General features: G+C 38.6%; 2 protein-coding genes across 4 annotated transcripts; both read right to left on the bottom strand.

The window, feature by feature from the left end:
- Positions 1-263: 263 nt before the first annotated feature.
- On the bottom strand, positions 264-3,170 carry LOC132129371 (emerin-like). The gene is made up of 8 exons (XM_059540944.1): positions 3,028-3,170; positions 2,307-2,390; positions 1,968-2,063; positions 1,840-1,874; positions 1,723-1,757; positions 1,220-1,261; positions 1,070-1,126; positions 264-894 (listed from the first exon to the last, which is right to left on the bottom strand). The coding sequence occupies exons 2-8, from the start codon at positions 2,386-2,388 to the stop codon at positions 669-671; spliced, it is 573 nt and encodes a 190-aa protein (XP_059396927.1). The 5' UTR covers positions 2,389-2,390; positions 3,028-3,170; the 3' UTR covers positions 264-668.
- Positions 3,171-5,873: 2,703 nt separating this feature from the next.
- LOC132129768 (filamin-A-like) lies at positions 5,874-51,337 on the bottom strand. Of its 3 annotated transcripts, XM_059541510.1 has the most exons (47): positions 51,120-51,337; positions 47,436-47,917; positions 33,712-33,963; positions 33,120-33,217; positions 32,354-32,501; positions 32,025-32,221; positions 31,733-31,895; positions 31,281-31,481; positions 29,777-29,914; positions 28,801-28,927; positions 28,566-28,702; positions 28,276-28,472; positions 28,052-28,165; positions 27,830-27,973; positions 27,620-27,743; positions 27,361-27,521; positions 27,186-27,276; positions 26,024-26,193; positions 25,753-25,870; positions 25,281-25,543; positions 24,726-25,044; positions 24,472-24,645; positions 23,933-24,095; positions 23,672-23,832; positions 23,346-23,513; positions 23,121-23,244; positions 21,528-21,684; positions 21,249-21,438; positions 17,349-17,372; positions 16,185-16,432; positions 14,821-14,901; positions 13,470-13,569; positions 13,248-13,388; positions 12,983-13,111; positions 12,614-12,787; positions 12,355-12,516; positions 12,049-12,252; positions 11,782-11,934; positions 11,467-11,589; positions 11,102-11,368; positions 10,783-10,920; positions 10,552-10,667; positions 8,168-8,300; positions 7,758-7,934; positions 7,453-7,671; positions 7,107-7,310; positions 5,874-6,987 (listed from the first exon to the last, which is right to left on the bottom strand). In XM_059541510.1, exons 2-47 carry the CDS (start codon positions 47,812-47,814, stop codon positions 6,803-6,805), a joined length of 7,656 nt encoding a protein of 2,551 aa, XP_059397493.1. In that variant the 5' UTR covers positions 47,815-47,917; positions 51,120-51,337; the 3' UTR covers positions 5,874-6,802. The 3 variants fall into 3 exon arrangements, with proteins under 3 accessions (XP_059397493.1, XP_059397494.1, XP_059397496.1); XM_059541511.1 differs by lacking the exon at positions 17,349-17,372; XM_059541513.1 differs by lacking the exons at positions 14,821-14,901; positions 17,349-17,372.
- Positions 51,338-56,787: the final 5,450 nt, after the last annotated feature.

Below are 56,787 nucleotides of genomic sequence, written 5' to 3'. Positions count from 1 at the left end.
AAAAAAGGCATTTTGGTAGTGTCAACATGTCAGGGACAAGCAGCAGTAAGATAGTAATGAATGAATCTGTTTAAAAAAACATTTTTATACAATTTAATCCTTAATAATTTTCACTAATAGTAATGAGTTACTGAAAGCTTGTTATATTGTGAATAGTCTTGGCTGAAAGGGTTGTTGCATTGTGCCTAACAATGGCCTTTAGCTGTAACTATTATTCACAAACTAGCACATCCTTGCGTACTTTATTAGTCATAACTCTTGAGTTTTAAATTCAGCACCTGGAATTTATTAAGAGCGAACTGAAATGGTTTAGCAAACAGTGCTCCACTGAATGTCCCATGAACACAAGCCCTAAATACACAGCAAAAGGATCGTACATACAATTCATAAGAAAATAAGCTTTAAAGACTTAAATGCCCCAATTATCTTTTCTATTCTTTTCCACATTTGTACCTGTTAGATTATAAAAATGCACAAAGCAAGTATTTGAATAAAACTTTACGCATTATCCACAAGTTCATGATTGTAAGACAACTGGTACTAAACTTCACTATCTGTATTCATACAGAATATTATTTCTTAAACTCTTAGGCTATATTTATGGTTGTGTTTGTACAGAATCAGTTTAGGTTGGGGCTGATGAACATATTTAAAACCTCTCCATTCCTCTACTTAACACTTTTAAAGGGGGTCTCCTCTGCAGGCTCCATACATGTGTACACGTAATAAAGAAACGCAGCAATGATAAGAAACGCCAAGACATGAAGCCAGCCCAGCACCCCTCCAGATCGGCTGTTCTCTGGACTGGACGGACCACGCTGCATGGATGTGGAGACTGAAGGGCCTGCCCGAGAAGAGCTCTGATAGGACGAGCGAGCTGGGCTGATCATGGGCCTTCAAAATAGACATGAAGGACATTTAATTATTTTCAAGTGAGGTTATTATACTACAGGATTACAGCCAAATTGTAGTAACATGTTGCAAGAGAAGACGAAAATAAGATAAATAATAATGAGTTATATAATAAGATAAAAATGAGTTAAATAATATTATTAAAATAAAAACTCACTCGTTGGTATAGCCTATGTCGTCATCTCTGTAATCAGTCAGCTTTGACCTGCGTATGCTGCGGAGAGAAAGCAGATATCCAGTTAAATGTAGTTGAAAACGCTTTTAAAGCAAAAAAAATGAGATGGAAAAGGGAATCAATGAATCTCACTTGTCGGCAAAATCTGCATCGGTGACCTTCGACCTCCTTGTGCTGGGGAGAGATCACACATTTACAATTACTGTAAGCATATCAGAGGGATATTTGTGATCTCAGCAAGACATTTTAACAGACATTATGATTGTGATCTCAGATTACTGCTTAATATCAGGGTTTTATTTTCTGTGTCATTATTTTGTATAACTTCAACGTTTGGAAATACAACTTCCAATCAATTCCTGTAAAAAAAAATTTTAATATGGAAAAAGTTTTCATACACTTTTGAAACATACTGTATTTTTTCTTGTTTTAAGCATAAACTCACTTAATATGGATGTATCCTGATTTAGTTATTTGTACTGGAAAATTAAAATACCAAGTAACAACACATGCAAAATTTCATACCATGACTATAAATGTAAGACTTTCTGCTCTGATTCAAGACATTAAGTTGTGGAAGGGCACAGTAAGACTTTTTAAGAAAAAATATACTCATAATAAAATATGGTTCTTACACATCGCCAAATCCTTCGTGTCTGGTCAATTGTGGCTGCTGAATATGAAAAATGTCTTATTTATAGACTACATGTCTGATGATATAATCCTTCAAGTTCAGCTCAGTTTTTACTCACAGGCTGATGATAGGTCACATATTCAACTTCCTCCTCTATGAAAACAAAAGCAAATTTTACAAGTGTAATTCTACATTAAATATGGGGAAAGTCAAAGACTGTGTCTTTTTTCTTCAGAGAAGCCTTACGTTCTTCCCGGTAGTACGTCTTGTTAGGAGAGGAAGGCTTATCTTTTTTGACCATGCCTTCATTCAGTTTCTTTTCATAGAGCTTCCGTGTGGATTCTGCAAAAACAAAACCGCCACCAAATCACAGCACAACTTTACCCAGAGTCACACAAAAACAAACACACTTTAACATGCTTTCCCGAGCTAGTGCTAAAATTGAATGAATAACAAAAAAATGATTAAATTAAAACGTTTTAGATAAAAAATAGTTTTTACATACATTTTTAAATAATTTTTTTTATATAACTAACTTAAATTGTTACAACTTATTCTAAAAGACTAAAAGGCTCTATCACATACCTACTATGGGTCCATGTTTAATGCCATATTCATCCAGCAGCTGACTGATCTCCTTATCAGATTTTCCACTTAATGAGGACATAACTGCAACAACAGGTTTTACGTAAATGTTTAAGATGCCAAAAATAAAACACACACACACACACACACACACTGAGATGACTCATAATAATGTTCTAGCATGTAACGTAACGTTAGGTAACTAGTGTTAGTAGGCCCACTGAGAAACGTAACGTAAAACCAAACTTATTTTATCTCTAAAGAGAGTCTGAAAGAACAAACCCAATCTCTTATAGAGAGATACAAAAACCAGCACTGTATAAGAATAAACAGTGTCAGACTGCTATAACATCTCGGGCTAATTGTCACACGTGCAGCCTACAACAACAGCTGGACACTTAGAGGGGTCACGTTAACGTTAACGTACTCTGAACAAAATACACGTCCTACGCAAAGATCAAGCGAACTTCTTCTGTCAAATTAAAGCAAAAACATTTGGGAGAAAAGGAGACCAAAAGCGTTTTTTCAGGAGAACAAAAGTTGAGAGAAACTGATTTCTTGGCATCGAGCTAGCACACGCAACCACTGACTCCACTTTAACACCGCGATTAGCTTGACTTGGGAAAGAAGGGTGAGCAGTAACAAAAGTTTCGTGTTTTTTCTCGCCTATAAATATACTGTTTTTATATTTAAAAATAAAATGTTGTCATAATTGAATTACCTGAACCGATCCCAGGACGTTAAAAGGCGCTTTCCTGAGCTGGGCGTGTCGCGCTGAGGGAGGAGACCCACATCACTTCCTCACGCCTGCAGCGCTCAGGATCACGCGACACTGAAGACTGAAAATTCAGCTTTGCCATTATAGTAATAAATTCCCTTTTATTATATAATATAATATAATATAAATAAAATTAAAATCGTAACAATATTTCACTATATTATTTTTGCAGTACATTTGATCAGATAAATAAATTATTAAATAAATACATAAATGAATAAATAAATACCTAAATAAATTAAGAAATGATTTGAATAAATAAATAAATTAGTTAATATTTATATATATATATATATATATATATATATTATTAATGCATTTATTTATGTGTTTAAATATTTTATTATGTAATAAATGATTTATTTATATATTTCAACATTTATTTAATTATTTAATTTTGAGTAATTTTGCCCTCCATACTGCTACATGAACAATCAGTGTGATCCAGCTTGATTTTAGACACAATCTCAAAATATCTGACTTCATTCCTACTCATGAATGCAAAGCAAAAATTAGATTTGTGTCAAGATTTTCTGTGAATAATTAATTAAACTAAATTCAATCTGTTCCTCACACAAATAATTGGATTTGATTTGACTTGTGGGGGGCTCTATGGTTTGGGTCTTATGTGTGTCTGTTTGTCTGTGTGTGTGTATGTGTGTGTGTGTGTATGTGTGTATATATATATATATATATATATATATGTGTGTGTGTGTGTGTGTGTGTGTGTGGGTGTGTGTGTGTGTGTGTGTGTGTGTGTTATTAGTGGTCTCAAACGATTAATCACATATATATATTGCTTACGTAATATATCTGTGTGTACTGTGTATATTTATTATGTACATATATATATATATATACACACACATACAGTATATATATATATATATATTTAAAATATTTACATGTATAAATGTATATGATTTATATTATATATAAATATATTTAATACAGAAATATAACATATTCTTTTTAAATTTATATGCATGCATATATATATATATATATATATATATATATATATATATATATATATATATGCATGTGTATTTTTGTATACATAATAAATGTACACAGTACAAGCATATTACGTAAAACTTTTATTTTGGATATATATATATATAATTTGATTTATTCTTAAACTATATTCTTATCAGTTTTCTATCAACTGTGACATATAAATCTGTGTTTTCTTATGTTTAATCCAAGGGCATTTTTTAACCTTTAAAAAGGGCATTTCCCCCCTAACCTCATTAATACATTATCTTTCATTTCTAATTGTCACATTTAATCTATACATTTAATTGTAATAGTGTGATTATTGTTATCTCTACGTTATCAAATTAAATAATTTACACTAAAAAAACAAACAAAAAAACAATGGCATAGAATGATGTTATGAGATTGTTTTAAATATTTGTTTGGAATATACGAACAAGAAATGATTGTGGAAATTATACTTTTAAACTAAATTAAAACGCCAGCAGTGAGCGTTGAATAATTGAGTAACCAAACGATTCGATCGAACTGCAGATTCATCAGATGTTTATACATGGGCCAATGAAACTTTACTCAACCGATTCGATCAGAACAGAGAATCATTCCTCAGATGAATCAGCTGGTTGCTGTGATTCGCTGCCTGTGGTTCCGCATAAAATATAAGTGACGTAATATTATTGTCCTTTGTTTATTGAACGGTTTATTGAACTTAAACAGTCATAATGGTGAATATGTTGACTGATGTTGCCTTACTAACTCTATTTTAAATATGAAAACTTTTCATTTTGATATTATACCTCAGCATACGCATACTTATCTTACTTGTAAGTTGTTACTGTCGAGCCCCAGAGTCATTGTGCCGGGGCTCAGACCCCGGATAAATTTAAACCCTGATAATGACAGAACCATCTTTTTTCAAGCAGTGCACTTGTCTGCCGCTGAAGGGCGACATTACAACTAGTCCAGGACTTTTTGAAAATAGGAAAACCCCAACTGTTTGTGTTTGTTTTCGCGTTGCCGTGGACAGACAGCGATAACAGAATTGACTGTTACTCTTCTCTGAAGGGCAGCTCTTTCCTTAAATCGCCTAAGCAGTGATAGCGATGTAAATCTCTTTTGGTGTGGAAAAAATCAGTCAAATCACCACATTTATATAAATCAAAGTAAATGTAAACACAACAGGGGCCTGAAGTAATAAACAGATCCAGGGCCCTGGAAACCGTAGTCATGACACTGGGCTCTTCCTTATATGGACAGAGTACAGCTGCTTGTGTAGACTACAGTATCTGGACTCAGCTGCATGCCAGCCTCAGGGGTCAACCTGATTTAGTTACTCAAAAGCTTTATTTAGCAGCCCGAACTGATTTGATGAATCAGTAACGAAGCAAATACAGTAGTAATTTTACTTTTTGTGCCAGTGTTCATCAAGCCATGTTTTTTTAATGGTAGGTGTCTTTTAGTAGTATTATTGGTTTATTTTTACGTTGACAAACTGAATCTGTAATCTTTTCTTTCCAACTGTAGCTTGTATCTGGATGAAATGCCTTCTTGAACTTGGTATTATTCAATTTAGTTAATTTTTTTTTTATTACCAGAGAACAAAAATAATAATAAATACATAAATATGCATGGCTTAATGATTTATAATAAACACTGCAATATTTCATAAAAGAATTGGCAATTTTGATTTCATGGTGACTTTAAGGTAATCTTGGATGTTCTCAAAATTAATAAATTTTACTTCAAACTGGGGGTGGAATATGAGAAAATGAAAACATCTACACATTGACTGACAGAAAAATAGTTAAGACAACTTTATTGTGTATCAAAATACTGTAAATCAAAACTTTACTTTTTTTAGACTATTTTTTTTGTTAAATTCTGGAATACTGATTATACATTGACATTGGAGCACAAAGGGCTAAAGAGCTGACAAAGTGAGCGCAAAGTGACATTTTGCCAAACGTTACGATTTACAAGTGTTTTACATAACCAACAATAACTAAAGCAGTACGCATCAAAATCTCCCTTTCGTTACACCTTCAGCCACATGACACGGTCATCATCTTTATTCCGCTATGCAACTTCCCTTTGGTTTCTAAATCACTTGGCACACAATCCCAGTTTTAAATGGCACTGAAGTGACATTTTCAAGAATGTCTTCATGGTCAAACGGAAGTAACATGCAGCTGTGTAGATTGAAAAATATTCAAACACTCAGAAGGTCAGACCCGCAGAGCTTTGGCACCAGTGTTAATTCAGTCTATGGTTAAGTACCACTTCACCTTATGGTAAGTTAAATGAAAACAAGTTTGTTAAAGAAGTGGCTGAATCACATCTATATTTTTGTGCTACTAGCATTGGTTACTCTGTACAATTATGACTTGAACAGCAGTCTCCTAAACCAGGCAAAACATACTAGCAGCTACTCTGTGTAAAGGACAGGATCAGTTACAGACCAAACACAGAGCAAAAGCAAAAGCTTCTGATTTAAAAGATTGCAGAATGCAGCAAATGTAACAGGATCCAAAACTGACTGGCATACAGTGACAAGGTGCTTCTTTTAAATGCCCCTCTTACTCGAAAGCTAAATAGTGGTGCAGGAAAATACTGGATAAGAGGATCATAAAAAGGAAGGAGGACAAGCAAGTTTTCAGTGTTCATGTATTTGATGTTGGGAGGAGCCTCAGATGGTGTTGGAGGTTTTGGTGGAGAGCCATTAGACAGTGATGTGATACGGGCTCCCGGGAATGTGCTCATCACCCCATTTCACCACCAGGATGTACTCTCCTTTCTCCTTCAGCTGGTAGGACACATTATAGAGACGGTTACCCAAGTGTTTCACCAAGATCTCTTCGCAGGGCACTTTGGGCCCATCCACTCCAACCAGGAGCATGTTCCTCCCTGAGTGGACAGATGGAAATACAGAGTCAAACGTGTGCATTGAACAGGAACATTTGATATGGATAGGAATGTTTAATAGTTCGGTTTATGGGTCAAAGACATCCATCTCTTGTCTGTACCTGCTTTACTACAGTCCACACTGAAAGTGTTCTTCTGTCCTATGAAGCCCTTATTGAGTCCCAGACCCTTGGCAACTACACGGCTGGCGTCGGAGCTGCCCCGGCCTGGCGCTGCCTGCTGGCTGCTTGTCACGCTGCGGGTCACAGGGTCAACCAGTACTGATGAAGTCTCATGCATGCTGTGGCTATTGACCAATCGGGAGCCTGCAAAAGGACACATTTGAAATAATAATAAAACATTTAAGTTGACAAACGAAACCAAAAAAAACAATGTAAGATAAAACATGGTTTGTAATTGTTACACAAGTTATTATTATAAAACTAAACCTTAAGCATTTTTTCTTACCTGTAATTTTAGCTTTGAATGGGCTGCCAACAATATGGTATGGTCCACCATATTTGATAGAAATTAGGTAGTTTCCAGGTGCCATAGGCGTGTAGGTGACCTTGTAGCCCTCTGGGCATTCCTGGCAGTCCATCTTCACCTTGGAAGGTCCATCGATGGTCACTGCCAAAGCACCTGGGCCAGCTGAACTGGTGTTCACAATGAACTCACACGGAGATCCTGAGAAGGTAGAGGTGTATGGTTAGTTGCACACACTGACAACTATAAAAGATCACACTATACATGATATCTAAAGCTCTTTGTACCAGTGGTGCCTCCTTCTAGACCAGCTCCATAAGCAGACACCATTCCTGGGTCTCCAGCTTGGCCAGTTTCACCAACTCGGATCTTGAAGGGGCTTCCAGGGATGTGAGAACCATTGAATTTCACATCTATCAGGTACAGGCCATTCTCCCTGGGGATGAACCTCACAGCATACTTATCTGTGAGGAAAGACGGCAAGAGGAAAGTAGTTGAAGGTATTGATGAATTACAACTACTTTTGCTAATTTGGGCACCAACATTACATATGGTAGCCTTGAGGTAATCAAAGTAATATCATTTAAGTCATTTTTTAGGCTCTTCATCTTTATCCTGGATGCTTCATTTCCAAAAATATGTAAATGCTGAAGTGTGGCATACAGTGCAAAACACAATCAAATCAAGCTATTGTTACCTTCATCGATCTCTGTAACACAACATTCCTCAAGCGCTCCAGATGGGCTGTGAACTTTGGCATCGATGACTCCCTTCGCCCCATTTAGGCTCACAGCAAAAGAAGCTGGCTGGTTCACCTTTAATCCGGACTCCTGCATTAACACGACACTGCCACACTCAACCAAGGATCAAAAACTACGTAATACTCTGACACCACAAACATGCGACAGTCCCTCGCCTAATATGACTCTCTACATCTCTTACCTTCAGGCTAACAGGGTTAAAGAGAGAGGCTTTGAGAGACCTATAAAATGAAAGCCCTCCACCCCCAGCAATTCACAAAAGGAAATAGTTTAAAGTAAAAAAACAGAAAGACAAATGAGCCTCTTTTGCCCTCTTTAACCCTTTAGCCTATCATTTCCATCCACGTTGGTGGTAGGGCTGTTGGGAGCCTTTAGGACAAGGCACGAGAAATACAAACAGTCCTTCAGTATCCCAGAAACCCCAGCACAGCCCATTAACACAGCAGCAACTGATAAGTGTGGACCTTTTGTTGTGATTGGTGTATGCAACATTTTACTTAATTTATCAGTAATGAAAGAAGTAAATGACGTACCTATTATGCAGCTACCAAATGCATGCATGCATGTATGTATATGAGAGTATGTGGTGGTGTATGACTTTTACCTCTCCTTTCCTGTACCTGTGGCAGTACCATGACATGAAGCCAGAGGTGGGTAGAGTACCCAAAAACTGTACTCAAGTTAAAGTAAAAGTACTTCTAGAAATATTTACTCAAGTAAAAGTAAAAGTACTAGTCTTGAATAGTTACTTGAGTAAGAGTAAAAGAGTATCGGATAAAAAAATCTACTCAAGTAGTTAGTTACTAGTTACTTTGGGTCATATATACTGAGCCTATTTTTATTTAGATAAAATGTATGTAATGTATGTGTGTGTGTATAAATGTATATATTTCATCAGCCTTTACTCCAATTTATGTAATTTATTATAAAACCCTGTCTGTTTACTTAAGTAACAGATATAGGTGTCATGCCATAACATATTTTTAATACGACTGACTTTATATTAAATGTGAATTTAACATTGAAAGTTAATGTGATATAAATATTGCTACTAATCTTTCATTGTTCAGAAAGAGAGCAAATAACATTTACATTATTAAAGAAAATTTTCACTGACAGTCTAGATTTAAATCACTCTCAGAAACTCCCATTAAAATCACTGAAACTGTTAACACTGTGAAATCAATATCTTAATTAAAGATTCGTACACACATCTGCACTTTGTTGTTTCTGACGAGAGAATTCGCCAGAAAGAGGTATTCAGCCAGTGAGCGAGTGAAGGAAGCACCGGCATTTTAGCGATGACTCATCTGAACGCCTCTGATTGGCCAATGCTTTAATAAGCTCAAAAGAATCATGTGTGATTGGTTATAATGCGCAGTGCTGTAAAAACGCGTCTGTCTCTGGCTAAGCGCCAGCAAGCGATCACAGATCTGAATTTAGCAGCCGATGATATGACTTGCTGAACGTACTAGCACCGGTGTTATTGTATTAAAATTAATAAAATCTTAATCGGCTATTTTTTGTCTTTTGGAAACTGCATTCAACTTGACTCTCCTCTGTTATAAGCCACACGTACAACAAACTAATGTCACAGTGGTATTGTGTACTGTAATCGAATGTAGCCCAAGTTATTACCTGTTAAACAGTAGACAGCACACGCGGTGTTCATCTAATAAGGATCTCCATTGCAAGCAAATAATAGCCTTTGCAGATTTGCTTTCAATTCAGTGCAGTTCCAGCCACGTTTTCAACGCTGCTGATGTTAAACGTTACAACTCTGAGTGAACCACTTCAGTTCGCTCAGCGCGTGCGGCAGGGAACTGAACGACTCATTCAAACTGATTCATGAACCAATTCACTCGTTTGCCAATTGGTTTGATCAAGCCTTTGAACAGAATTGACTCAAAAGAATGAATCATTCGCGAATGGGCATCGCTCATTGCCAAGAGAAAAGTAGACGGCGCGTTTGGAATAAACTGAAGCATTTATAACATTTATTGCATTAAGATAAAGTAACGAGAGGAGCGACGCCCACAGTAACGAAGTAAAAGTACAGATTTTCCCCCAAAAATTTACTCAAGTAAGAGTATAAAGTACCCATCTTTAAATATACTCCGAAAAGTATGTTACCCCAAAAAATTACTCAAGTAAATGTAACGAAGTAAATGTAACTCGTTACTACCCACCTCTGCATGAAGCTAAGTTAGATTTGCTTAATGTGAAGTAATGTTTTCACTGTTATTGTGGCTGCTGTGCCAAGGGTTGACTTAGAGGTTTTATTTGGGTGGACAAATGTCTGTCTTTCTCGAAGCCTCACCTGAAGACTGGCAACAGTGAGACGGCGAGCGTCATCAGATGGCGAGGCCACAGGCACCACAAATGGACTGTCAGGGATGTGCTCATCATTGAATCTGATAGATACTTCATAATCACCTGAAATGGATTGAGGCCAGTCAGCTTAAATACTTATAACTTTCCATAACAATGAACAATCTTCCTGAAGTGTAAATGTGTTATATATAGGAAGAGTCCAGAAGAAAAGCCTCACCAGGCTCCTGGACAATGTAGGAGACACCGCTGGATCCATCCTTGCGGTCTTCAAAAGCAATCTCTGCCTTGCTGGGTCCCTCAACCGCAATGGACAGACCACCAGCTCCTGCTTCACGGGTCCAAATGCTGAACTCAGCTGCACATAGAGAAAGCATGAAGCATTGAGGTGATCACATTTATCATTGTTCTGGGAATTTCTGTGGGTTAAATACATTATTTTCAATCGGATTCCATACAACTTGAATTTCCACTTGAAGGTGAAAGAGATCACAACGCAGATTTAGCATTTGGTTCAAGTTGTTCATGCCATCTCATACCTGGTACACCTGCTTCTGCTCTCTCTAATCCTGGGCCTCCAGCACGGACCTTATGGGCGCCTCCCTCTCCAAGAGGACCCACAGTAAACTGGAAGGGGGATCCAGGGACATGCTGACCTTGATACTTCACACTGACTGTGTGCACACCCATCTCCGTGGGCACAAAGCGAATGCAGTATGTGTTGTTTTCTCCCTCCATGATCTCTGCCTTGTGTACTTTGCCAGATGGGCTGGTCACCTGAGCGGTCATGTCTGCGATGCTGATCTCTGTGGATCAAAAGCACAGACGGGCAACAGATGAAGGTGCATTAAAAGAAGGGGATTGTTAATAATGATTAGGTTAATATTTTTCCCACAAATCTTACCGGGGATCTTCAGGCTGAGGTCGCACTGGCTGCCAACATTGGCCACAGATGCAGCTCTTCTTCTGCGGGTGATGCTCTCCTTCATCCGACCCTCTCCTGTCACTTTGACGCTAAAAGCACTTCCTGTTGGAAGAGCATAACGGTGAACTTTAACAGGTCAATTTAACCACATCAACTCTGGGGACCCACCGGTGGGTCCAATATTGCATATGCCTAATTCTCAAAAAATCAAAATAACAGCTGAAGTGGTTAATCAGATCAATAACTGACCAACTAAAACTGCCATTCTGAAAGTACAGCACTGCTAATAAATACCTGGAACATGCTGGTCTGCAAATCTGATGTTAATTATGTAATTTCCTGGTTCTGTGGGGCAATATGTGACTTTGCAGGTGCCATCTTCCTGGTCTTCAGTGTTGATATCTACTTTACTGGGTCCCTCAATAGACAAACTGAGTCCTCCATATCCTTAAAATAAATACAATAAAAAACAACTACAAATAAATACATTAAATAAATACAAAAAATATATATAAAATTACAATGAATCCAATTTTTTTTGCTTTTGAACATGTTAATTACCTGCATCTCTGGTGTCAATGACAAATTCTGCAGGCTCAAAGGTACGGGCTTCACTCAGGCCTTGACCAGTTACACGCACGCGGCTGGCATCACCAATCTCTGATTGTTTGATCATGACGGAGATTGGGCTATTAGGAATATGACGTCCATTTTTCTTAATGTTAACAAGATACTCTCCAATTTCCTTGGGCACAAAGGAGATACCTTGACAGAAGACACCAGAAATAAATCAGATTAGAACAACTGCAGACTTCACACATTTCATTCCACTTACTTAACTTACTTCACTTCCATTGTAACACTTACCCACATGCCCATTCCTGAGCATCTTGAGCAGACACTGCTCCTCCCGGCCAGAGGGGGTGGTAAGAGACGCGCTCAGCTGGCTGAGGTCCAGCTCGCCGATGTCTAGAGGGATGTCCGCAGCTGAGCCCACCTTCAGATGAGACATGCGCATCGAGTCATCGCCTGTGGACAAACACAGAGTTGATGACATCACTTCAAACAATGGACATAAATTGATTATCTCGCCCCCATCTAAATATCAAAGCAGCTCTTAAAGCACCTGTGATCTTGGCCATGAAAGGGCTTCCGGGAATGTGCTTGTCATTGTACTTGACAATGATGTTGTAGTCACCAGGAAGAACAGGGAGGTAAGACACCGTGCAGGTCCCATCCTGATTATCAGTGCAGCTGATGTCTGCCTTTGACGGACCCTCGATGGCCAGAGACAGACCACCTAATGAACACACAAGCTTTTCATTTTGGGCCATTCAAATTGATTTAAGGTCATCTGTTATAAGCCAGCGGCATTACTTACTACTCTAAATTAATGGCTTAAGCAATAAATAAATTAAATAAATAAGAAAATACATAAATTGGATCACTAAAATCAAAAACAACAAATTAAAAAGCTAAATTGGTCAATATGTACCCTCTCCAGCATCCTTGGTGTTAACAGTGAAGACTGCAGGCTTATTAACCATGCCATGAATTAGACCAGGACCATAGGCAGTCACATGACCACTGTTGACATAATCCACATAGAATTGCAGTGGACTTCCTAAGAGACAAGAGGAGGAATTCAGAATTTAACCATTTAAACTTTTTTTTTTATTCCGAATCAATGTGTTGTAAAAACAACTTTTAAAGCATTTAATTCTCATTAATTGTTAGTCTGGCTAGAACGGCTCTTTTACCTGGGATGTGTATTCCGTCGTATTTGATGTCCATCTCATGCAGGCCAGCCTCAGTTGGGGCGTATTTCACTGTGACTGTGCCGTCCTTGTTATCTGTAATATCAGGCTTGGCCACTTTTCCAGAAGGCATTCTTACATCACCTTTGAGGCATCGGGTACACATAAGAATCTTCTTGTAGAAATCAGGACATTTCTATTTGATTGATTTGTAGAGTAGAATACCTGTAATTTCTCCTTTCTGGATGGTGAAAGGAATAACCAAGTCGAAAGGTCTCAGTCCAGCTACGTCCAGTCCGTTCATGCCCAACTGTCTGTCTGTAGCCTGTGAGAAAGGAGAGGGGAATCAGACAGATCAAACCCAACCAGGAGATGGACACTGAACTCAGACAGACATCAGAACCTGAAGATCTAGAAATAATGGGTTTGTTTCTGAGGTTTACATCAAGTTATCCGAATTTACTAATTGCTTAGTTTGTTCATTACCTTTAATTGCACTTTACATTTCATTTACTAGGTCATGAGTCTACTCAAGATAAATGATCAATGGCAGACAAAGAATAATATTCAACTATCATCCTGATAATATAAAATTATGGCTGATGTCCACATATACTACTGTTAAAAAGTTTGGGGTTGATCATTTTTTTAAAATGTTTTTGAAAGAAGTCTCCTATGCTCACCAAGGCTGGATTTAATTGATCAAAGATGTAGTAAAATGTAGTTTGTTCTCATGATAGCGAAGCTGAATTTTCAGCATCATTACTCCAGTCTTCGGTGTCACATGGTCCTTCAGAAATCATTCTGATATGCTGATTTAGTGATCAAAAACATTTTATATTATTATTAAATATTTTATATTATTATTAAATGTTAAGATGTTTTAGTTGCTTAATGTTTTATGGAACCATGATACAAAAAAAAAAAATCTTAGTGACCCCAAACCTTTTATCGGTAGCGTATATTGATTCTGATGTCAAGAAAAAAACATTTTGTATATAACAATTTTGTATGTAACAAAAATGGGAGATGAAGTGCACAAACAGCAGACATGACAACAGTTCCCTTAACAAAAACCAAATGATAATGGAGATGAGGATGACGAGGATGTTGACGCAGCCACCAACACTGTGAGAGAGAATGACACTAATGAGAGACTGCAGGATCAGTCAGTGATTGACCAATCTGGAGAAGGGGTGGAGAAAAAGCCAAGCAGAAAAGTGATAACGTGACCACCGATGATGTACCACGCACAAAAACAACATCTAATGCCCACACAAAAGACAATGACAGTGTCAAACACAGGCATAAGCTCGACAACAACCAGCCATTTTGTTCAAATGTAGATTCCCCACATTTATGCTTTTCAAAATGGCGGTCATTCTAGGTTTCAAAGAAAATGTATTCAAGAGTCCACATGAAGGCAGAATCATTGGAAATGAGGTGAAATAAACCCAACACCTGGAGGAAGAGAAAAACAGGAAGGTGAAAAAGGGAAGGACATAAGACCGATTGGGGACTCGTCAGTAGCAGAGCAGGAGATGGAGACGGGGAGGAAGGAGGGGTGTGTCAGTACCCATGGCTGGCCCATGTTGGGCACGTACTGCAGGTTCTGGGTCTGCTGCATTAGTTGGTCAGGAAAGTCACCTTCCAAAGCCTGAGACAGGGCAACAGAATCAAAGATGAAATCCCTTCAATAACCACCTCTGGTTCAAAGCTGCTCAACCAGGAACCCGCTTTAAGAGATCTAGATTCCTGCCAGACAACAGTTCATTCAAATGGTGCAATTTTTTACCCTTATGTTTTTCCAGAACCAGTTTTTGTGTTAGGAATTGGCTGAAATGTCACTAAATGATGTCTGATATTAACCTCTGCACAGTGATTCAACTGTTAATTTAAGATTAATTATATATATATATATATATATATATATATATATATATATATATATATATATATATATATATATATATATATATATATATATATATATATATATATATATATATATATATATACATATAATAAAAAATAATGCTAAACAAACACACACAAAAAAACAGCATGGTAGTAAGATAGGTTACAGAATAGTCATCACTCCTGTAAATAGCTAAACTGTGTGCGAATGCAACAGTATTGAGGACCCTGACTTCATATTGTATGCTGCATCTTTTCTATTTAATCAGACTTACAGTTTTCCTTAAATCGGCGATCAAAATCTCTCAAATCTCATAGATCTACACTGACAGATTGTTCAAACTCCAACTGACAAAATTCAAATGTAAACATTCAAACATAAATGTAAAATCTCTAATTATGCTAAAACATGGTAGGAGAAGTATTAAACCATGCTAGCAACATGCTATAAACATGTTGCATAAAATGAAAAACATTTAGGCTAGAAGTTTACTTTGTTGGCTTGAAAAAGCCTGGTCTTTCAAACTTAATCTATTTTTTAAGAAACACACAATCACAGTATCTTGAATCTTATAGAAATCACAGAATAAATTTGTCTTCAGTTTAATACATGATCACTCCCGGTTTCTGTGAACAAAGTTTGACAACAAGCAGCAGTGTCATAATTACAAAGGAAATACAAGAGAAAATATGGGAGGGGGGGCTTTGAATTTTTTGTTATTGGACAATGAGGGGCCTTTGAGTCTAAAGATCAAGAACCGTTACCCTAGAGGAAAGAAAATCATATGGCTTTGGAACAACATGTTGACAATTTCAATTTTGGGTGAACTAATCCTTTAAATTGAATGTGGATGATAGTAAGCTACGGATTCATTCACATTATAATGACAGTTTTGCACTAAAGGCTCACAGGGTATATTTAACACATTATCCCACTGGAAAGGCTTGTCTGTGAGAGTTCAACATTTGAAATGAATAAACAGTGCTCCATATGAACACAGGATGTGTGTGGCATATATGTACCGTGACTTGGAAGGGGCTGTTGGGGATGAGCTCTCCACCGAAGCGTACACAGATGATGTATTTGCCAGGCTGGGGTGCTGTGTAGAAGATGTCAAACGTTCCATCCTCATTTTCAACAACATCCACATCCACCTCGCCTCCATCTGGAGTGCACACAGTGCATGTCACCTTGCCCTTCCCAGCCGCCTTCGCATCCACAGTGATGACCGTCTGCTCTCCGATCTGAATAGTTGGACCAACTCCAGCTCCTACAGAATACAAAGAAAGGTTTAGTAACAGGTAACGTGCAGGCAGATGTTTTGTTATTAGGTAGTTTAGTACCCATCTCTCCAAAGTTACATTCCACCATGCACTAGATGCAAAATGTCTGGAGCGTCAAGGCAACAGCTTTAGAGATTTAGGATCAATCATTTAAAAAGGTCTGCTTCTCATCTAGACCAATGATTCTCAACCAGAGAGATGAGTACCTCAGCAAATTTCCAAGGAGATCACAGGAAGACTTTGATTAATAAATAAATAATCATGTTTAAAATCAAACCTTAACCTAAAATCAAATATTACAACAAAAATCATGTGCTTTTATTGAACACATTAATTTCTGATTCGCTCAACAACAAAAACAATTGTTTGTTTTAACATAAATCTTGACAATAAATAGCTGTTGTCATCTTTACATTAAAAATACCAAAAATATCTTCGCCTTTGTGGTTTGGGGGACTCCGAGTCAAAAAGGTTGAGAAAGCACTGATCTAGGCATCTGTTCCGCTTCAGCGACTTCAAAATGATAGATCCACTATCCTTTTTGTCTGCTACCTCAATTTCCAGAGTTGTCCATTTAATAATGTGATCACGAATACAAAAAGAAATGTACAAAGCTGAGAAAAAAGAAATAATTAAATAATATCAGTACATGTCCATTCCACCATACAGGCATTTTAAAGACCTGTTAAGTTAGTCATTAGTCACCTGCAGTCATCAACTACTTTGCTGTTGTACTTCAGTCATTTTGAAATGGCAGAAACACAAGCTTATCTACAGTATGAATTAAGTCTTAGCAATATTAGTGGATAGGATGGCAAATTGTAAGGCCTTTAGAATCGGACACCGTGCAATTCTGCATGCAGTACAGAATAACAAGACTAGAGCATTATTCAAAGCGCTTACCCAAACCGTGACCTCCGATTGAGACTGAGAGACCGTGAAGCAGAGCGAGAAAAAGTGAAAAAGTAACAATCAGGGCAAAATACAACAAAATGTGTGCAAGAGATCAAACAGAAGTGAGGAATGAAGTGATGGGAATGTGAGCAGCGCTGCACAACAGGAGGTGTGTTTCTGGGTGGGGGATGAAGATGGGAGCAGTACACAGAACAAACTTTACACAAAAAGATAAAAATCTGTTCCCTTGTGACAACCAGCCTGAACACTGAGGTTTAGATTAAACGGGAAAGTGGTTCATAGAACAGAGTGGAGAGTCATCAAAACATTTATTTTCCAGTGGCTCCCAGGCCACAGAATTTATTTTGATCACTCCACTCAGTGTGCACCCTGGCAGAACAACTTAAAACACCTGAAATGGGTAAATAAAGAGGCACACTGACCCTCTCCTTTCTATAATATGGACATCATGCAGTATGGCTTATATTGCAGAAAAAATCAAGTATTTTGAAGAACTGATACTGTAATAATTTAGCTTTTATTGTGATAAGAAAACCATGTAAGAAATACAGGAATTTTCAGATGATTTGAATGGTTATATTTTTTTAATCTGAAACTTTTTTGATGCGTGAACCATAATTTGAAGGGTTGTTTTTACAGACATTCCACATAAATTTTTTTGACATTCTAATATATATATATATATATATATATATATATATATATATATATAAATATAATAAAAATACTACATAAATATTGCAACAATATTACTGCCCTGTGAAAAAAAATAATATACAACTTGTTTTTAAATGTGCTATAGAAATGATTCAATCAAATCAAACAATTCAATTGTGTGACTATACAAATCGACTGAGATGCCAAACAAATCGCGATACAATTGGATTCGGCGTTTATATGAATTTATACTACAGGGCCGTTGAATGCTTGAATCTGATTGGCTGACTTACGTTCTGAAGTGTGCAATTATTTTCTGGGAAATCCATGGCGAACGCAGTTCCAGGCAGCTCTCTTGACCGCATTTCAGTTCCATTTCACTTCGCATAGTTAACAGTAATAACGGTCATGCAGTTTGTACAAAAAGGTGTTTTCAGATTTGATCAGTTAGCCTATATAGTGTAGCAACTCAAAGGCTACACATGACATTTCTCACTAGCGGAGTAATAACAGCGCTGTTTACAGACGCTGCAGCAGAAGAGTGTTTAGAGACGCACAGAGGTAGCCTAATTCACACAAGCTCTCTCTCTCTCTCTCTGTCTGTGTGTCTCGGTCTCTCTCGCTCTCTTTCTACAACCCGAATTCCGGAAAAGTTGGGACGTTTTTTAAATTTTAATAAAATGAAAACTAAAGGAATTTCAAATCACATGAGCCAATATTTTATTCACAATAGAACATAGATAACGTAGCAAATGTTTAAACTGAGAAATTTTACACTTTTATCCACTTAATTAGCTCATTTAAAATTTAATGCCTGCTACAGGTCTCAAAAAAGTTGGCACGGGGGCAACAAATGGCTAAAAAAGCAAGCAGTTTTGAAAAGATTCAGCTGGGAGAACATCTAGTGATTAATTAAGTTAATTGATATCAGGTCTGTAACATGATTAGCTATAAAAGCTTTGTCTTAGAGAAGCAGAGTCTCTCAGAAGTAAAGATGGGCAGAGGCTCTCCAATCTGTGAAAGACTGCGTAAAAAAATTGTGGAAAACTTTAAAAACAATGTTCCTCAACGTCAAATTGCAAAGGCTTTGCAAATCTCATCATCTACAGTGCATAACATCATCAAAAGATTCAGAGAAACTGGAGAAATCTCTGTGCGTAAGGGACAAGGCCCGAGACCTTTATTGGATGCCCGTGGTCTTCGGGCTCTCAGACGACACTGCATCACTCATCGGCATGATTGTGTCAATGACATTACTAAATGGGCCCAGGAATACTTTCAGAAACCACTGTCGTTAAACACAATCCGCCGTGCCATCAGCAGATGCCAACTTAAGCTCTATCATGCAAAAAGGAAGCCATATGTGAACATGGTCCAGAAGCGCCGTCGTGTCCTGTGGGCCAAGGCTCATTTAAAATGGACTATTTCAAAGTGGAATAGTGTTTTATGGTCAGACGAGTCCAAATTTGACATTCTTGTTGGAAATCACGGACGCCGTGTCCTCCGGGCTAAAGAGGAGGGAGACCTTCCAGCATGTTATCAGCGTTCAGTTCAAAAGCCAGCATCTCTGATGGTATGGGGGTGCATAAGTGCATACGGTATGGGCAGCTTGCATGTTTTGGAAGGCTCTGTGAATGCTGAAAGGTATATAAAGGTTTTAGAGCAACATATGCTTCCCTCCAAACAACGTCTATTTCAGGGAAGGCCTTGTTTATTTCAGCAGGACAATGCAAAACCACATACTGCAGCTATAACAACAGCATGGCTTCATCTTGGAGAGTCCGGGTGCTAACCTGGCCTGCCTGCAGTCCAGATCTTTCACCTATAGAGAACTTTTGGCGCATCATTAAACGAAAAATACGTCAAAGACGACCACGAACTCTTCAGCAGCTGGAAATCTATATAAGGCAAGAATGGGACCAAATTCCAAAAGCAACTCATAGCCTCAATGCCCAGACGTCTTCAAACTGTTTTGAAAAGAAAAGGAGATGCTACACCATGGTAAACATGCCCCGTCCCAACTATTTTGAGACCTGTAGCAGAAATCAAAATTGAAATGAGCTCATTTTGTGCATAAAATTGTAAACTTTCTCAGTTTAAACATTTGCTATGTTATCTATGTTCTATTGTGAATAAAATATTGGCTCATGTGATTTGAAAATCTTTTAGTTTTCATTTTATTAAAATTTAAAAAACGTCCCAACTTTTCCGGAATTCGGGTTGTAATAACTTCATTAATAACTGCATCAGAATGCCATCAACGACTCAAGCCTCCATTAACAGCTTTAAAGTGACATTTTGGAACCAGCAAAAGAGGCGTTGGATGAGATGCGGAAGAAATAATCCTACTCACAATAGCAATTTAAGTACAAAAACTGGACAAATCCTTTTAAATATATCATCTGATCAATGTCTTGAGGTGTGGTAACCGTAGTATAAGGGGAATAATTGACTCCGGGCCGTTGTCTTTGTTAGAAAAATAATGCACACCCATCGTCAATTATTCAGGGGAACTGACTATCTTTTCTTTTTTATCTTGCCTCTGAACAATGCATATTAAAGCAGTGCTCATGAGAGCAGCTCTGTTTTGTTTACAGTGGTAACCCAGGAAACACTTTCATTGCGGTTCATAAGCGCCACCTGCTGTCAGAGAGTGAATCTGCATCTCATTCAGATCGTCTGCTGTTAGTAGTTTCACAAAACTGAAGTCAGACCATTCTGTTTTTGCTTCAAATTTTGAAATAGTCTTATTTAGATTAAAAACTACTCATGCTGCATGTATGCTGCATCTTTGATTGGATCATGATTAAAATCCAGTGGTTACCTCTAATTTTAAATGGAAAGAGCACAAAGCCTTAGTTTGTTCATATTAAGAGATTTTATTTTTGTAACTTGATTTGGGGTTTGTTGTAAAATATCAATTAAGTTTTGTTTCATTTAAATTTCACAAAAGAAATGTGCAGCAACAGCCTAATAAAACGACAGCTTTTCATTTATCGTATAATGTCTTCAGTCTCAAAATCGTTAATCGAATTTTGGTTGAGTGAATCGTTACATCCCCAATTATCAATTTCAACAACATGCTGCCCTACTATATTATTATATTACTCATTGTATTTAGAGCTCAATAATTAAGTTTGAAATGAATGGAAAGGGGCCTGAAATGGGTAGCCATCAGTAATGTACAGAATGGTCATTTATTTTAACTGATACAACCGGAGCATTACATACCTGTGACTGTGCATTTGCTGGCGTCTCCCGTTGGCAGGGCTCTGATACGATATGGAGAGTATGGGATCTCATCACCACCATATTTGATGAGAATGGTGTAGCGGCCAGTCATGTCAGGCACATAGGACACAAGATACGTCCCATCCTGATTGTCACGAATGTTAGCCTTCTTTGGCTTCCCTTCAGGGTCCTAAAACAAGCATTAAGAACAGAACAATGCATAAAAGGTTGAATGAGACCTTGGCAAAGATAGAGCTGTGAAGAAAAGCATCAGCTCACAGTGATCTGGACAGCCAGAAGTCCCTCTCCTGCATCTTTGGCGTCAATGGTGAACTCCACGGGCAGACTGGCAGGCACACCAGTGGTATTCAGACCAGGGCCGCTGGCACGGACCTTACTAGCATCATGAGTGGGCAGAACCTTCACCTTATAAGGACTGAATAAAGACAGAGCAGAGTGTGTGAGAGAGGGGAAATAAACAGCAGGGAAGGACAGGGACCAGGGGAGTTTAAAAATGCACCAGGCATGCTATAATAACACCATTCAAATTTCACAATACTTTATTGGCAATTAAAGTAATCAAGACTGCAGCAAAAACTGACCTGCTACCAAACACACTACTTAATGCAGGCTTGTCAAAAAGACACACATAAAGTTAGTTTACTATGCAAAACTGTTATCCAATCATAGCAGTGGGCGTTTACTTCTAAGTCTTCGATGTGGCATACCCATAAAAAAAAGGAGTGTCTCTCAAGCCGGCCTCAAAACCAGGGTAGAAAATTACTTATTGATTTTGAGGTTTTTGAATGTAAAAACCATGTGAACGTCAGAAGTGGACAATATATATATATATATATATATATATATATATATATATATATATATATATATATATATATATATATATATATATATATATATATATATATATATAATAATGACCCCTCTAATAATTTTAAAACAGTACCAAAGGACTGGTACTTTTTACTAGTGGTTGACTGATATGGTTTTTTGATAGCCAATGCCGATATCTTGGACAGCAGTGGGGCCGATGGCCGATATAAAGCAGATTTTTTTTTCTTCATTAATATTCAAGAAATGTGAAATTTTATACTGGATTAAAAAATAAATGTGTAAAATATACATATAGTTTAGATCTAATAATATAGAATTAAAAAGGAAGTAAACACTGTATCCAAACGGGGACCTCAGTATTCTAGGAAGTTTGTGTGCACTGGGAATCATATTTTTCAAATACCGCCAAGGAAACACTTATTTTACATACAGCACACAGAAAATGTCATGAATATGACAGTGGGGAAATGCATAAAGCGTAGCATAATTTGAAATCACAAGTTTAAAGTTTAAAGCATTCAATTCACACGGACCGACCGTCACGCAGAGAACACGTGATCAGGATACACCTACACACTTCACAAGATCTCACAGCTGGATTCGACTAAGTTTGCAAGATTACTGATAATCTATTACTGATAATATAAAAGCAATCATTATAATACTTTCTTTATACATTAATTCCTTTGTTTAACCGTTCTATCGGATTATTAGACAGACTTCTATCCGTATTAGACAGAACTGTTAACAACGACAGTAAACAAGAGGGAGAATGTGAGCTGTGTGCGCGCAGGCGCTGCCTTTCTTAGAGATGTCAAAATAAAAGTCCCTCCTCGAACACATCGGCCAAGCAGAAAAACTTATCAGCCGATGCCGACATTTATAAAAATGCCAAATATCGGCCGATATATCGGTCCACCACTACTTTTGACATCACTTTAAAAGCACTAAAGATTTTTGGTTAAAACTAATTTTGATTAACAGGGTGGTGGTCATTGATCTGAGCCTGCAGCTTACCTGTGTGGGATCTCCTCATCTGCATACAGGACATTAATAGAATAAGGTCCTTCTCTGGTGGGTACATAGCTGACCGTGTGAGTCCCGTCACCATTATCCACCACCTCAACAGGCTCCACGACACCTACATGACAAACAGTAAATCAATACAGTCCTCTAATTCAATGGAGGGGGAAAGAAAAAAAAAGCCAAATGAACAAGATGATTCTTGATTCACACTCCCACCTTTGGGTCCCTGCACTCGGACCTGCAAGGGTGCCACTCCAGCCTTGCTAGCATCCACAGAAAAGACCTGTGGGATATTGGCACGCACGTTGTTTCCAAGCCCCTGACCCTGGCATTTCACTTTAGTTGCGTCAACAGTATCATAGACAGGTACAGAGAAAGGGCTTCCTGTGGAGGGGAAAAAAGGATTTAAAAATAAAAAAATTAATAAAGTGAATTAAAAATCAAGAAAAATTTGATAAGAAATAAGATATAAAATGCAAAAATAAAAAAAAATAAAAAACACCTAACAAATAAATAAAAGTACATGACGCAAAAATGCTGACCAGTGATTGGTTGGCCTCCATAGGTGACATTGAGGTTGTATGTGCCTGACTCATATGGGATGTATTCAACACAACAGCTGCCATCTTTGTTATCAGTGCAGGACATTTTGGCCTCAGAAGGTCCTTCCATAGCCAGCCCCAGTCCACCTGTACCGGCCCCACTGCTCAAATGACAGACATGGAGTGAGGTAGACAACCTTTTTGATAGAGAAAACAGCAGCTCAAGATTAAAACTAAAAGCTGAATGCTGAATCTACCCACCGGGTCTCCACTGTAAACTTGTTGTGTTTGTTGGTGATGCCAGACTGAAGTCCTGGACCATGTACACGCACACGTGCTGGGTCACAGCCCTCGGTCACAGGCACATGGAATGGGCTCTTGGGAACTGGGCTGTTATCGTATGTAACCTCAACATTATGCGTGCCTATTAACATATAAAATTAACAATTTATAATATTACAGTAACACCACAATTTTACATTTTTCAAAAGTGGCGCATAGCCTCGTAAAACTCACTACCATGACGCCAAGATGTTTTATTACAGCCAATAATGAATATCCAATACAATTCTACACGATTTTGTCCAAACACAAAAATCTATTATTTTAAAAACTACAAGTGAATTTAAGCATCACATGAATTTGAAGCCTGAAAAAAGTTTATTCATTTTGAAATTTGCCAAAAATTATACTTAAGATGGTTTTTAAAGATTAAATATGCATTCAATGACTAAGATAATCTAAATGTAAAAATAGGAAAAAAAATAATGAACAATGAAATACCCCAGACTGAAACTCACCCTCCTCATAAGGTGTGTACTCCACTTGGTAGGTGCCGTCTCCCAGGTCTCTGATCAGAGCTTCAGTGCGGTTGCCTGATGGGTTATTGATACAGGTCTTGATATGATTGCCACCCGTTTTGGTGAGAGCACGAGCATCAACAGTGAAATCAGTAGTGGCCTCCCGGAAAACACCTACAGGAAACATTCAAAGTGGCTAAATGAGCAAAGACAAGAGAAGCACCTCCCAAATTAACCGGAGAGCACCACACTACCTTTGCCTTCCACTCCAGGTCCGAACACTTTCACTCCACTGGTTTCCACAGCAGGCTCCACATTGAGACGGGCTGGGAAGTTTGGCACATCCTGATCACCGTAGCGGATGGTGAGGGTATAAGCTCCAGGGTACAGAGGGATATAGGTAATGGTGTATGTTCCATCCCCATTGTCCTGAATATGGACCTCAGCCTCGGTGCCATTGTCTGAGATGATCTCGATAGTCAGCTCAGCAGGACCAGCATTAGTGCAATCGACCACAAACTGTCCTGTCTCGCCAACCTTCGCTCGCTCCAGACCTGGCCCAGAACATCGCACCTACACATGAGAAGAGATGTTGGTATATGAATGAATGAATGAGTACATTTGTTCTACTGTCTAAGCCAATATGGGAACAAGCCAAGTTCACTCACTGAGAAGTCCTGCAACATTAAGCAAAATTACAGTTTAAAGATTAAACACCCAACAAAGAGCTTGTCCTGATGCCTTTTTGTCATCTTGTTAAAACTGCAATATTTAATTTCTAGGTTAAGCACCATTCCAAACAGCCTTACCTTAGATGGGTCAGTAGGTGCAATGGCTTCCACGGGGAATGGACTGCCGGGGATGGGGGCACCATCATATGTCAGTTCAACCTCATAGGGTCCCTTATCTCTGGGGATAAAACGGACCTGACTGTTTTCTGGGCTCAGGCCTGGTTCAACTTTACAAGGCACTGATTTACCAGATGGACCTGTGACCTTGGCGCCAACCTTGCCCTGACCCCCTGCTCCTTTGGACTTGACCGTGATCTCCTGATCCTTTCCAACAGTCATTGCTAGAAGAGAAAAAGCAGATAACTTTACTTTCAAATGGGTAAAGGTGATTCAATCCAATTAAAAGGTTATTTTTGCTTTTCTCAATATATATCATTTCAAAGCAGCCTCACAGGTGTTTCAATGTTACAATCAAAGAAATTCTCAAAACTCTCATTTGAATCTCCCAGGTTTACTAATCAAAAGCTAGACGAGGAATGGGATTACTTACTATTGCCAAGACCAGCCACTTTAACTTTACTGAGGTCCAGGGATGGGGCAACTGCTACAGCAAATGGGCTCTTGGGAATGGGATCACCTCCATATGTGACATTCAAACCCATATTGCCCTACATAAGTAAATGAGCACGTAAATTGCACCAGTACTCAATGGCTAAATAACATTTAGTTACAATATTCAAACAATATATAAAAATTGCAAAATAATTTCCATAACCAAGCACTACCAGACATTGAGACTGAAATAGCAAATGTGTGCTCACATGTTGAACAGGGGTGTATTTAACAGTGTGGGTGCCGTCATGATTGTCGATGATGTCAAAGTCATGGACCGCCTCTCCTTTGGTTGGTACAGTGAACTGAGCATCAAGTCTAGCTTTGCCTGCGGCCTTGGTGTTCACAGTGAAGTGAGTGGGTTTGTTCAGCTCCACACCTTGAAGAGAAATAACAGCTATTTTTTTTCCATTAGAGATTCTCCTTTAAGCTAAAAACAAAACTAAATGGGAAAAAGCAAAACATTTAACAATGCAGAAAGTCATACTAAATAACTTGCTTATTATTAAAGGGGGGTCTAATTATATTTCATGTGTTTACAGTTATTTACACAGTTACTTGGATTCTCATGCTAAACATGGTCAAAGTTTAAAAAAAACGAGTTGGATGTATGACAGTATTTCTGTGGCAAATACATTCCTTCCATGTTTAAATAAGTTTCAGAAAGCTTTTTTTTTGGGGGGGGGGGGGGTGGGGGTATGGCCCTTGGTGACATTGTGAATTCCTTGTATGGGCCCTTCTCCCAAAAGAGCACATGCACAGAGAAGCCAGTGTGAAAGCAAGAGCAGCCCATCAATGTGCTTCATTTAGGTTACAGAAGTCATCAGCAGCGCTGCATAGGACTTGATCGAGAAGAATGTGGTTTTTGATTTGAGGGAAAGATAATCTTGTTCAGCTTCCCAAAGAACCCAGCATTAAGGGAACAGTGGATGTAGTTTGTTTTTCCGGCATGGCAACAGAGTCGCGTTCATGTCTTTGTTTGTTCCCAGAATTTCAGTGACAAATAATTTATAAACAAGGCCCAGTTTGACACTGGATTTGCACATTGTTTGATACTGAGGGACGGAGCGGTCCCAGTGATACAAGATCCTGGTCATGAGTCAGACCCTCAGGCGGTGAGTAAATCTGCATCAAATTTGTTTGTTTTGTTGGTAATTGATGCATAAGTGCATATAATGTAAACAACACGAACATGCTCATGACTGTTTAGCATTGCCCACAGCACACCTGCAGGAGCTTGACTGTTTTCAGAAAGAAAAGGTGTATCTTTCTTTAATAAATCTGATGAAATAAAATACTCTTCCGAGATATGAAAGATGAAATACCACTCTATGGGTACTCAAGATTAACATGAGATTGCCAGCATCTCACCAGTACGACTGAGTCCAGGGCCCTCTGCTTTAACCTTGCTGGCATCATGAGAGGGATCAACCTTGATTCTGATGGGCGTCAGGGGAATGGTCTAGAAAACAATACAAGTTTGAATTAAAAAAAAAAAAAAAACCTCACGAGACCATTTACCACATACACTTACCAGTCTTCTTACCTGATCAGCAAACAGCACCATGATTGTGTAGCTGCCCGCTCCAGGTGGTGTGTATTTGACAGTGAATGTGTCATTGTCATTTCTAATGATGTCAAAATCGATGTCAGCTTCAGCTGGTCCCAAAACACCTGGAGCGCATTTGATGCCTATGCTGATGTCACCTAGAAAGACAGAGGACAAAAACAACACTATTAAGCTTATTTGCCTATGACATGAAAATATTAGTTTACATCTAGTTCTTAAGAGTTAAAGCTCTTACCCTGTCCCGCCTCGGCACAATCCACAGTGAAGTAGGTTGGTTCATATGCCTTCAGGCCAGTCTTGGCCACTCCAGGTCCTGATACTTTCACCTTATTGGGATGGCACCCTGCCCCAATGTTCATCTACACCAAAAATGTGGTAAAAACACATTTAGACACTTCTTGTTAGTAATTTTAAGGATTTTAACCATATCTGAATGACTACCCACCCTGAATGGGCTCTCTGGGATGTTGACTCCACCCCAGGACACCATCACAGTGTGTTTGAGTGGTTTGCGAGGGGTGTAGCTGCAGCTGTACGTTCCATTACTGTTGTCCTTGACCTGCACATCCACTGGGTTTCCATCACGGTCCTGAAAGTGAAAAAGCTTGTTAGTGCTTTGATTTAAAGCAACAAAGACCAGTCATGATCCATAAAGCAGGATTCACACCTGAGCTTGAATCTTTAGAGGAGCTTTGCCACCTAGTTTGGCATCCACAGTGAACTCTGCTGGTTTGCCGACTGAAAGGCCAGAGCCCTGCAGACCTGGACCATAAGCCTTTACCTGAATTACAAAATGAAACCCATCATAAGAATTACCAACAGACTCTTTTAGAACATGGACAACCAAAAGCTCATGTAAGGAATAATTTTTCAAATCACCAAATCAATTACCTTGTCAGGGTAAAAGTCTTTTCCTGGAGCAGGCACGATTTCAGCCATGAAAGGGCTGAGCTGGATGTCCTCATTCTTACAGAGCACATGAACTGCATATTCGCCTGGTTCTGTGGGCCAGTACCTCACATCACAGGAGCCATCTCCCTTATCGTCACATTCGATCTTAGCCGGGGATGGGCCCTCCACTGAGAAACCTGAATGGAGAATTCACAAATTCATTTTGGACTTAAATACACTTGTATGTTGTTCAAACAGACCAATGAAAAGTTAGAGCTAGTGAAACATACCCAAAGTCCCCACGTCATCCCCGACAGCTTCCACCACAAAGTCAGCCGACTTGCCTACCACACCACTCTCTAGCCCTGGACCCCATGCCCTGACCTGCTGCGGTCCTGCTTCAGATCCAATCTTTACCTCAAACGGACTGGAAACAGGAATAAGCAATGGACATTTAACAAGTCTAATCACTACATTATTATTCGAAGTGGATTCAATTATTAACTGTGCGTTTAACTTATTTACCTGCGTGGAATGTGTTGTCCACCCCATGTGATCGTAATGATGTAATTCCCAGGTGTGGTGGGGTAATACTCAAAGCTGTACACGCCATCTCCCAGATCCTTCTTCTTACAGGGCTCCTCAAGACCCTCTGCATAATACATTAAGCTTTTGGTTAACTAGTTCAAAAAACATCTGTACTGTAGCATAAGTAAAACTACCCTATTATGCGGTTTTGAATATTGTCTTTCGAATGATCTGCAAAGTTGTACAGCCAAAAGTGCATGATAAATAAAGTTATTGCCTCCCAAAAGAAAGAATGGACCCAGAAGAGCCTACATGAGTCATTAGTATTTAGAATCCCACTTCTGTGATGGCTACACGTCAAAGGGAAACACATTTGGATAATTCCCTCCCATATTCTACATTGGCCGCCCATGAACAACTTGACCCCGCCCACAAACAAGTAATTTTACTGACGACTGCTTCTCTAATCTAAAGGAGTTCACACAACGCTTGCTCTTGAAAGATGGCTCAGTACCCTGTTTATCTGGACCAGCTGGCTCCACTGAATCACAACCTGTAAGTACGATAAACTATAGTATGTTTAGGCTATATATTCTATTGAGCATTCAAAATAGGCAACTATGGCAATAAGTTTATCATTTCTGATACGTGCTGTACGCGATAGGCCTAACAGACATAACATAGCATAACAGACTGGGACATCTGACCAATCAGAGAAGAGTACACTCATTGCAAGGAGGAGTTTAGAGAGTCTGCATCTTTGAACTCCTTCGAACGAATCGTCTGATATGAACGAGGTGATATGAAATGCATATTTTGAGAAAACTAAGTGGTTATTTGACCTTACATGCATGTAAACCTATTGTAGGAGACCCCAAAACAATATTAGGAACCTTAAAATGGCATAATGGAGCACTTTAAGACCGAGGGCTTTGGTACTGTGAATGTGAATACAAGTATGGCATCCACTCACTGGGCCCCTTGATGGTGACTTTCAGGTCTCCAGTGCCAGCTCCCTTGGTGTAAACCTTAAACTCTGCAGTCTCCTTGATCCTCAAGCCTTTAGGCTGCAGACCACGGCCCTTGGCTTTACACAGGCTTGGATTACAGGCTGGTGAGAACAGACAACCAAGTTAGTACAAATTTGCAGTTAAAGGTGTGCCCTTCTATTTACAAAAAAACTGAAAAAGCAACATGTCAATTAGTATAAAAAAAAAAAAAATTATATAAATATAAATTAAATGTCACTGAGATATAAAGTCACAACTGTGATATATGAAGTTGATATATTGAAAAATGGTGTCACAATTTTCTATGCATAATTTTTAGGCAGAGGCAGAAACGGGCTTCGAAACTTTATCCTTGCATAAGTTATAAGGGTAACTCTTTACTGTATGTGGTCATGACAGGATTGAAACATGCTAACTGTGAAGAGGCGTGTAGGTGCTAGTTAACAAAAGAGTCTCATGCTAACATTTATAATGTTAAGAACATACTTTTTTAAAATTGTATTTATTTTAAGTATTATTTCAATGTAATGCCTTGCCACACAGATTGTCATTGTATACTGCATTACTGTAAACGCGTCTTGTATTTACAAACAAGATGAAATGTATGATATCTAGGATAAAAAAAAAAAGTTATATTTAATAAAAAAAAAAAAAGCAGGCATATTGGGGGAGAGATATAAGCCTCTTCTCATGGTGTACATTTTTTTTCTTTCTTTGTCTTGATCCAAACAGCCTTCCTTACAAGAGGAAGCGGTAATGACTATACAGTGCTGAATAATACTGGTGGAAAAACTGTCTGATAATAAAACTATTTTTAATGTTCCATTTGTCTACTGTGCCACATGTTACAGAGTCACAGGAATTTAGCTTGGCTTAAAACGCCACGGATAACAATGTCTAAACATGTCTCCTGAGAAATGAACATCTATTAGCACTTATATGGGCAGTTAAACATTTTCTGGTCAGTAAAATCATTGTTCGAAAATGATGTCATGTAATTTAATTGTCATTTTATTTATTTAGGATTGCAGCCTAAAGTGAGGGGCAACTGAAAATAACAGGACATAGACAGTAAAGCAGCAGGTCAAGTACCCAAGACATACTGTATCCAAGGAAACAGGAAAGGATACCAAAAGCCAAAAGGAGGCAGATCCAAAGAGAAAGGAAGAGATACCAGTAGACGTAGACGACACCCGTCCTTCAAAAGGAGAGACACAATTCCCAGTGAAGAAAAACAGAGGAAAAAGACCACAAGGAAAAAGAGCAATGCAGACAAAAGAGCATGCATCAAGGACAGATAACAGACACGTAAACTTTTATCTGAAGAAGTTGTATACATATTATTCAGTGTAATGGCCTTTCCATGCCTCATTAAAATGAATCATGTGTGAATATCCCATTCACCTACTTCCCTTTCCTGTCTTTCACACTGAATGCATTCATGCTTAGCCCTTCTCTGGCTCTTACCCTCTCCCACATGGACAGTGTAAGGGCTCTTGGAGATCTGCCCCCCAGCGAAGGTGACATAGATGGTGTGCTGGCCCTCCAGAGTGGGCTTGTAGGTGCATCGGTAGCTGCTGTTGCCCTTATCCTCAACACTGCACTCAACAGTGCCCTTCTTTCCACTGGGGTCCATAATGACCACCTCGACCTCTCCTACTCCAGCACCTAAGAGAGACAATATATATATATATATATTTTTTTTTTTTCTTATATACTCAAAATATAAAACAAAAACTAAAATGCTTATTTTGCGTCAACCTCACTCATTTAGATAAAACAATAATAACAACATGTTTATTTTGCCTATTTATATCTTTATTTAGCTAAAAATCCCAAATTTTTATATACTTTATTTTTAGAGAACCATCATCTGCAACCAAAATAAGCATAATGTTAGATATACTGAGGGCACGTACCAGCTGTGTAGACATCAAAGTATGTGGTCTTGTTGGCGATGTTGCCAGCAGGCTCAAGTCCTGGGCCCTGGGCAGTGACCTTGCTAGAGTCTCCCTGAGCCATTCCCACATCCACCTCAAAAGGGCTCTTGGAGATGTGTTGCCCTGCAAACAGTACTGTCACCTAGGAGAACAGACACAGGTCTATTAAAAACCAGGCAAGACTGCTTGCTTCCACACTGTGATATCACAGTGTTATTTTTTGTTGGGACGTTTTAGGTTTCATCTTTTTCAGGTAAACACTTCTGGGTACCTTGTGTTGTCCAGTGACTTTTGGAATGTAGAATACGGAGTATGTGCGGTTCTTGTCATTGTTGGCTGTAACTTTGGCCTCCTCACGGTGGCCGGCTGGGTCCTCCACGTAAACCAGTACTTCGCCCTGACCAGCGCTGATGGTCTCAACAGTGAACACTGCTTTCTTCATCACAACATTACCTGTGGGCTCAATACCTGCATGACACAGAACAATACTCATGAATCTTTCCAAGAACCGGGTTTCAAATGATATTGAAGTGATCAGTTTCAGACATAACTAAAAACCAGATTAAATAAAATGGCAACAGGCAACTGGGCATGGTCTACCTGGTCCATAGGCACGGGCCTTTTTGGGGTTGAGTTTGGGCCTCAGGGGGGCACCAGGCTTGAGTTTGGCTTTGGGAAACTGGGACAAGTAAGTCATAACGGAGTGCTCGTCCACATTTGGATCAACGATTTCTTCTGGAGTGATCACCTGTTAAAGAAACAAAGCATGCAATTTAACCCAAACCAACCTAAATGGATGCAATTTGTAAAAAAAAGTTTAAAACAAGGCTTTACTACGTTTTCATCACACGTTATCTTGAAGCCATGCCCACATGCCAACAGGAAGTTTATAAAATACAAATTTGTGAAGTATGTATCATAGCATAAAATCAGCCCTGTGGACGGAAACACCTAACCACATCCATAACCGATGGCACGCAACATGCCAACTATGGCACACCATCAGCACACGCAGTGACAAAGAAACCTCACTAGGTAGTTTCGATACATCAGTATAGAAAAAAAGATCTGAATCGGTTTCTTAATTGCCTATTCTTTCAAAAAAGTAGAATCAAAAGCATTACTATAATACCAGGTGAGATCGCATACTGTAACCGTTATGGCCAAGGTGAAAACAGCATGTGGCATGACAGAGCCAAATACTTTTTCATTTGTTTCCTTTCCAATTCAAGTCATGATGAAACCACAAAGCCATAGTTGCTGCACTGAATAGGAAACATGCCAGGTAGGGGGTCTAGAACATTCTGTTTTTTAATTATTCAGGAGTTAATGAAAAGGCAAGAGATGACTGATAAAGATAAAGTACCTGAGGAACACCAAGCCAGTCATCAGCCTGCTGCATGGCCTCCCTGGCATTGTCCACAGGTTTGGTCTGGTCCCAGGAATCCCAGTCTGGACAGAGACCTGCACACCAAAAAAAAAAATTGCATAAGCTCAAGTTTTCTAAGGAGTGTGCCAGACTAGTTTTAAAATACTTGATGGTCTTACTATTGACCGCTTGAAAAAATTAAAAGGTGTTTTATATGGATTAACTGGATTGATGTATGTAAAATCCATGCAGGGCCTATTTCCAAATATGTCGTGAAAGTGACGTGACATTCAGCCAAGAATGGTGACCCATACTCAGAATTGGTGCTCTGCATTTAACCCATCCAAAGTGAACACACACCATGAACACACACCCAGAGCAGTGGGCAGCCATTTATGCTGCGGCGCCCGGGGAGCAGTTGGGGGTTCGGTGCCTTGCTCAAGAGCACTTAAGTCATGGTATTGCCGGCCCAAGATTCGAACCCACAACCCTATGGTTAAGAGTCAAACTCTCTAACCACTAGGCCACGACTTCCCATGTATGTATTCAACAAAAACAAAAAAACATACCATTATATTTATATATATACCTGGAGCACAACTGTCCACCAGAGCACCAAGGGCTTTCCCTGACTGCCAGTCCCGACTGAAGTTGGTGATGGGCAGCTCGGGCAGCTTGTTCTGGATCCATCCAAGGAGCCTCTGTTTAGGTGTTTTCTGCTTGCTTTCTTCAGTCTCCTCCTCCTCGTCCCACATTGGCATGGAGATGGAATAATGCAGAATCAGAGTCCATATCAGACCCAGGATCAGCTTCAGGTTCCCATCCACTATGGCCTTACTGTCTGTAACACAGAGACAAGAGTTACAGAGTTTGCCAAAATGCATTGGAGTAATTAATATTTTTAATCATCTGAGGGCATCTGTATCCATAAAGCTGGAACAAATCCTTTTATAATTCAGCACAAGATGGTGCAATGTTGCAGACCATCCTAAATGGTCACCAAACAATGAATTGCTTTTAACTGCACTGCACTTAGGAAACATTTAGAATTAAAGCTGGCATCACTTCAGATTCAGATTGTAGATAATCAGATGAGACATTTGTGGATTAAACTAGATGGTTGGCACAGTCCCATTTGAGGATTATTTTCGGGACAAAATTTAAATTTGAAATCTAAGAGCCAGATGAAGTCTGATGGCCTGCTATTATTTGTTCTGCACTTATTCTGTTCTTAAAAAGATGGAAATAATTGTAAACCCATCTCCTCTTCTAGTCATTCAACCCTGTGTCAACAAGCTCTGAACATGATCTGATCTACAACACTTTCACACTTTCCTTTCCCTTGCCATTTCTCTTTAAAGTGTTAGTTCACTTACAAATTAAAATTTACTGATATTTTTCCTGTGATTGGCCGAAAGCCTAAAGTGTGTGATGGAAATGTTACGCCCCTTACCATGTGGATTTGAGACTTTAGTCTTTGAAACTTTACAGATCTTCATGCACCAATAGCTCACAACACTCCAAAAGAGAAAGGAACATTTTAAATTGCATAATATGACCCCTTTAATTTCTTTTCGACTGAAGAAAGACGTAAACATCTAGGATGACATGGGGGTGAGTGAACTATCAGGAAATTTTTATTTGAAGGTGAACTAATCCTTTAACAAGAGCACACGCCCATTCAAAATGTGGGTGTAGGCTTGCACATGTGTCCCAAGTTACAGAAGAGAGGGACACAAAACAATTGCAAAAGCGCAGACAGAACACTCGCTCCGTATCCTACACTGCATTTAGGATTTAAGTGAGGCCTTGAAGTGATTTCTTCAAAAACTTTAAAGCTTCAAGTTCATAAAAATGTTGCACACATAATCCATAAGAATCAAGCAGTTTATTCCAATACATGATTACTTTATATCAATGCACACACATTTAGGCTTTCATTCATATTAGTATTGATTAACACACAAACACAAGAAACACATCAAGAGCCACGAGAGTTAAAATGACAGTTTTCACTTTTGGGTAAACGATCCCTTTAAAACCTAACAAAACTCAATCTATGAGCAAATCATTGTCTCGAGGAGGAAAGAAAGCATTTGATCGGTTTAAAAATAGACTCTGAATAAATGCACTGTATATTTAGAGATCTCACATAACATTTAATCCCCCTCCTGAACCGTTCCAGTTATCCAACAGCACTTGTTTGGCCATGTAAAACAATACATTCACATTTTTCTCTAGTTCTTTTCTTTTTCTCTAGTTTAAAAACTACAAGCCCCCAGAGTGTGCTGGAATTAATCTTGGCTTCTGCTGAAGGTGTGCTTGAACCCTTTCTGATCCCTTTATTTACAGACCAAACACACTGGGCATGTGCTTTAACATTGGAGCAATAATATGGAAATTTATGGATCTACAAAGAAGTGACATTATTGTTAATGCTAGAAGGGGAAGTTTAAGCATCACCAAATTTTTCCAGAGTCCACTCAAGTGGAACGTCTTGTAGATCATGCTTACTTTGTGACTCTGATGCATCTTAATCCCTGAAGGGATTAACTGTAAACTGAACTGGTACTGAAGCGAAAATAAAAAAAAAGCAAACCCAAGTCAGGATAATACAATAGCAAGGACTATGATGAGTGACTATTACAGTCTGATTCACTGTTATGGCAGTGAAGAGAATACAAAGAAATTAAAAAAAAGATAGAATGAAAGCGTTATTAAATGGGAACTTGTAGGCGCTTGTTTAAGGTATTAGGAGACAGACATTACCATCAACTCAAGGCAGGGTAGGGTTTACACAGACATCCTGAGGATTGTACAAATAAAAAAATTAAAAAAGCATGCTGTGGTTTACAGTTCCCAATAATCTGATGAATGAGTAAAAATGTAATATGAGCTAATGTCGGAGGACTACTTTTTGGGGAGCATTTAAGATGGGGGTAGGCATGTTTGAACAAAGAGTCTACTAGTCAGTATAAGCCCTATGTAATTAGGCTGATTTAGAGGCATGTCCCACAATGATTAATAGTATTTCTTAGGATTGTGTTCTTGATCTTCTAAACAGATGAATGAAGCACAAACACGAAAGCAACATTTTCAAAAGCAGTTTTTTTTTTGTATTTCTATATGATCATTGGGTGAGGTATTTATAAAAACAGGCTTGGTACACATGCTTGGTGATGCACTGCACACATGGCAAATGTATGAAACATGACAGGAATCTGTGTTGTTGCAGCATTCCCACCAAACACTGCAGGAAACACACATAGCACACTCATTCCTTTTAAGGACATTCATGCTTGTAGCTCTCCATCAAATTCCCAAAACATGAAATGCACATCCGAGAGAGAAAGCTGGCAGTGAGTAAAAGATGATAAATCTAAGAAGACTGAGAAAGAGATAGATTATGGAAAGGGAGAGAGAGACAAAACAAACAAAAAAAAGATATTGACAAAGACAAACTATACAAAGGACACAGACAGCCTGTGTTCGGAACTCAAGGAAGCCGCATTCCTGCCCAGTCACTCGATGACTAAACTTGACATTTTCTGCATGAAGGCATCATGACATCATGTCTGATGATCCAAAACAAATATAGAGATTTAGAGATAACAAAGGCAAATATTTAGTTACCATAATGATTATTTCTTAGGAGACACAAGTAGTCATAACACATTCTTAGATTTATCTAAACCGCTCCATCAGATGCCTTTTTTTTTTTCACAAAACATCGACCACACACACACACAAATAATTGTGGGATAAAGGCAACAACATACTGCCAATCAAATGAAGGCATCTTGGTAGACAAAATGTTATGCAAAAGTTGGATTTGGATGGGTTTGTTACCTTCCTTTCTCCGTACACTGCTTCTCTGGCTTTCAGACACAACCATGGGCTTGGACAGGGAGGGACAGAGACAGGGTTGGGGAGTTGTGGCCTTCCTGTTTGAGCCATGTTGAAGTGCTGAGTCATCAGTAGTGAATCAGAGCAGATTCATTCCCATGACTCACCCTCTGTCTGAACCTGCTAAATAACCTCAGCCATCCTGACATCAGCCCTCACCCTTGACCCCACACCTCTGGACAATATAACACACTACAGATGTCTGAAGACACGCAGAGGATGAGGAGGAGTGTTTGTCCAGAGATTCATTTCATAAGAAAATGTCACATATTTCAGTTAGATAATTAGCCAAATAACTTTTCATTCACAAAGTTAAAATAATTTTCCAGCAGTGGGGGTGTGCATGGCCGTAGACGAGGATTGAGGAAATTGCACACGTTCCAAAAAGGTCTTATCATCATGGTCAAGACCTCTATACACAAATGCAATCAGAGACATGGAAAACTTGACAGGACTGACCCCCCCCCCCTTCTCTTTCTCTAGTCTACGAACACATTTCTGCTGTGGAACACAAAAGATGATAAAAAAAAAAAAAAACTGGGAGCGAATGTTGTTTGGACCACAATGTTTTTAAAGAAAATTGTGTTCCACAGGATGAAAAATCATACAAGTTTGGAATGTTATTTCATCCAAAAATTACTCATTTATTTTTGGATGAACGATCACTTTAATGGAATAAAATTTGTGATGTAACGGGAGTAGCAACAAATCTTTTCTTCTGTATGATAATATTCATCAAAAATTATTATGATTAAAATATATATAAATATATAAAATCAGGAAAAATGTAAAACGTAGGTCTTGGTCTTGGCCATCAGTTGATGATTGAATGGAGGCAGATCTGAATGAGAGTTTGTGTTTGACTGGGAGAATGTGGCAGGTTTAAAAGGACTATGTGATTGCAGACATCCTGCATAAGTTAACGGAGATAATTCTGTCATTTTATTAATTATGATCATAATTGCAAAAAATACAACAACAAAAAAAAAACTATGCACAGATAAATAGTTACAATATAAAAAAATTAGATTTAGGAAGAAAAAAAAGATAGATACACTAGGGGTGCCTGGATTTTCTCAGATATAACATTCTGTGAGATTCGATGTTATATATCCATTTAATGCCATGATAAATTTTCACCACATGGGTCACCCGCAACGACACTAGTGCCTGTCAGCATGTTTCTCTATCTCCAACATCTACAGTTTGAAAAACCAAAAAAAAAAAAAAACACAAAACAAATACGAAAACACGAAAACAACTGTTGTGCCGCAGGTCTTAATGAGAACCATGTGGCGTACACATGTCAAATTCTGTTCACCCCGGCTTTGGTTTTCCAAACAGAGCACATCCAATACACATCGTAAGGAGAATGAACTGCGCAAGAAAACTTCCTTTTCTTTTACTTTCTATGACTTCAAAATGTCCCTCCCTCCTTTCCTCCCTTTTTCTCACTCGCTCTCTCTCTGGAAATCTTCCCCTTGGTTTTTTAGCCTTAAAAGGGCAGAAGCAAACTTGATCCTGGCAGGCCACCCATTCCCTTGCACAGGGGTTTCTGATTACAGCTGGGAGAGGGAGGGAACTGGAGGAGGCAGGGAAAGAAAGGGAAGGAGAGAGGGAGGGAAAACTGACTAGAGCAGAAAACTGCTGTGGTAGTGCTTTTGTAAAACCCCATATTGACAGAGCTGGACTGTCATTTGGCTTCGTTGTTTGAACCCAGTTCCATCAAGTTCACCTCTAAAAAGAGGTCAGGAGAGTATCTGTCCATATTAAACATTCGATTTACATTACGTCAAAGCCAATAGAGCGTGTGTAGTGTCACAGTCCATATATCACACAAGCATACATTCCAGACTACATATTAACCAGGATGTGAAAAAGATGTGGCCATGTTCAGTGATATTTCCGTTCATCAGTAGTTCTGCCGGTGTGATTGTGAACATAAATCTGTGCTCCTAAATAAGGGTGGAGGTGAATGCCTCGGGACAATCTGATAAGTGCTAATTGAGCTGGTTTCTTTTCCTGAAACCATCAAGGGTGAATCCCCCCTACTATCTCCATTATACAATCTGCCAAAAAAAAGAAAAAAATAGATGGTAGATGGATTCTTCTATGGGTAGCGTGATCAAGGAAGTGCCATGCAATTACACCCATTAGGAAACACCCCCGCGACCACTCCACCCTTCCTCGATCCCACTTGCACTTCTCTTATTTGCTGTAAATCTCCCTTTGACACACCTCCCTTCACCCAAAATGAGTAAGTCATATCCTCCATCTAAAAATATTGCAAAACACACCCAGTTTCTCTGCATTAGCTTGACACCCAAGTTCAATTTCTTATCTCCAAAGGAAGAGGAAAGACTGAATCAGCAGCAATCTCAGCTCAGCAGATTAAGAGGTTTTCTCCCTTCCATTGACTGCCACATTCTATTCCACTCATCTTGATTCACCGTCTCCTCTCCAGGTTGCGTCCCTATTTATTCAGTCTGCCTACCGATTTGTCAGTCTCGGTTTGTAGTCTTGAGGCTTTTCTGAGAATACTGAGCGCGTGGCAGATGCCTGCATGTGGTTTTCATGCAGCTGTTGTCTAGTGGGGTGACAATGACCTTAAAAAACCTTTAAAAGGTTTTATAGTAAAAATGGAACTTCAACATCCGATTCACAAAAAGTCATTATAGTGCAAAATAACCTTATTCTTTAGGTTGTTACTGTATGTTAAATTTTGAGATTCAAGTGTGACTAATTAAAAGAGCAATGATGATTTAAAAAAAAGAAAGGTAAAACCACATTGAGGTTGGGTTGCAAGACATGCCATAGGGTGCTTTCCAGTGTGGTGAATGGTGTGAGGATATACAATCACGCACACTTGCACACATGCCACTTATTGGCTGGTGCAAGTATGCAATAGTACACCCATTATACTTCCATTTATGGCAACTTGAATTTCACTCGTATTTAAAGCAGCTGCGGCTGCAGTGACACTTTTGTTCAGCAGCACTAGAGTGCAGCAGCCGGTTCCAGAACTAAAATCCCTTCATCAGTTTCAAGTTCAACATCTAGCATAGAACTACCTGTAATCCTAAACTGGATCCACAAAGATGTCACTATAACCATGGAAACATTGACAAATGAGCTCAGCAGCAAATTCTCATTCCCATGAATCTCTGCACATGACATTAGTCAGACATCCTATAGATACTTTCATATTTGAATATTTGCCATTAAATTCCAAATATTGTGTTTTATACATTTAAACAAATAAGGACAGTATAGGAACAGCTAGAACTTTTTATTATTATTTTGATTCAAGTACAATTTGCAATGCTTCATGGGATTGTAGTTTAAAATAAAAGGAATCAATCAACTATAAAAGATGTTAAGAACAGTCTTTTGTCTTTGTCAGATACTTTTCAGATACTTTTTTGCTTCAATTCAAAAAAGTGTAATGTTGAGATTAATCTCAGAGCTGGTTGGTTTGGTTCATGGTTAGACCTTTATTTAGTTTTTTTAATCCCCATGGAGAAAAATGAATGGGAAAAAATATTTCCACTACAAAAGGCAGCTGAAAAAGTGCCCGACTGTTGCACTTCATTGCCACAGGACAGTCACTTGAATGGAAAGGAAATCCTGGTATTGCCAATAAAGCACAAGAACATCAGGAAGCCTCCCTCGGCCATGGACCAGTTAAATAATGACATGCCTCCCTACTTACAAAAAATTTTTTTTTCTTTTTTGAACAAAATTAGCCTTAAATGCTTTCTACAAATAAAAACACTGGAAAGCTAAGTGGATGTTATAGTAAGAAAGTAACAATTGAATGTGATGAACAGAGAAAGACTTGAACCCGGCAACAAACTCAAGATAAGTGGTCAGAACAAAGCCAATATACTGGAACCTTGTGCTCACTGCATTTCAGAGGCTTCGAACAATTACACAAAGGGCTAAAAATGTTTAATAAAGTCATTGTATTCTGCACCTATAGGTAAACTCTTACTGCCTACACAACAGAATCAAGTCTTTACATGCAACTCACTTTGACCAGCTCAAATAAGTCAATTATACTCCAATTCATTATCCGGACTCATACAGAATTATTGGATTTAAAATCACTTCAAGATATTGAGTAGCATCAAATATTCTTGAGTGTCCTAAATATGATTTAAAGGACTGTGCGGATTAAGATCTTGTTTTGTTACATCACATTTAAGCATGAACACATCAGATGTAGAGACAGAATATAGCGCCTCCTAGGCTCCACACTTTAAGAGCACCACCCAGATGAAGACAGCGATACAGGGCTGTCACGCTCTTCCAAACTTTGGAAGGCAGCTCTATATTCGTATAGACGGGTAAAATATAGGGCTTGACATGACAGAGGAACAGACACACCACATTTATGCTTGCTCATATACAAGCACACACAAATGCACATTTAGTCATTTTCTGTCCATTCACATGGTTTAATGTTCTCGCAAAAAAAATGATAAATTATATAAACAGTTCTATGAATTAGGGCTATCAAAATGGCTGAAAAACTAAATTTTTATTTTGTTCCTTAAATATTTTCAAAATTCGAAATATATTCGAATTAAAAAAAAAATTCAGTTAGGGTAAAGAAAAGCTTTTGGCTTTTCTTCTGAGGCCACAAGAGGGCGCATCGAGCATAAGATAACATGACTATCTGTGAAAAATAGTGCACAATGTTCAAAATAATGTTTATAAACCAATTACAATTAAGTTGCTTAAAGGTGCAATAGGTGATTTTTTTGCTATACTGGATGAAAGTCTCTTCACATCCCGATAGCAATCATTAAGTTGGTCTAAATGCAATTATCTGCATTTATATATTCTGTGGAAGGCGTAGGACCAAGAAATGTACATCCATTCAAAACACTCGGTCTGAGTGTTTTAAATAGCTTTCCTACCTGCCAGTCAATGTATATATCTGCATACCTCTGCGCACCCTGTTCGCGCAGACAGGATAGGTCATTAGAGCATTCACGCATGCTGTGCAGACAGAGCTAGAATGGCAGAAAACACACATCAACAACCACATTTCCTTCCTGGTATTGTAGTACTTTTAAAGTTTTCTAGCTGGTGAAATGACACACGATGTAGCCCAGCGGTTCCCAATTCCAGTGCTCGCGCACATATTTTCGATGTCTCATTTAGTTAACACACCAGATTCAGATTACCAACTCGTAAGAAGTGAGCTACGTGAATGAACTGGGTTCTACACCCTGTTCATTGCTCCCTACTCCCGGAGCAGGGGTTAACTTCACTTTGGAACATGGGCTGATGTAGCCTATTGTAGTAATGTTGTCTCTGGTATTCTGGTCTGCGAGCATAAATGCATTCAGGGGGCGTGGCTTTGGGCGGCAACTGCAGGGAGGGTGGGACGTTCGGTTTCAATGCTATCAGGCTAATGTTAGCATTTTCCAAGACCTCCTATTGCACCTTTAAACAACTATAAACAAAACAGCATCATGTATGCATGTATTCAAAGTTTAATACAAAGGGCTGAATGCCAATCACACGGAGTACATTTTTAATTCAAAAATACAATCTGCAGTGGGATGGGAGGGGGCGGGCCGCCATTAAGTGTCAAGATACGTTTTTTTCAAAGTTGTACTAGCATTAATTTTACATGGCTTTCTAAACGTGATTCTATTGTGCAAGAGGCGAGTGCAACAGTGATGTCCCTCTAGAAATATGCGTTCTCTGTTAACGTCTTGGTTTCAGTTTTGATGTCTTCTCCACGATGTTCTCTTCCCGCAATATTTGTAACCAACAATGCAGCAGTGCAGCATCTAGTGGCTTCAACTGGATAGGCTAACAAAAACATTATAATGCAACAACACTTACATCGTCATCATATCTCGTGTGCCACTGAGAAGGCTGCCTCCTTAATGCACACCTAAAATTCGAATACAACGTTTTTGCATTCGAATGTAGATTGATTTTAAATTCGACAAATACTCAAAAAAATATTTTTACAGCATACAATGAATAGAAAAACACAAATAGTCCTACCATAGCATACTGAATTCCATCTACTGTTAGATGCTACCATGAAATTACACCATCATCTGTGGGTGGGTGAGCAATTCAGAGTCCAGCAAACTCCAGCTCATATTAACAAGGGATGAAAGTGTTTCAAAGTAAAAACATTGAGCAATTGCAACATCTAAGAGGACGTTTATTTATACCCTCTGGGCACTGTTGGGAAAATATCCCATTAAGAGCAAAACCTACAGTCATTGGGCTATGGCACTGCTGATGAAAGCATGGGTTTTCCTGAAGATTTTTTTTTTACTAAAACTCTAAAGGCAGAATGAAATGAAAATCTTGGAATTCAAAAGCCAGTTTAAACTTGTAAATAGGCAAAAAAGTCTTAGGATTTTGAATAACCCAAACATATAGGTATAAAAATGAAGACAAACTAAAGATGCTGCACTATTTCTAGGACATTAATTTAAAGATGCTCATTTTTTACATTAATCATGTGCATCTTTGTACAGATGGTCAAGTATATCATAAATCAAGCTTGAGCACATGAAATCCAAAGGTTTATATAAAACAGGATTATGACACGAGTGTGCGGTCAATATAACAGAAAAGGGCATTCTCAAATTCATGCCAATTTTGTGTTACAATAACCCAGCTTTTCTCTATTGCCGCGTTTCCACCGAAATTACCCGGAACATTTGTACCAGGAACTTTTTTTCCCAGGAACTTTTTTCCCCCCAGACCTGTTGCTTTCTGCGTTTCCACCGCGGTGTAAAGTACCGGGAAGATTAGGCAAATAGTCTGGTGACGTAGGTCTGCGTGCGTTTCTCAATACTATAGTACGCTGATTTTGGACGTGCATCCTCTGTAGTTCAGGCTTTGTGCATTCGACTCGGGAGTGTGATGTCCGCGACGATGGGAATCCGGTAATTCTGCAAACAGCAGCATACTTCATAACTTCAGTCAGCTGACCATGGCTACTGCAATTTTCCTCTCTGTATATTTACAATAAAACGAAATAGGATATCAAATACCACTGCCTCCTTTCGTTTTAATTTAAACATAATGAATGAGCTGCAGAAATTTACTTAGTTCAGGGATATGTGTATATATATACAGTAGGGGTGTAACGATATGCGTATTCGTATTGAACCGTTCGGTACGAGGCTTTCGGTTCGGTACGTGGTACACATTATGGACCGAACGGTTCGTTGGACTAATTATATTTGGAAAATAAAAAAAATTGTGAAATATAATGATATGCGTTCAACAAGGTAGCCCAATAACCCAAACGACGTAACAGGCAACGCCCCTGACACCCCCGAAGAAGAAAAAAACACCAACTTATATGTTTATGTTAGGTTACTCAGTCAGGCGCTCGCTCACTCAGCAATACACGCTGAAGGCTCGTTGCAAAATGGCCAATGCGTTTAACAGACCAGAAATAGAAGATCCTCCAATAACCAACAGGTCTGGTGTTTGGGTGCACTTTGGATTCCCTGTAAGCTATAATGGTGATGGCAAGAGAGCGGTGGATAAAAAAAAAAACAACGATATGTCGCATCTAGGGTACACCAGTGGGAATACAAAAAAAAAAAAAAAAAAAAAAGAAAACACCAGCGGGAATACTTGAAACATGTCAACTCATTTACGCCGACATCACCTTAGTGTGTCAGTATCTGGGAAAAGACGGAAAAAAGGAGAAACATAAATGCAACAAACTATCCCCGCAGCATTTAGACAGACATTTCCAATGGATTCAAACAGGGCAAAAGACATCACCACGGCGATTGGTCGGATTGGCGGATATGAGACCTAACTATTTACCATTCATTCTATCATCACCATTATAACTTACAGGGAATCCAAAGTGCACCCAAACACCAGACCTGTTGGTTATTGGAGGATCTTCTATTTCTGGTCTGTTAAACGCATTAGCCATTTTGCAACGAGCCTTCAGCGCGTACTGAGTGAGCGAGCGCCTAGGTTTTAAGAACATGCTTAATGTAATTGAGCCCCGTTACAATATTCCTTCACGAGCCCATTTCGGACAGACCGTAATTCCTGCTTTGTTCCAAAAAACATAAGCCCTATAGAGAACCAATTGAGTAAAAACACACTCAATATAAAGAGTTATAGAGTTCCATATAAAAAGTTACATCTTTGTATTTGTTCATAACTAATATAACATTTTCATTTTTTTTTTTTATAAGGAGCTGTTTTTGTTTTATACAGTATGCTGCTAAGAAAACACCATAGAAGATGTGTAAAGAATAGCTCCATCATTGTTCAATGTAAAAAAAAAAAAAAAAACATACTTTGTTAGTTTTAATAAATAAAACATTTTTTAAAAATCAAGGAAATTTATCTGCCAACTTTTTCTTTTTGCTGTATCTAAAACGTACCGAACCGAACCGTGACACCAGTGTATTGTATCGAACCGAACCGTGAATTTTGTGAACCGTTACACCCCTAATATACAGCCATTACAATGAAACGAAATATTATATTAATTTGCCTTTTTTATTTTCATTTTAACATATCGATAAATTGAATACAGACCACAGATAACCTGTTAGATTTACCCAAAACGAATTATATTTTATGTTTAACCACTAAAGAGACATCAAAGCCAGCGGCACACATCAGAAGGTCTAGCCGAGGTGAAGCTGCTCTCTGCGGATACAGAAGCACTGAGCTCCCGCTGATCGCGTAGAGCTCACCATCTCAGAGATCGGCGAAACACATTTTTAAATAGGCGCTGTCTTCATAAATAAACCACAGATTTGAGTTTTAAACTACATTCTCGCCTGAAATACTTTTAAAATTACATTCCATGACACAATAACAGTAATATTTTGAAAATGATCCGAGTAAATGGTGGTTGAACTCAACCAATGCTGCATGAACTCAACCAATCAGGATGTTTAGCATCCAAGTCCCGCCCCCGAAAGTTCAGGAACTTTGAAAAAGTACCACCTCGCCAGCAGGGACTTTCTGAGGGGCATTTTTTTACCCGGAACTTTATTTAGTTCCTGGTTCCTGTGGTGGAAACACACCGGGTGCCGGCCCAAAGTCCCTAGTTCCTGGGTAAAGTTCCTGCGGTGGAAACGCGGAATATGCAGAGCAATATTTTTGCAATGTTTTGTAATAAAGGGGAAATGCAATCTTGAAGGAATGAACTTCAGTTAGATGTAGATGAGAGTAAATGACTTTCTATTCGAATAATTCCACCAACCAAAAGGAAGTCAAAAATAAGCAAAAGAAACATACATTTATATAATTTAACTATTAGTAAAACAAATTAAGCAGGCTGTAATGTTGATTGCCATTTGTCACACATTTAAACCCACACACATTTCAAATCTAATTCAGTATTTGACTGCACGCATTCAGTGAAACTAAGATCTAATACAGATTCACTCTGCACCGTCAGTGACTGAAATGAGCAATAAACTAGAGGGCGTGTCCCTGTGTATGTCATCAATCAATCACAACCAGCACTGAACGAAGGAACCGTGTCTCGACATCTCGAACACAAGCAGTGTTGTGCAACTTGATGTTCTAATCTCTCCGTTAAAACATTGACACCCACAACAACAATCTTAAATTCAGATGAAGACAGCGGTGCTCCTCATGAGAGGAAGGCGTGTTCTCGCTTTGTGCCACCAGCGAACCGCGTGAGAATTATAATAACAATAAAAATAATTAAAAAAGACAAAAATCAAAACTTCGTTGAAATAAGAGCCTCTAGCGGAGGAAGTGAATATTCCCAGCTAGAGGGACAATGCAGTTTTCCACCCTTTTCAGCACTCTTATTGCATCAATATATATATATATATATATATATATATATATATATATATATATATATATATATATATATATATATAAAAGAAGAAGTTTTAGTGCACTAGTCGAGTTCTGTCTCATTCAGCACACAAACTAGTGTTAAACCACCCTAAACTATTCGCCACGATGTCTACTGCTGCTTTACGACATTTCGGGGCTGGACTTAGCCTACAACAGTTGAATGGAGCGACTGTGGCTCCTCACTTCTTTGTCAGATTCTCAACAGCAAAGGCGATTAAAGCAATATCTTCTTTTCACAACAGTCTGCGTGAGACACAAGTTCTCAAAAGTCCACAAAGCACGTGCAACTTATGAAGTAGTGACACAACTGTGCACAAAACGGTCCTTGGCCACACTTAATTTCCATCATTCTTTCCCGTTATTTCGGGGCCTGCCTAAAATGTCATGCCCTGTTTATTGCCCACAACTCGGATCCTAATGGATGCCACAAACAGAGGTGTAAACTCCAAAAACTCACTGCATAATAACTTTATACTAGATGTAATAAAGTGCGACGATTAAAATAAGAACTGAAAGGACACATACCTATAGACACCAGCTTGATGTTTTCCCTGTCGAGGAACTCCAGAGCCACAGAGACGTTCTCCAGCTGCATCTGTCTGAACGTGGGGCGCTGGTTGTACTTGCGGAACATCTTCTTCTGGCTGAGCACCTCCAGAAGCGCGATCAGCCGGAGCCCATCGCTCAGGTCCGTCTGCAGGTTCGCTATGCGCTTATTGACACATTTCAGGTGCTCGTTGCACCAACGCGTGAATGTGTTTTGCTGGATCTTCTTCCATGGCGCGTCCTCGGCGAGATCTTTCTCTGTAGCGGGCATGTCTGCGTCCTTGTCCGGGGAGAGAGAAGCGTTGGATGGGGGAGCGGCGCCGACGCTCGACTGGTGGGGGCGTGTGTGTTGACTCATTTTTATCGACTCTGGTCTCCTGCACTAATTCGCTGTCTCGCTTTTTGGGTGGAGTCTTATGGAATTGTACAATTCGTGTGCTCTTCTTTACCAAGTTATGTGACTAGAAGGGAAAACAAAGATTTGACAGAAATCAGGTTAAAATAAACATGCATTTAATTACATTTGTGTTGCTCATCGACACATGGCAGAAGTACGTGGGTATTTTAAACATATATTTGTTCTATAAAACCTCTTTAGGTTTTTAAGATGTTGCTGAATGAAATTATGTCATTGTGTCATTCATTTAGTCGGTTTATCAACGGTAATTGATCTAAAAACAGCTCACATGATGCTGCATTCACGGGATATTACGCAATGTCTAGTATGTATTAACCTCTCTAATGCTGCGTCTGCTTGTCATGTACTGACTAAGAAACATTACACGAAATATCGCTCAAAATCAGTATTCGAAGTAAAGCCTACCTCCTCTGACGTGAGATATTTATGTATTCACGTACCACCAATTATCAAATTATTAACTGCTATTAGATATGGTGTCCAAGCAACTTAAGTAAAAATTTACAAAAGATGAGTAAGAAAGTTGAAAATATGTCTAAAGAGGTGTTTGAATACCCAAGGTGTGCATACAAAAAAAAATCTTGGCAGGATCTCCATCCTCCTTGTACCCATTTTGTAGGAGAAAGTCACAAAACGGAACAATTTAGAACTGCATTAATCCCACATTTGACTAAATAAGGCAAGTGGGCCAAAACAGTGTGAGGACGCAGTCCAAAAAGAATGTTTCCCTTTAAAGCTTTTTTCAGAGTTTGTCTCTCCAGGAGAATCTGTGGAATGCCCTTCATGTAATGAGCCACCATACCTCCCTGACCCCCCTCCAATTCCCCGCCCCCATCATAAAACATCTACATAACCACATAATGTCTTAGACCCTTGCTCTCCTTCTCTGTCTCATTCATATTTATTCTCTGTGAAAACTTGATATTTCTAGCAGAGCATAAGATGAGCAGAAGAAATGCTCGGACTAGTCATTAAGCACAGCCTATACTTTATCACATAAGACCCAAAATCATGAACTTCATTCATAACTATCGGAGTCCATGCATAACTTTATATCTCATTGGTTTTATTTCCAGTCAACAAAATCACCAATGTTCTATTGTTCTCAAATCCCATGTGTTATTATCATGGCCACAATGTAGTCTAAATGTAAACAGGCCAGTTGCTCAGAAACAAAAAAAATGAGAACAAACAATTCAGGCATTCAGAACAAGCCATTATTGCAAAAAGAGTATAGAAGCTTCTATAGCCTACTCTTTGTATTGCAGCCATATTATAGTTTGGCGCCACCTGCAGGAAATATAAAGTACGACAGGGTGATACCTCACAGCTCCACACTCGACACTTATTGATAGTAAAAGTTAAGTAACAGTTGACGAAAGAACTGGAATCATCAGAATCAGCGGGTTCTCTTTTTTTTATTTGATGTGTAACATAGAATACAGCTACTACAGTAACTCACAGCTATTGACAATAGTGAAATTATCTAAAGGAAACCTAATAATAATAATAATAATAAATTAGTAGTTTAATATATTTCATTACTTTTATATCATCAAAACATGCTCTCAATGTAGTGAGTTCAACTAACATTTATGTAATCATTTATATAATCATTATAACTTTGGGTTCATTTGAGGACAGATACTTGTCAAAATAGTGAAATGAAGATGGCATGTGATGCCATGATTCAGCCAAGCTGAAAAAGTGTGGTTAGCCCACACACTAACTGTCGGCTGCAAAGACTGATGTGCATCTCATCTGCACTAGTGAAAAACACAGATTACCCACTGAGGGGGAGAATGGCACTATGGGTATTTTTGTAAAGGTGTTTTACTCTTGTGTCAACAGGATGTGGGGTTGCTATGCTCCTGTGCACATGGAAACCAAACAGAAAATATGAGCAGCAAGTCATGTTTTATATCATTTTAAACACAAATAATTATAACTCTGCAAATGACAGGGGCTAGTTGTCACATTTTCACTGCAGTGAACATATTCCTCTGGGTATGTTTACATTTGAATCAAGCACATACCTTAAAGTCTTGCATCCAAAAAAAAATCTACTGAACATTTCTACCACTGTTGCCCTGGAAAAAAGATACGTTTCATTGCAAGCGGGCTGACTAAAAGCCGGGATCACACTATGGGCTGAGTTGTCACAATGGAGCCAGCTAAATTTAAATAAAAATGTGACACCTTGCCCCACCCTCACATTCGTTTTTTTTTAAATCTCTTTCTACACAAACACAATCCAGCCTTTCAAATAAAATAGGCTTTCATTCATATTTGACTCATCCGAATGTATGCCAGTGTGGTTTTATTGTGCTCATTTATTTAACCAACACAGCAAAAATATAGTGATACAATAATTTTATTTTAAAGGACATAATTCACCAAAATAACCCCAATTTAAGACATTTTGAAATGTGTTTTAAACCAACATACAAAACAACTGCTAGAGAAAACACATTGGTGTATTTGGACTATTGACTCAAAACATAGTTACTGATTAATCGCTCCTGTAACTAGCCCCGTACTCCCTTATAAAGGAAGAACATTTGTGTTTTACTGTGAAACCTAATGTTTTATGTACAGCAGTACGAGTCTTACTGTCTCACGACTGTCATCCAGGTGAGGTCGCGATGTTTCGTGCAAGATTCTCCTCGAGTGGGGGGGGGGGGGGCGCACCTCTCACATTAAAGGATGAAGGGCGCGCGCGGACCTTTCCATATTTTCCCTTATTTGGTGAGGGGTACTTTAATTAGATTACGAATGATGCGCCAAAAAAATTCTGAAGTGCATCGGATTTATACACTTTTTTGTAAATGACATTCAGTATTAATTTTAAATAAATAGTAATGTTTGGATTTGCAGTTACAGAGCCAACAAAGCCTTCAAAATAAATTATTTTTTATTTTCAATTATTTGTTTCGGGGTTTTTTTTCGGTCTTCTGATTCTTTGCAATATAGATACGCCCTCATATGTCCTATGCAGGGCACTTAGAAGTACCCAGTAAATGAAGGACACCGAGCTGCACTCGCGACACCCATCAAGAAACATTTACGCAAAATACAAACAGTTTGGTGGTGAAAGTGTGCGTCAACGATTTTTGTTACGAGAGTACCCCTAAGTGAACTTAGTTTTGACGCAAACCGGAATAAAAGTAAGCTGCCCAGGCTCAAAGCACTGAATGCAAGACAAAACATGCCTCGCAGCACTGAATAGAGGATTTATAACTTACATTTAGCTGCGTGTCTTGAAGTAATTACTGTTCCTGTATCCCTTCAGAGTTTGCGTGTGGCACAGGCAGCAGAGAGAGAACTTCACTGTACCACAGAATCTCTGTAAGACCCTCCCGGACCGGACGAGCGTCCCTGGAGGAAAAGCTTGTTCGTTGAACTAGAGAAAAAAAACACTAGTGACACCCCTTAGTCGTCTCTGCCTCCTTCTGTCCTCTCTGGTCTTAATGCGAGAACCTTAATTGGTAAAGTATTAAAGAGGGGGGTTACTCGTCTCGAGCTGACGTGATACCGGCGGCCGCGCCTTCAGATTGTGAAGGTATGATGTCACCCTGTTCAGAGCGCCTGTATCTGCTCCATCTGCCTGATGCCTGAACACTACTGCTGCTGCTGCTGCTGCTGTTTAACAAAGAGCTTCGACTGACTGTTTAACACCAGCTGTTATGTTGCAAGTCCAGAGGTAATAATATGCATTTCATTTTGAACTTCCATTGTCTCAGTGAAAATTTTTTTTTATATATATAGACACTTCTTATTGACTAAAACACTCTGGCATAGGTCACATTAAAAGGCACAGAACAAGTTTTCTCTCTGTCTCTCTCTCAGGACACACTGGATTTTATCCAGCCTTTATACTGCAGAGCGTAAATGTGTCATGATTTATCGTGTGAGCATTTTGGAGGGCCACATTTTGAAAAATGTCTTCACAAAGATGGTAAACCACCTCAAAAACCAACTTGAAATGGTCCGAAACTCATAAATCAGCCCATTTTGATTTAAATCTTATACATTTTTGTGTACATTTTAGGGGTTAGATTACGGTCATCACCACTAAAAGCCATTGTGTATGAGATGTTCTCACTATTATAGTAAAGCCAAATAGTCTAAGAATATTATTTCACCTACTTTTGCGACAGATTTCTCATTTGATAAAAAATGATTGGCTGCTGAAGAGAGGCGAGATTATAAGTGTGTTACGTTTTTTAATAATTAAAGACTCAAGAGTTTGCTGTTTAATACATTAGTTTATTTCGGCTAGATGTTTTAATGGCACAGTATGGGCCTGTCTATGTGACTCCATAACCCTCTTGGTACCAATAAAACCTGGTGTAGACAGCCAGTCCCCCTTGGGTAACTATCTTTGACTGCAAACATTCCCAGTACTTCAATCCTTAGAGGGAAAGAGAAGGGACTGCCTGTAACTGCCTAGTTTATCAAAGAACCCTGGGGTGGGATGACATCATATTGCCTTCACCACACCTTTCACTAAATCCAGTGGTCTGAATCCAGGTAACATTTGCACCATATGGGATTTGACGCAGGTATTTTTTCTTCCCCTTTCAATCTCTTGTATACAGAAACACATACATGGCATAATGAATGTTTGCAAATGTAAACTGATATTTCCTACTGGTACAATCAAGATCAGTAAGTTTCTTAAACATGTTGGTGATTAATGTAACATGCTTAACATATCCTTTATACTTTTATAAATTGTATAGATATTTTTTTTTACACCAATATATATTGGTGTTGGAGGAAATTTCATAATTTGTCTATGTCTTTTCTTGCCCACATTCCCTAGAGTGTGATGAAGTCAACCTAGATCAAGACAAGACAGGCAGAGATCTTCTGTCAACAATAGAAAGGCAGAAAGATATCCCTGGAGAGTAAATGAAAATAGCCACATGAAAAGAAAAGGTGTCATCAAGACCGGGAATCTAAGAGGGAATAGTCCAAAATCTTCCATTCATCAGATGCTTCAGACTAACAAAACATCCCAGGTAGGTTAAACATGCATTACCAATTTATTTTTTTATTAAAAATTTTTGTGTGAAGACCTGCTTCTGTGTGTTTTATTTGTCAAGGTAAATGCGATATTGGAACACATAAATTGAGAAACACATATACATATAAACTGAGAAACTTGTGCAGAATCTCTTTGTTGAGTTTACTTTGTTTACTTAGTTTATGTCTAGTTGCTAGAGTCCTAAATCTCTGAATTTGATAAAATAAATAAGTCACACGAACACTATATCACAATTCACAACAAAACATATGTTCGCTATACACAAGGAGGCAATCTCCTTCAGAAGACTGTGAAGAACGGAAAAATGTTGTCATTTCTAGAAATCGGGCCTATATATGGGCTAATAAAATATTATGCTCAGTTTTATTGACAGTAAACACAGAATTAGTACAGTAGCAGGCAAAGAGATCAAGCAAGAGCAAAGAAAAAAGGAAAAAAAGAGAAATGTAGGGAGAGAAAACGGCTTTTTCCCTTTGTAATCCCAAAAATTCTTTGTCTGCATTCCTATTTTGTTTTACTGGTTTAGAAAAAGAGAGCAATTTATTCTCAAAGATAAGTTTAGACAAAAAGAATGAGGTAGAACATTTTTTTAATCAAAGTGAGACTTCCACCTTAAGCAACATACATCACTTTTGCATGTTAGATAGAAGCCAGAGCAACATTTTGAACAGTTTAAATTCACTGAACATTCACCTAATAATGTTTTATGAAGTACGGCGACAAAATAGCATAAGTTTAATGAGGCAATAATGTTTATCATGAACATGCCAAGCTTAAAAAGCAAGTATGTGTTCTTTGATGAAGTGTCACACTATTGAGAGAAAAGAAGGACAGAAAGATTGAGAGAGAGGGGACTGTTGTGACCCATCCGTTTCTGGGTGTAATTGTTTAACACAGGAAGCTGTAGTGACAGATACGACATGTTTTTCACAGGAATGTGTGGCTCTGTGGAAGGATGGATACAATCATTAGAGGACAGAGAGTCCTGTTTTTAACCGAACCGTATTAGCTGAAAAACAAGGATGATAACTGACCTCTGATTCACCACCACTGTAACACAATCATAAGCAAAATGAAGGCCAAAACAAACCAATACCTTTCATTTTTCTCCGGGAGGAGGTCAGGTATATTCGGACTTGGTTATCATAATCCTGTCCAAATTAACTAATTTTTTTCATAATGGTAAAGTTGCATCTCATACATTCAGCTCATCCACACCCAGTAAAATACTACAGAGATCCCATCAAACTGAATCAGTACATGAATTGAGACATCCAATCAAAACAAATGACTCTTGTGTTTTCCTTTTCTTTGTCTCTGTGATGTTGATGGCCTTCAAGGATTGTGCTAAGAGGTTCAATTCATATCATACAGGGGACACTCTGTATCGACATCCAAACAAGACGATTCTTCCAAAAGACATAGGTCAGATTTAGACTACGTTAACACTGCAAGCATTAGAGCTCTAATTCAGATTTATTGCTCAGATATAATTTTTTTGTTTGGTTGTTCATGTTATCTTTTTTAAATGTGGTCAATATCAGATTGTTATGTGGTCCTGAACTGACCCACATGCATGATAACAAGATGGCATGAAACAAACTGTCATACGGAAGTAAACACGGAGGCCACTGAAATAAGCATTCACATGTTCATTTATAAGATGTTGTGTCATGGAAGCCAGTGAATTTGTGAGCAGGCGATGAAGATGGGAAGAAAGGGAGCAAAGTTTTAAAATATTTAGCTAGAGCTGTCACTGTAATAGAGGCAACACCTCACTGTCTCTCCATTGATAACCTCCGCAACTGTCTGTCATATTCACAGAGTGACCACAGAACTGACCCTGAATGTAGCCTTAGACACTTTAAGTTGTTGTCACAACACAAAACTATATTAGTAGGAGTACTTTATCCAGAGACAGAAGCTCACCTTGACATCAGTTCAGCACTGACTTTCGTTTATATGTATGCCAAAGTTCTGCATTTTTCTCACTCCTTTACATTTTGACTATTTTATGCTTAGTCATCGTCTCAGTCTGTTCTGCACAAATCAGTCAAATCAATCCTGCTGCAGTAGCTCTTCTGTGTGATTGGACTAGATGGGCTCAGCTCATGCTCCTCACATGCATCAATGAGTCTTGGGTGCCCAGAACCCTGACAGCGGTTCACCGGTTGTCCTTCCTTGCACCACTTTGTAGGTACTAGCCACAGTATCCTAGGAACACCCTACAAGTTTTTTAGCCATCACTATTTGGCCTTTGTCAAATTCACTCAGATCTTTTCGCTTGCCTATTTTTCCTGTTTTAAAACTGAATGTTCATTTGCTCCCTTTATATATCCCACCACTTGACATGTTCCATTGTAATTATTATTATTAAGCCACTCATATGTATTTTGCATTTCATGTTGACATTTTATGCTACTGTTTAATCTTATGTTGTGTCGTCTTCACAAGGTAAAGATTAGAGGATGTCTTCATCTCAAGGTTTTCAGCATTACAGGACAGTGTTGTGTTGTCCTTCTTCATTGTCAAGCGAATTACACATCTGCATCAAACTGGAGTTAAATAGTGTGGGGAAAGTCATCTTACGTACAACATTTACATGTTTAAAGACACACTATAAACACCAACACCCACAAACATACAAACATGTCTGAAGGCAGTGAAAGAGTCTGTACCATCTGTTTCTGTTTGAGAGGATATTACAGTAGAGTGAGTCAGAGCTGAAAGCTCTAGAAGTGTGTAATGGTTGGGTGTCGTCAGCTAACGTGCTTTATACTGCGGCTTTATTCTTCACGGCACATCAGAGAAAACAGAACGGCCTTCTAGTTGACTCTATATGAACAGTCCCTCTGATCACACAGGTGGTTGAAGTACACACAGAGAGAGAGAGAGAGTGGGAACCACCAGAACATTGCATTGCATGGCTAAGTAAACCTTATAATAAACAGTGTTGTTATCTTTGATCTTCACCATCCACTGGAAATAAGTGTGACCAGTGAGCACTGTAATAAAGGTGATCCATAAAAAAAAAACTACTTACTAAAACTTACAAAAGTCACACCCTTCATATCCGTCTCATTCCGCCACACCTCATTAAAAAAAACTAAATGTGTCATAAGGATTTGGTAGTATGAAAATATAAATAACAAGGCTTGTAGCTTCTCGATGATTCTCATGAATAATCATCTCTTTTTTTTTTTTACGTCCTCAAGCATGCAACTCTCGGTATAACCACTGCCTGATGGTGACTCTGGGATGGGAGCAGATGGTGTTTGGAGCACATTGTTCTTCCCTGGGGTATCTGAAAAAAAAAAATCAGAGAATAGGTCAATTAACTTGTTCCTGGTCCTGTTTTTGGCAGGAAGGAGCCATTCCGTTTCAACTCCATCATTCCCTCCAACCACCAATTGGTAACTTCTCAATAAGTATATTTATATGCAAGCTATGGTGTTTTTTTTTTTTTTTAGAGTAGCCAGTATCAGTTTAAATGACACAATGAATAATATAATATATGAAGGATTAAATAAATAAACATAAATTCTCACATTGCATTTATTTAATAATAAAATACTATAAAAACAGTAATATTGTGAAATATTTCAATTAAACAAGATATCTGTGATTCACCGATACATTTTAGCAGTCATTACACTAGTATTCAGTGAAACATGATCATTCAGAAATCACTTACAGATAGTAACTGTCACTTTTGATCAATTTAATACAACCTTGCTCCGTAGAAGTAACAATGCTGGATGAAGTTGAGCTATATACGATCAGATTAAAGAAAATAATAATTTATGCATTTAGCAGACGCTTTTATCCAAAGCGACTTACAGTGCATTCAGGCTATCAAT

This window comes from Carassius carassius, chromosome 46 (assembly GCF_963082965.1).
Source record: "Carassius carassius chromosome 46, fCarCar2.1, whole genome shotgun sequence".
In the NCBI taxonomy this organism is placed as follows: domain Eukaryota; kingdom Metazoa; phylum Chordata; class Actinopteri; order Cypriniformes; family Cyprinidae; genus Carassius; species Carassius carassius.
This window is presented reverse-complemented; position numbering and strand designations above follow the sequence as displayed.

Coding starts and splice junctions, on each gene's coding strand:
- LOC132129371 (XM_059540944.1), bottom strand. CDS start 2,388: ATGTCCTCATTAAGTGGAAAATCTGATAAGGAGATCAGTCAGCTGCTG. Junction 2,064..2,306: donor TAAACATGGACCCATAGTAG/GTATGTGATAGA, acceptor TTGTTTTTGCAG/AATCCACACGGAAGCTCTAT. Junction 1,262..1,722: donor CACGAAGGATTTGGCGATGT/GTAAGAACCATA, acceptor ATCTCTCCCCAG/CACAAGGAGGTCGAAGGTCA.
- LOC132129768 (XM_059541510.1), bottom strand. CDS start 47,814: ATGAGTCAACACACACGCCCCCACCAGTCGAGCGTCGGCGCCGCTCCC. Junction 32,502..33,119: donor ACTGGCTTGGTGTTCCTCAG/GTACTTTATCTT, acceptor TTTCTTTAACAG/GTGATCACTCCAGAAGAAAT. Junction 29,915..31,280: donor CACTGTCCATGTGGGAGAGG/GTAAGAGCCAGA, acceptor TGTTCTCACCAG/CCTGTAATCCAAGCCTGTGT.